Source organism: Ambystoma mexicanum, chromosome 6q, assembly GCF_040938575.1.
Source record: "Ambystoma mexicanum isolate Mex_15411 chromosome 6q, UKY_AmexF1_1, whole genome shotgun sequence".
Lineage (NCBI taxonomy): Eukaryota > Metazoa > Chordata > Amphibia > Caudata > Ambystomatidae > Ambystoma > Ambystoma mexicanum.
The window spans coordinates 1,182,630,798-1,182,702,886 of NC_090937.1; positions in this window are offsets into that span (position 1 = coordinate 1,182,630,798).

The window sequence follows — 72,089 nt, forward strand, 5'->3', positions numbered from 1 at the left end:
CCCTGGTGGTTGTTTATCAAAAGCAGTAGTTCCTTGGTCTGATGAGTAATAGGCGCGGAAGATAATGGCCTCCCGTCAATTCCTTCAACAGGTTGCATTATTTCTTTGGGCTCTCGAGGAATATTGTGCCTAACAGCCCAGTCATGGTCTATGAATACTCCCATGGCACCGCCTGCCACTAGTGCCAGGATGGGAAATGAGTCTTTCTCAGTGGGTGACAAGATCGTTTGGAGAACCACTAAGGTGTTTTGGCCATGACCATTTAAGTAAGGAAGGGATGTGGAGCTGGCATCTTTCTCCCAAAGCTGTGCTCCACTTAGGATCGGGAGCTGTCGTTTCCCGAGCGCCTGGGTGGTGCTATAGGGCATTCTCTTACAAGGTGTTTATCAGAAGCACAATACATGCAAAGTCCGGTATTGATCCTACCGATCCTTTCTTGTGGAAAAATTGGTCCGCGGAAAGCAACCACTTGCATTGGTTCCGGGTCTGGTGAATGTTGGATGGGTGCTTCCTTAAAGCAAGGGTATTCCATGGTTGTCTTTGGGGATGTTGTCTTTGTTTTTCTTTTCTCAGCCTTTCTCTCCTGGATTCTGAAATCGATTTGCAGGGATAAGTCCATTAAGGCCTGAAAGGAACTTGGGCGGGCCACTCTGGCTAACTCATCATTGACTTTGTCATTCAAGCCTCTCCGGGATAGGGTGAAGCTAGCTTCTTGGGACCAATAAGCTTCTTTAGCTAGTTGTTTGAATCGGGTCACGTAAGTAAGCATATCCTGACTCCCTTGCTGGAATTACAGAAGTCTTTCCTGGGCGCTGTAGACAAGTTCTGTTTGATCAAACATGGCCTTAAAGGCTTCTATAAATCCGTCATAAATATCCAGGAGTGGGTCTCCCGAGTTAACCAAGGGAGTCACCCATGTTAAGGCATTGCATTGAGGTGAGATATTATAAACCCTACCTTAGCCCGGGGCGTGGAAAAATAGTAGGGTTTGAACGTGAAATGCACCAGGAAGCAGTCAAGGAAGGAACGCAGGGACTTGGAAGAGCCATCATATTTGTCCACAATACTCCCGACCAGGGCGCTTTCTTTGAACGCGGAATCTTGGGACAAGGCTAGTTGTTTTAATGTCGCATTTTCGGCCTTGAGATTTTGAACCTCTGTAGTCAATTCTTGCATTCTTCTCATGAGGTCTTGCACTGCAGCCTCCATGTCAATTCTGATATCAGGTTCTAGGCGTCTCAATCTGTCACACCCTTCCCTCTTTCTCACCTGTTTGTCCTTGATTGCGGTCTTCTTGGGAACTCCTTCCTTCTTCCTCACTGATCGGGACTTGTACAGGAAGAGACGTGAGTCTTCGGGTTCGAGTGTGAGGAGTGCCGACTGCCTTAAGCAGCTTGCGTTCAGTATCCAGGGAAGTTACTGAGGAAGAATCCAGGAAGGAAGGGAACCTGATGTCCAATGCTCAGCGGGTGCCGGGGAGCCCTCGGCACCGAGCACGAGACGGATTCTGGGAATAAGGGGAGATGGCCTTACCGAAGCGAGGCAGGAAAAAGAAGGGATTCCAGGAAGGAGGAAAAGGGTAGGTAACTGGAAGATAGACGGGAACGATACACACACCGAACAACTCGGATCAGTAGCGTTGAGACGTGCAGAGCCGCAGGGGCGTGCCTATTTTCTAGGAAGCAGCGTGTTGAGTGTGGGCACTAGAGAGCAGCGTTTCTATGCCCGCGGCCATGTTGGGAGAATAGCCGACCTGATGTTGCGGTGCATCATGGACCATGAAGTCCAGAAGGGCCAGAATCGGTGGTTCATGACAGGAGGGTTTGTAAAGTATATTTTGCATGAATACCGTCTGATAGTAAACGATTGGCCTAAGCACTATAAATTGCATTGAATGAACCTGAAACAGGCTGACTACGCTGCCATTTTGAGTTATTTGCCATTTTGATTGCCTCTGGCTTTCTGTCGCATGTTTAGAATTGTGTTTTTGGCTCCAGCAGAGCATAATGAACTTTGTAACTGTTTCCATGATGTCAACATAGATAAGAATGTTGAAGCTGCTAAAGTGAATTGTTTGTCCTACACTGAGAAACCTTGTAGTTAAACAGAAGCTGTACTAATCAGTAATTTAGATACCATCTGTTCCAATAGTGCCTTCTCCATTCAAACAGCAAAGTAGAATGATGAATAGTTGAAAGTGCTCTTCTTGCAGAAATCTTTGTTTTCGCTCCTTGAAACTAAGCTGACTTTAAACTCAAGAACTAATGATGAACAAATATAAGTGAGCAAATAAGGAATGTTACCATTGTGTCTGATATTTGGGAAAAGATGTGACATGTTTAAAGGAAAACAACAAACTATTCAAAGATGTTTAAGCATGACTTAATTATGTGGATAGGCCATGAACCCTAGGTAAATGTATGATACAACGGGGGGCTGGACGATGTGTCTGGGATTGTGGAAAATCTGTATAAATGTACGTGCATTTGAAATGTCCAGCACTCTCTCATCTCACGGTGTCTGCTTGCACACATTGCAGAGTGTTGAAAGACCAGACAGCTGCCTGTTAATAAATGTACATGGTACCTTTGGACTCGTGACCTGCATATTTCTATTATGTGGTATTAAGGGTAGATATTTTTAATCTTTCAGCCCGATGACTCTTCCACTGATACTGCCTTCTTCAGCTTCCAATTCCTACTATATCACTCATTCACCTCTAACTTCCCATTGCTTAATTTCACCCCCAACCCTCAGCATCCTCAACCATATTCACCCCATTCATGTGCTCTCCCAGCACTGACATGAGTCAGTTGCTGTGCAAATGGATGGGTACCCACTTGCATGAGGACCTGCAACTCTACCTCTCTGCCATGAACTCTCTCAAGTCCATTCTTGATAAAGTGAAAAGGGAATTCTACCTAACCTTCATTGACTCTAAGCATCCTCTCTGGCTACAGGGCACCCTAAACTAATGCCTCACTCATCCGAAGTCTATGGCTATCAACTCCACTGTCACAGCTAATTACCTAGCTGAATAATTTGGTGCATACATTTCCAAAATTAGAGAATCTTCTGCTGACCTTCTGACACTCCATTTTCCTACATTTAACACTACACCTACTGTACCCCATCTCTCTCTATCTCCTACTTTAGTCTCACTAATACTGATGAAGTGCTATCTCTACTGATGAAGGCTAACCCCTGGTTTGCCCCATCACACCCTTTTGCCCCTCAGCTAGTCAAGCCTATTGCCCCTCTAGTGGACTCTCACCTCGCTGAACTCTTCAACCTGTCCTTCAACTCTGCTTTCTTTCCCTCTGTTTTCAAAACAGGCACAGTCATCCCTCTCCTAAAAAAGCAATGGGCTGACCCAAACCTACCAGCTAACATTCACCCTGTGTCTCTCCTCTCACACTACTCTAAATTGCTCAAACGGGTTGTGTTCAACCGTCTTTCCAATTTCTTAGACATCCACAACCTTTGCTCCTGTCACTCAATGGAAACTGCTCTCACGAATGTGTCCAACTTCATTGCATATGCTTAGCACTCCAACCTATCCTCTGTCCGACTTCTCCTTGACCTATCTGGTGCCTTTGACACCGTTGATCAATCTGATCTCCTTAATACTCTCTTTATTCTTTGGATTCGCGATCATCCCCTTGCGTGGATTGAATCCTACCTTGCCAATTTGCAGCAACAACACCTCTCAATACATCTGAACTCACTCCTCTAACGGTTGGTATTCCACAAGACTCTGTCTTGGGTCTGCCCTTCTTCACACCCTACATCTCTGCTCTTGGGACACTAATGTCCTCCTTTGGGTTCTCATACCAACTATTCACAGACAAATCTTCTTCTCTTTTCCTGAACTCTCCTCTGATCTCTCTATCAAAGTGTTCAGCTGTCTGCCATTAAATATTGGATTGTTCTCTCTCATCTCTTCCTCTGCCTATCCAGTTCTGACCAGACACTCTCCCCTACTCTTCTTCAGCTAGAAACCTCTGCATCATCTATGACTCTTCTCACACCTTCCCTACTTTCATCTCCAAAACTGGAACAGCTGCACGTCTCAACCTCTTAAATATTAGGAAAATCAGTCACCTCCTTCCTTTCAAAAGAGCCAAGCATCTCTTTACCACTCTTGTCTTCTCTAAACTGGACTACTGTGCCAGCATCCTCTTTGGTCTGCCAAACTATGCTTTCTGTCCTCTCTACAAGATCATTAACTTCACTACAAGGACTCTCTTTGAACTACCTCACACAAGTGTTTCTAGGCGCAAACTTCACACCTACTTCCTCGTACCGTCACCAGGTTGGATAGCTGATGATGCAAAACAGGGCCAGATTTAAATTTCTTCTCCTGGTTCACAAATCTATCAATGGTAAGCACCACTGTATCTATCCTCCTCACTTCAATTTTACTAGTCTTCTCATAATCTCTGTTCTGCCTTATTAACTACCCTTGTAGCTCCTCGCCCTCCCTGTGCTTCTCCACTTTCTCTCTTTTTCCTCCACTGGCATGGAATTCTCTTCCCCTATGCATCCAAGAAACAGTCCACACATATATGTTCAAAACCAAACTAGAAGCTTACCTCCTCTGTCTGAGTTGCCTTCTTAACCTATCTCTCATCTGCCTGCTAGCTAATACGTTTCCCTTGCCTCTGACCTGTTTTTGTCCCGCACTTCCTCTGCCTCGACTTTAGCACTTCACCCACCATGGTCACATCCTGAGCATAGATGGGTGTGCTGGCTACTTGCACTTAAAAATGTCCAATGATGGTTGTCTTAATCTATGTATGCCCACTTATGTATTGTCCACGGTGACTGTTCCATTTACTCCCCTCCACAACCTGGTCTGAATGTACCTCAAACTCTCCCAAAAGTAATAAGCTCACGGATTCCTGTCAAATTTGATTTCTTATCAATTAAATGTTCTTTTATGATAAAAATAGCACTCTTTCTCCTGTAAATAAATAGTACTAGTCTTTAGCATACTTAATGGTGCATAATCTGGAATGTTGCTGGAAAAAAGCTCATATCTCATTTGCTCGCTCATCTAAAAGCAGTCTCTACTCTTAATGCGTCTTATGACTTTTCCTCTTACATGCTAAGAAACTCAACCATCATTTTCTTAATACCACTCTCTCACCTCAACCCAATCTTATTGTTCTTAGTAATTATCGGCATCCTTGTCCTCCTGATCCCACTTTGAATTCTCTTTCTGATTCAGATTTTGCTTGGTACTTGATAATGAATTCTTCTCTTTCCGAAGTGTCCCCTCTTTCGACCACTCTCTCTCCACCTTACTCGTTTTCTCTTTCTTGTTTCCACACTCTTTGCAAGAACTCTGCCCATCCGGATTGCGGCTTCACCTGATCCTCTACAATCGGCTCTTATTCCTTTGGTATATCCTTTTTTTTCTTTATTATTTGACTTCTCTTTTTACCTCCCTTTTTTCTACTGTCATTACAGCACACCTTCTGTGAAGAATTGGCTAAAAGGCCAGAGTGCTTGCAATTGTTTTGTAGGGTAACACCAATCCAATAAATGCAAGTCACCAACAGTGCACAGGAACATTAATGCTGTTCTATTAAAAATGCCATGCCACAATGAAAACATGTCCAATTGGATGCACAATGTAGGCCAGTGTAGACACATAATAACATTACAGTAACGCATGCCAGGCCACATTTAGACTTACCTAGACTGGTTGCACCAAAATGCCTGTCGAAGTAATAATACTCATCAAGAAGAGAGCACACATTCAAGCCTGCATCTCTGTGGCTTCCAACAACATGGACAAACTATTTAAAATCTGCAAGGAACTGCCAATCATGTTGCAGTCGCTATGTTTCCTGTTCCCTTCCAGGCTCTCTCTACGGCTCTGGCCTCTCAGTTCTCTGCTAAAACTCAGGACATCCTGTCCTCTATCGCCTCTTCTTCTCCCTCTTACTCTCTCGGCACCCCTTTGGACATCGCTCCCTCTCCTCCCCCTTTCTCCCTTTTCTATCTGAAAACACCTGACGAGGTTTCTAGACAAGTCCGATCTATGAAAGTGTCATCCAAACTGGTGCTCCCCTGATCCTTCAGAACCATCAAGGACCATTGACCATCGCGCCAGCACTGGCCGATTTCTGTAATGACTCTTTCACTACTGCAACTTTCGCCTCTCCGCTTAAGCATTCCCTTGTGCACCCACTCCTCAAGATGATGTCTGCTGAACCTACCTGCCAGGCTATCTATTGCCCATCTCCATCACCCCTTTCTTGGAAAAGCTGGCCGTCTCCCAGCTTCCTCTCCACACTGAATCTGTTGGTTGTTTCCATGACCTTCAGTCTGGCTTCAGAGCTGCCAGAGGCAGGGAAACCTCTCTCCGGAACACCCGTGAAGATCTGCTGTCTAACCTTGATTCCAGCATTCCTTCTGTCCTCATCATCCTTGATCTTTCCTCTGCTTTGGACACAGTCCATCATGCCATCCTGATCAATCAACTCTGTGAGAACCTGGGCATCATGGATCAGGCTCTGAAGTAGCTGACCTCATTCCTCTTGGAATGCCACCCGAGGTCCAACTTGGTCCCTTTCTCTCCGCCACCTCTCTCTATACCTGTGGCATTCCCAAGGGCTATATCCTCTCCCCTGATTTTTCAACCTCTAATTAGCTCCTTTGGCCCACCTGATCTCTACCTTCTCCTCTAACTTTCAGTATTATGTGGATGACACTCAGTTTCCTTCAGGCTCCCCTCAGCCTCCTTTCCTCTCTTACTCATTCCTGACTGTCTATCTGTGATTCTAGATTGGTGTTCTTCCAACGTTCTCTGCCTTAATGCCAGTAAAACGGAGCTCCTTCTCATTGGGACCTCTGTCCCTGATTTCTCTCTCTCACTCTGGCCACCCACCTTGGGCCCTCTTCCTTCGCCTTCCTGCGAGGCAAACAACCTGTCATCTTCAACTCCATTCTCTCATTCTCTCATCACATGTCAGATGTCAGCAAGAAGACCCACAACCAGCTGCACCTCCTCAAAGGGACTCTTCCCTTTCTCACTTTCTCCAGAGCCCTGGTTCTCTCTAGGCTGGGCTACTGCAACAGCCTCTTTCTCAATCTGCCTTCCTCTACTCTCCGCCCTCTGCAACTAATCCAGAACAGGACTGCAAGACTTATCCTTGGCCTCATGCCCAGGGATTGCATCCCTGTTGCCCTGAAATGTCTCCACTGGCTCCTGGTCGCTGCAATCATCAAGTTCGAGACCCTTTGCATTGTCCACAAGGCTTTCTGGGGCTGGGGCCCTCACTACATCCAATGCTCTCTTCCAAAATACCTTCCTTCTCTAGCCCTTCGCTCAGCTACCTACAACTCTCTAGGGGTTAGATGCTCCTCTAGGCAGAGCCTGGGGTGTAGATCTCCTCTGGAATGGCCTTCCTGACCCTTTCAAACTTGAGCCGAACCACTTGAAACTCCAGAAATCAGCTCAAAACATTCCTCTTCTCCTCTGCTTTCTCTCTCTCGCTCCCCTGCTGACCTACCTGTCTGTTTACTGAACGGTTGCTTGGCTAACCTCAGAGTCTCACTGAGCCAGGCTCATTCTTGATCAGTCACCCTTGCACTGCATCCAGCTATACCACCCACTTAGGGGATGTAACTGTAACCCTACAGTCCCTTGTTCCCCTTGCACTACCAGAGAGACACGCTGCCAAGGCTGCACTTTCTCAGAGTGTTGCTGCCCAGTTTTTCCCTCCCCTCTCGCTTACACTCCCTCCTTTCTTTCCCCTTTTATGTCTCATTCTCGCACTTGCACAATCTGAATGACACAAGGCCTAGTAAGAGCGCTTGTCTTGTCCTCCCTCTGTCTTCCCTTCGTTGTCTTGTCGCACCTAGAAACACTTGTGTACAGGCACGTTATAAATGACTTATCATATCATATAATTTTATCACAGATGCCCAGAAAAATACAATGCCGTAGTAAGAAACAGACTGGCAGCACCCAAATGCCAGTCTACACAGGTAATTACACTTAGCATGACTGCTTTATCAGACATGTCCATGTAAAAGTCATACCAAACTGAGCAATGACTAGACTGGCTGCACCAAAATGCCTCTCTAGCCACTAATACCACATATCATGCCTGATTAGCCTGGATGTGGATGACCATTATGATTTATCACACATTCTCGCCCCCCACACATCCCCTCTTCCTCTCACCTCCTACCTCAACCTCCAAAATCAGCTCCTTGGTGCGGAATTACCTCCACGTCCCTCTTCCTTGTCCCAATGCTGACGTATGAGGCTGCTTGCCTCATAGGTAAGTAATGGGTTGAGGAAGAGTGGGACTGGCAGTAATAAAGATTGGCCCGTACTTGTGTATGAGGCAGAGTGCCTCATACACAAGTACTGCCTCATACACAATTACTGGGAGGAGGAAGAATAGGGCTAGGAGTAATGAAGATGACCAATAAGTAATCAATGCATTAAACACAAGTAGTGGTGCAACACCTTTGAGATGACTGGGCTTCAGCAGCCACCCCCTCACCGAAATGTTGGACTATGTTGACTCGACCTGCCTGACCTACAGAGCAGTTGCCGGACAGAACAAGACACAGATGTTAAATGGCACCTGGGTTTTGCTGTTAACAAGGGCCCAGCAATTACTAAAGTAAAGAATTTGAAAGCTGTTAGTTCCTGCATTCAAATGGCAAATGTTTTAGGCAATTGAAATCCTGATATGGGTTTAGTATTTGCATGCCAGAGGAGTGATTGGAAGGGTAGAGAGGGAACAGGAGACCGCTCATTCTCACAGCAGTCCATATGTGGGTGCTTTCAGACTTAAAGGAGAGAGTTAACTACTTGTAACTTTGAAGCTACACTAAAATAGTCTCATTAAAATGTTAGATGCCCCCACACAAATAAGTTTGCCCCTTCCCCACCGCCCGTGAAGTAAGCTCCCTCTCCCAACATTTGAAGGGTTAGCCCCCCAAAATATAGGTTTTGTTGCACCCCTGAACACAAGCCCACACACCAGTCACCAGATACACGCACACCCAGCTATCCAAGCATGTAAGTGTGCACTCTTTCACCATACAGTCGCACCCAGGCACCCACCTATACATTTAAGTGTGCACCCTTTCACCATACACTCACACAGGAAGCCACATATGCATTTAATTGTGCACCCTTTCAGCATACAGGCACACCCAGACAACCACCCATATATTTCTGTGCACCCTTTCACCATACATTCACACAGGCAACCACCTATACATTGAAGTGTGCACCCTTTCACCATACACTTGCACACAAACACATCATTGGGTTGAGGGGAGCCCTATTACTTCAAAAATATATATATATTTTTAAGTCACTCTGACTTCATAAAGAAATGATTTCCGTTATGGACCGAACCATAGCGGAAATAATGTCTTTATGAAGGCAGAGTGACTTTAAAAATAAAACGTTTCTTTTTGAAGTCATAGGGCTTCCCCCACCCCATGACATGGATGCCTCCAGCCTAGGGTCATGGGGTGAGAGGTGCCCTCAGACTTCAAAAATACATTTAATTTTTGTAGTCACTCTGCCTTCATAAAGAACTTATTTCTGTTACAGAGTGAATTAAAAAAGAAACATTTTTTAATTTTTTTTTACTCCAAATGGGGCCTCCTCCTAGGACATTTGGTGGCGGGGGGGCCCACACCGCAGGGGCTGCGGAGGCCCTCGTTTCACCAGTGCAGTGCACGTATTTGAAAAAACATAACTAGCACATGGCTTCAGTGTAGTACTGAAACTCTGTACCAGCTGCCTGGCTGTTAAGAATTACGATCTGATTTGACAAATTAATTCTATAATGCATTCTCTTTTCACTGTGGTACTTATAGTTTGTGTGTTTTATGTAGCACAACTTGTTTGCGTTTTTTACCTTTCTTTGTGGAATGTATATTGATCACATGCAATACCAGAGTTGAAATGCATATGCATAGGCTTGAGTGCCACGATGCTTCAGAAGATAGCTCAATGTGTTGCACATGTTGCAGAGATCTTTATTCACATGCCAGGTCACAGTTACAGATCCTGGCCAGGCATATTTCACCTCAACTCTATGGTTAATAAACTTCAGTATACAAACGTTGGTGCCACTGGTGCTTCAAAGCAACATACTTGCACCACAAAGCACTAGTTGTAAAAATTAAAATAGTATCTCTATGGTGCAGGTCTAGAGCTCGACCCTTTTAAACAAGGGTTGTAAAAGTTCAGCATCCTCCACTCCCGATAAAGAACAAAATGGGAGTCATGTTAAAATATATGCTAATTGCATGCGGGGTACCACCAACGCTTTCACTTGCATGTTGGGAGTCCTCCACCTGCAATTTCCAACACTCACAAAGCAGAGTGTAATTGTGAAGAGTAAATGAAGGCAAAATCGCCTTTACGCTTCACTTTTATTCTCTTTTTTGTGAGAAATAAAACACTGCCTGCAAATGACGCTTTGCAGATGGCCCTTTATAATGGATTCCAATGCAATGTGCCTGCTATTTACCAGGTGTAAATGCAAGGCATCCTTCTTAGGAAACCTTTGGTTTTGCGCCTGCATGAAAATCGTATACTGGGGTAAACCACGTGCTCTTCTGAAAAAAGAGGAGAAAAGCAAAGCTGAGATGCAAACTCTGCTTTACTGCCCTACTAGGCCGACAAAAGGAGCTAAAAGGAGATGGAGCACAAAAACGAAATGAAAGAGCAACGGTGCTTTTAGCTTTCATGCTGCACCCCACTCAATCGAAAATGACCGCAATCTGTTTGTTGGAGTGGCGATTAGGAAGTCAAATTCAAGACAGTGGAGCCAAAGTGTCAAGGCTTTGCCACTGAACAATACTCTGATCCTGGACAAATCATCTTATCTTACTGTATATTGGCGTGCTGTTGTCAGTGAAAACGTTTGTCTTCTCACATTATGGTGGCATTTTTAGGCCATTGCTTGCTTCTTCTTTTCTTGCAGCTGATTTAAGTGTAAAGGGTCCCAGACAGCTGAAAACTGACTAAACGTCACAGGGCTTTGCCTCCCTAACCTGTACCTTCTGGCTGTAAGCCTCTGTAACTCCTCTCTCCATGACCTTCCAATTATAATCTTAAGTTTCTACTCTTGTAAATCAGGGTTCTGCAAGCATTGGCTTTCCAGATGTTTTGGATGACTTATTCCATCATCCATAGCCAGCATAGTTGAGGATGAGGGATCATTGCAATTATAGCCCAGACCATCTTGTGAGCCGCAGGTTTCAGACCGCTGTTCTAAGAGTATCCATATTATTGCACCCTCTTACTGTATGCCCTTGTACAGTACACCTTTACTTAACACCTAGGTGTGTGATGTATAAACATTAGAACACACAGGCCTATAGCTAGCTGATTTTCAGGTCCCTATATTTCACACAAAAACTACTATTTTTGCTACAAGTTCAAATAGTCTTCACATTATTAATAACGATCTATGAGCATCTGTCAAAACCACGCGGGAGAACGTTTCAAACAGTTTCTTTCGGTAGGTGTATTTAAATCTTTGAAATACAGTAGTAAAACTCATGTACATAAGTACTCTGGTACTTGCAGACTGCTATTTATGATGATGAAAATAAGTACGTAATCATTCTACTTTTGCATAACATCATTCCATCCAAATCATTTTAATATTAGCAAATCGGCGTTTCATGTGATTCAGTTAGGACTGCAAAATCGGTTATTGAGGTTAGTTCATGAAAGTCAAACATTCACAAATAATTGCTCGTTGCTAGATGAAGTGTCAGGAAACAATGTGATCAAGTACATACATCGCAGACTGGGCTCAAATCCCACATTTGCCACTTAACTAAAGTGTTTTATCATGGGCACCTCATTTAACCTTAAAGTGCCTAAATTGTCAAAATTCCCAGGCCCTAAAAGGGATTTAGTTCCCTCTTTAAAAACTCCTTACTAATGGGTTAACTGGCTACAGTGGTACTTCATAGTGGTATATTGCACACTAAAACATCAGGTGTGTCTTGGCTCACTTATGGAAATACCAATTAAAGACCATGGCCCTCGTGTAATCTCAGTGTATTTTCAGGTCTCGGCACCCTTAAATTATCTTGCACTTTGTATCTTCTATTTATGCTACAGCATGTGTATCTTCCTCCTTGCTTCAGACCTGTGCTCTCTATCAATGCTTGAGCGCATTCACATTCTGTGAGGCAGCTGATCTAAGTTCCCTGTCTATGCTGAGAAATGTTAACCTCGTGTATGCGTCTACTGATCTGTGTCCTGCATACGTGCTTCAGCCTGTATTCTTTAATTTTAAAATGTGTTCTGTGGCTATGCTAGAACACAAGTGCCCACATTGGATGCTGCTCTAGAAATGACTCTTGTTTATTATTCAACATTTCAGCATGCTTGAAGGGGGTCTTGAGAGTTCAAGGGAGTCCGCATGCTTATTTTAATTGTTGCCCGGGCCCCTTTCAAGCTATGAGTTGCAATCATGGCAAGATGGGTGTGGGGGGGGGGGGGTCGCAACCAGAGACTCTTGTGTCCCTCATTCTTTTGTTTGGGTGGGAGGTGTTAAAGCTGTCTTTGCCCCGAGCCCCAATAGATGGCCTACTCACATTTCAGTTTTCTACCATTCCTGCACCTGCTATTATCTTTTCTTTTTTTCAATGTAGGTTTTTTATTACAGGGAAGATCAATAACATTTCAAAAGGATATACTTTAGGCGATCTTGTGAAAAATGTTCTATTTTAATTATATGTCTCCAAGTATTCTCTGCGGATTGCTGGCAATAGTTCCACTTGATCGCCACTGTTCATCAGCAGTCTAGCCAGTGTAGCCAAGCTGGAGATGTCTGCTAAGCATTCCTCCAATGACAGAGATTGACGCGCTTTCCAGAGACATACAATCACGCTCCTTCCTGCTGCTTTCGCTTTTTTGACAGATTATTGTGTATTTTGTGAGTTTTTACTACTATCACTCTCTTTTTCATTGGCTTTTGCTGATAATTCTCAGATCTTTTTCTCATTTTCGACTCTTTCTGAACAACTTCATTCCTATCTTCACATTGGTTTCTCAGTAGTAAAGCAAAGGGTGCTTTCTCACTTCATACCTCTTTCGCACTCCATACCTCTTAATCCTGCGAAAACGGGTATTACCTTTTTATTTAATTTAATTTAATTTTATGCTTCCTTGACTGTCTCTCTTTCCTCATTTGCTCAAAATCCTAATGCCATTTTAGACTCCTCCCACTCTGTCTCCAATCACATTCTTGCTTGCGCATGTAATTTCCAGCTCTTGGTTGTTTTGCAACTAAACAAATTTTTCATTACGTTACGTTTCCGTCATTCTCTTATCATCAATTAACCACCTTCCATTGATTACTCAAAATGTCCCCACTTTCCTTCCTTGTCTCCAACAATGAAAACAATTAAAATATTAATAAAAAGGAAGACATGAAAGGTGGAAAGTGACGTCGTTAGCCCCTTCCTCCCTTCTGCCTCATGGGTCTTACAGTCAGGATTCCACTTCATAACTACCAGTTTACTGTAATTGTAAATTATCTCATCGTCAGCTCTGTAACAGAGTTGTTCCAAGCACTTATCGTCCACCTCTCCACTGGTCTTTTTAATTTTAATGTTAGTTAACTTTCTGACCATCACCCAGTAACCTCGCCTCTTCTAACTTTTCTCTTGTTTGTTTGCACCAGCACTGCCACAGGGTCATCAATGCAGATCTTCATATAATTCAAAATCCTGTTTTAATATCTCACCCAAGAATTCGACTGTCGCACATGTTCGCATGTTGTTTTGCCCCTGCAGAATTAGCTGCCACCATTCGTCCACCTACAAACTCACTGATGCAAATTTTCCCAAGTGGAGAATTCTTAACGTATTCACCTTCAGACACCTAGTTATCAAATGACGTACTGATTCCGCTTCTTCTTTGCAAAATCTGCATTGATTATCCTTAACTTTCTTTGAGTGCCTCATGTACAGCATTTTTTTTTGTTGGATATAGGTTCAATCTGAGGCGAAGAAATTGGTCTTGATGATGACGACTTGGGAATCTTACTAGGTATTTCTTAAGGCTTTTGACTGCACGAGTTTCACCCATTAAGTTTAACGAAGAACTGAGATTCGACCTTGTCAATGGTCTCTATCCAGTCACTTTGAATTACCTTCCGTTTAACGGCACACAGATTCTCTTTTAGTGACATCATTGATACATTCAGTTGTTCCAGGTGTTCCAGACATTCTTTGAACCACCTGTTTAATAGTCCCGTATAAGTTACGGTTGGCAAAAGACCCAGAATGTGGTATGGTTTGACAGATAACGACATGGACATTTTCTGTATAAACGACAGAGTTTTCCATAATATTATGGATTGCAGCGATTGTAATCCCAGTTCATACCTGATTGCGGCAATAGGTGCACATACAGGAGGGCATAAAACCTTCCTCCAAAAATAGCCCTCCAGAATGTTCCATATTGACCAGGTTAAGTTAAGGCCTGATTCATTTCCAAAGGGTATTGTTGCTGCTACCTACTGGGTGTAAAACATAACGAGTGGTTTCATGGAAAATTTACCATACTTAGCATGTAAGATAATTTCTTGTTAAATTAGCATCTTCACCTTAAGTTTCAGATCTTGTAGCCAATTCTCATGGATTTGTTGAACAGGATTCCCAGGTATCTAATGGCCTCTGTAGTTTCAATTATTTTGTTACCTGCTCTCCATTGAAACATCTTTCTTGCTTTCCCCATTTTACGACAGAAATACATGATTTTTCATTTGCTTGCGTTTATTTCAGGCTCATTTCTTTTAAAGTATTTGTGAAGGAGATACATTTTTTGCTGTAATCCCACTTGGGTCTTGTCCAATAACGCCAGAACGTCGGCATATATGACCCACAAGACTGGGGTTCCATTTACTTTGGGGGGATTTTTTTTTTTGCATTTTTGAATGCTTCAGGTAAGTCCGCTAAAAACAACTTAAAGATTAAGGAGGCTAATGGACACCCCTGTTTCACACCTTTCTCTGTGGTTATCTCATCCATTAGATAGCCTTTAGCATTTAGTCTGAGGTGTATTTTTGTATCAGAACGCAGAGCCATTATAGCTTGTAAAATGTCCTCCGGACACTGCCACATTCTAAATTTTTTCCACAGTATTGTAGTTTCTATTTATACTGTCAAACACTTGACGTAGATCAATGAATGCTAAAAACAGTGTTTGATTTGCTTTCAATGTTTCGAGCTTTATGAGATTTAGTAACATGAGATTTAAATCTGTCCCAACACCCTTAGTAAACCTTGTCTGTCTTGCATCGATGATGTTTCTTTGTCTGCCCAGCTGGACAGACAAAGAAAGGTGTTCCAGACTTTTTATGTATGAAGGATGCAAATAGCTTTTCAATTACACCTAGCAGGATGATTGGCCAATTTTCAAGACGCCGGGATTTTCCTTGCCTTCGCGATTTGCTGGAATAGAATTTCGGTGAACTGAGCCCAGGATTCCTTGTTTTCCTTTAGCATGATGTTGGTCACCCCATCGGGCCCTGTTGATCCTGAGTTTTTCAATTTTTGAACAGCTTCCTCAATTTCATCTTTCTTAAAGTTGAAGTCCCATGTTACTACAGACTCTTCCAACACTTCATTCTGGGACAAGATTGGACTTGCGAACACCTCTTTGAAATGATTGACCCACTTTTCCTCATTTACACAGTTACTTAGCACTGCATTTACAGTCAGTGTCCTCTCATTTTTTTATTGGCCAAGTTTCTCTTGAGTTACGGTTGTAGATGGATTTTAGCATTTTTTCTGCTCAATCTTGGTCTCAAATAGTCTTAAGGGAAATATGCCAATTACGATATCTTTGTTTTCTTTAGCTCTTAGCTTCAATTTTGGCACTTATTCTTCCTAAGTTTCCTAACCTCCCTTTGAGATATCCTTTTTTGTGCCACTACTTCTTGACTGTCTATATGTTTTGGTTTTTGATGACAATACTTCAGTCCTGTAACTGTTGATTAATACATTGCCAGTAGTGGAACGTAGTTCGGTTCTTGCAGGCTTTGCTTGTTAAAAGTCTTGGTTAAATTCTGATTTCCTCTCTGGTTCAACCGTATGCGATTCTTCCCTGAGTTTATTAACAAGGCTCCACCATATTTCTCCACTGTTCTTACCAGTTCATCTCCCATCACAAGTTTACTGCATCGTGGTCACTATTGTCCATTGCAGTTACTTGCAGGTCACTTATATTAATCAGGAGATTTTTTTGATGCCCAGATGTAATCTAATGTGGCGTGGCACTCATTACGGTGCCATGTTGGCTTTTCAGGGATGTCACCAGTTGTTTGCCCATTTAACATTACACAATTCGAAGTCGTCATTTTTTTAGCCTATCGCTCACCTCTATCTCTACTTGAGGCATTAGAATTTATCATCTGTTCAATGGGTTTTCCTTTCGCGTACATATGATTTGTGTTTAAATAACCACAGATTATGATATAAGGGTTGTGAAATTCCATCGTACATTAATCAATCAACTTGCTGGATTCCAATATGTATTGATGATCAGTAAGCAGCCAAGATTGTTGTTCTCGTTTTTTGCATTTTGCAATATCGTCCCCTGTTCTAATAAATTTGGATTATTACTCTTTATCACAGATAAGCCGATATTGTTTCTTATCATTGTTATAGGTACTGAGAATGCTCTTCCATTTTGATTTTTTCCAGCTGCATTCATTAATGTTGTGAATCCGTCGCTCACTGGGGGCCCGCACAGCCACGTTTCTTGTAAGCAAATGTAGTGATGCACATCTTTGTTTATGCCCTTCCTGTTAAATAAGTACACGAATCGTTGTGTATTCCTGGAAATGAGGGACTTTTCACTTGGACTCCTTATGGCCTTTTGCTAGTGCTGATTGGAAAATTCGTCATTTCTGTTGAATTTTGGCAGTACCAAGTGTTGCTAATGATGTCTTTGGGTGAACCTTTTTTTTAGGCTCTCTCTCCTTTGCTCATTTTGTAAACTATCAATTCCCTTCTTTTGCTTAAGCTCTTTTGTTTCTCTTCCATGTTCCTCTGCATTTCTAATTTGTCGGTCAGATCATAACCAATGCAAAGCAGCACAGATCTTGCGTCCAAGAGGGTACTTTGGATGATGGGCGAGTTTACATGTAACAGAACCCAGCCCGAGCGCGCTTCTGTGACATATTCTACTATCTCAATGTCATCTGATAGTAATGATCTTAGTGAGGGGACAGCATTTAACAATTAAAGGCAATGGTGTATATTTAAAGGCCTAGAGATCCATCCCCATTTAGCAACTTATATAAGTTTCTTAACTACAGGAATCTCACGTGCCTATGTGTTACAACTACCCTGAGTCGCCAAGACCTTGTGTCACAATTCCTCAACAAATTTTGGATTATAAAAATATATCCATTACAAATATGTAATAAAATCACAATTTTATTAGGTCATTAAGACAAAAACATCCATCAATCACTAAAAACAATTTTAAGAGAAGTAGAAAAGCAGCAATTGTAATATTGTTAGTATGGAAAAGTTACATAAAGTGCAGTTACAACTTCAATACAATTTAATTATTAAAACATTCTTACACCTACACATTAAAGTTTCTAAAAAAAAACTCTTAACAACTGCTGTCAGGTACACAACAACGAATACCTTCATTCAAGGGTTACACATTGGCAACATTAATTCTCTCATTTATTGAATCCTACTGGTAGACCCAGTTAGGTTCTAATGTTGCTAATTTGCAATAGTTCAAAACACTGTTAACTTTACAGAGTCATCAAACCCAACATGTTTTGTTCTATCTTCATAATTTGGATTTTAATGAGAACTTCTTCAGGGGAAACTTGACCAAGCAGAAGAAAAAATTATAAAAACGTTCTTTCTTGTCTTGAAAGATTACAGGACACTTAGATCTTCTTGATCCTAAGGGAAAACAACACAACAGGTACAGCTATTAATTATGCTGTACTTACACCTGCCAACTTTGCGGAGTATAATTCTCAAAATATTGGATCACTGTCACAATATAAATTATTCGACCATTCAACGGTTAGGTAGTTGTGTCTCCTCTGTAGACATCCATCTGTCAGCACAATACATACAATTCATTAACCACTGTGGATTCTACCGATTCATTAGTGTATAACTAAAACACACATATACATAGCATTTTATTAATAGTTAGATTACCTTACTATAATGTTCGTAAATTCTAGTAGGTACACATATAAGACAACCTCATTGGTCTATCTTATGCAGCCTGCATTTTCATCTCGAAATTAAATCCATTTACCCGCTTTGCCTGTGCGAGGTATGTGAGTCAATACACTAAGGAAAGAACAGAGGGAAACAGGAACCGAAAGCGTTAAAGTAATCTGTTCTGTTATGTATGTTTCCATTCTATGTTTCTACATAAAATACGACTTATACATTGACCATTACACTATCCAACTTTTCCAATCAGGTCATCATGTTAGTTCAAGTCTATGCCTCCTTTCGTTATTGAGCATTCTCCATTGCCTAAGGCTTGCAGTTAAACTATGCCAAATACAGGGACACGCTTCAAGCCATTTGTGTGAACCTAGAATATGTTACAATTGCACTGGCTTTGTCAAACGTTAAAAGTTAAAGACGAGATGGGTCGGATTCATTTTCCTCTTCTGTGAATGTACGTCAGACGTGTCGTTCAGCGTAGAGCATCTAACAATTAGCGGCTTGTGCTGCCTCTGTTTTTAAAGCAGCAGTCATGTTTCCAATTGGTTGCACGTAGCATCTAACAACTAGCAACTTGTGCTGCCTCTGTTTTTAAAGCGGTAGTCATGTTTCCAATTGGTTGCACGTAGTCATTGTACGTTCTACAATGTAACCTCACAATGACGCTATAGGTCACCACCTCAACGGACAACACCCTGGAGATTGGCCCTGATGTTACCTGTTCGAAAGCACAATCACATCCGCCGTCAACGAGATGTGTCTTACTGGTACGTGAATGAATACTATTAACTGTCACTCACCTGTTCGGACGTCAAAGACAATCGACAAGCTTATCAGATTAATATCTCATCATGTTGCTCTTAATTATAAATATTCAAGAACTAATGAGGGTCGTTGTAAGCTGCACTATTTTGAATTTGGAGAAGCACCTAAATCCGTGCTTTTACACCATTTCAAAGAAAACTCGTCCTAACTAGAAGAGTGTTTTCACTCTGTATGATATTGCTTGCACTTCCGGTCTGCCATAGAGAAGGGTTTCACCACTCTATCTTTGAGAAAGAATCTGCCATTCTACCTGCTCATTCAATCCTGAATTAGCTGTATCACAGAGGAAGATAAGCCATTGTTCTTTAGTGTATAGTCTATTGTTAGAAGTATCACCATGTTGGAACTGAAGGATATGCATCAGTACTGTCCATTTCAGATCTTCACTTGTATGTTCTAACATAATAAAGTAGCTGACTAATGGTGCTAGTAAAACTTTATTTTTAATACAACGTTTATGTTCGGAAATTCTGATTTTAATTCTGCGTGTTGTCATCCCCATATAGATTTTTTGGCAAGGACACCAAATTGCGTAGACTACATTACTAGTGTTGAAATTCGTGAAGTCCTGTTGGATCCAAGATCTTCCTAATCCCATTCCACTTGTGTACTTCTACTTGTAGACCCACAGTTAACGCAATGGCCGCATGGTGCATGGCCTGTCAATCTTGGGAGGGGACACAATGTAAAGGTTTCATCACGTTCCGTCAATTTAAATTTACCTAATTTTTTGTGGTTAAAACATTGTCCATTTGTAATTTCCCAATTTGTTCTCTTGTATGATTATCTGGGAAATTGTCACCTCTAGATTTATTTCCTCTCCATTGTTGTTGTGAGGTTGTCAGCTTGGGTTTAGACTTGGAACCGACCTTTCTCTAACAAGCTCTCTTTCTCGTGATGCGTCAAAATGTGTTTGTCCCCTTCTGTGCTTCACAGGCAAGAAAGACGGCTAGCGCTGTTTACACGCCTTCGCCATTCTGCAGTCTTTAGCTTTTTCTTGTGTCAATCTTTGGTTTCCATGCTTTCTAATTATCTTATTTTGTTCACCAGCTGCTGAGATCATGGACGTCTTGCTTTCTATTGAATCCTGCATGGAGATGGCCCTGTCGTCGTTTTCATCTAAGTATATCGACAGGTTTTCAGGTAGCTCATTTTTTGTCTATTTTTTTAGCTCACCTTCTCTTCCATCCTTGGTCTTTTCTTTGCATTGGACGTCAGGTCAATTTTGGACTGCTCCCAATTATTAGATTTTTTGAGGTTATTGATGTTATTTGACCTCCTTTTAGCAGTCACATGATCAAATAGGGTAGTTTTTTGCAGAGTTGTCAGGTTTCTTATAAAGGCTGTGAACCCATTTGATTTTCCTTTTTTTGTGTATTTGCTTTCAACGACTTTCCTTTAATTGCCTCCCTCTTCTGAATTTGCGTTCCCTTGTCACTCCTTCAGTGCTGCTGTTTTTGTAAATTTTCTTGAAGATGCTGAATCTTTGTGGGGTGTTGTCCTTGGGAAATGAAAATGGATTTAAGGTATCTTTCCGACATAGGTTCATGTAGCATTCCTTTCCTGTTGATTTTTTTTTCCTAGTTACAGTATTTGCTGTTCTATCTGTGTCTACACTCCTGGCTGTCAGTTGTTTTGTGGCCACAACATCCTCACACTCAATTTCAGCCTTCATTCCGTCTTTTTGATTAAAGTGCATATAGCCTTTTAAACCTTTAGTGAGTTCACTTGGTCCTTGTATGACGTTGGTGCTTTGTGAATGTCCGTTTTTCCAATCTTTCCCACTGGACTTCTCCAACGTGTCACCTTTTAATCTCACTCCAGTTGTGTTGTCGGCTTTTCCTGTTTGCTTGGACAATTTCCTGTTGTCTCCTAGCTAGCTGAATGCACAGAGACATTCTGGTGCCACTATTTTCGTAACCATGTTGTGAAAGTTGTGTCACATCCATTTTGTGGAGCCTATCACTGCCTCCGTTAGGTCGGTTTTTTCAGCCAGCTCATTTCTTACCAGGTCACTCAATCTGTTGTGCCATTTGGCAGAAGATTCTGCTTCAGTATCTAATTTCCTTTGGACTTTTTCGGTGAACATTTGCAAGTATAAAAGTTTGGAGTGGATCATCGCAAGTAGTGTCTCGTTATCTTTTAGACTATCATTCAATGATTCATATAATTTTATGAACAGGGACATGGAGATTGTCAGGAACGCCATCACGTTGTTATGAATCTGAACACCTGCTGCCACTGACAGCTGACCTTTCATCCTCTCGTCTGCACAAGCTTTTTGGGTGCCATTTTCTTGCCATGGCGAGTCTAAACAGGATGATTCAGGGATGCAGGACTGGGATCCTCTGTTGACACTAACACTCTCCTGCTCACGGGTCAGATCGCTATTTGAAAAGTCTTCTGTCATTTTTGAAAGGTATCGTGGTGTACTTGATGGATCATTACTTACCAACTTCAGAACCTCTCTGGCAGCCATCTTCCGTAAGCTATTTGAGTGACTAATTGGAGACAGACAGTAGGTTTTTAGTCTACTCAGGTCCTTTGCCCTGGAACATTTGCAGCTATTGCATAATTGATCTCTCATAGTTTCAAAGTCTGAATGTAAACGTGCAGACCGTTGTGCCTCTCATTGCACTTCCTCATTATGGCTAGCCAAACTTGGTGTCGTGGTCCCATCACTGTCACTATCTGTCACCCTGTCTGGCATGGTGGCTGACTCATGTGACTCATGTAACAAGGCCTTCCTTTCAATTTGTGCTGCTTTGCTGTCCATTAAACCTGCTATGTGTAAAGACTGGAGGGGGGTGTCTGTACTTCCGCTCTCTATATGGTAGAGGAGAGGCACAGAGGACCCCAGCCAAGACTCCCTATTATTGGTACGTGGTCGAGCAATCAAGGCCTAGCTTCTCAGGAGGTGATGCAGGCTGGTTCTTAAGTACAGTGTAGTCCCCAAGCACCCACAAAGGAATGTCCGCACACTGTATCGGGTAAAACACAGTCTTTATATAATTAATATTCAAGGTTATGCACACTATCACAATAACTCACTTTGTGCTCAGAAAATCAATAATGGTAAATATATAAAGTTCTACAGTGGTACCACAAAAATTATCAGATCTCAAGTACATCACCTATACTGTCAAAATGTCACACAGATCAATAGAGAGGAAACCAGCAGTAAAGAGAGGAAGGAAAGCAAGACGGTTGAACAATTGGCAGAATACTGGTCGCTACATTTAAACACAGCTCTGTATGGAGATCCCCCACCTGGCAACCTGTAAAATAAAGATACAAGCCCAGTCCATATATTGTTCACAATAGACTTCCCAATAGTTCTGCAACCCCAAAGTAACTGGCGTTGTAGTGTTCCTCGGCGGGGAATCGACGGCCCTTCTTGAGTGCCCTCTCTTTAAGGCAAGAGTCACGGGTCGTCGAACGTCCGACGGAGAACAGGGTGAGCTACGACGGTGAAGTGGAAGCTTCGCTCCTAGCGGTGCTCGTTGATGGGGAAGCGTAAACGTCCTGCAAGGAAGAGGCATGCGGGGCACCTCAGTGTCGATAGCTCTGGGCCGCAAAGAGTTTGAAGAACTGTGGCCCAGCAAGGGCATGGAGACGTTGGTGTCTCTTTGGTCTTTGGGTGGTGGAAAACCCACTAGCGGATACTCCTCGGCGCGTCGACGGGCGGGTCTTCTCCAGTGGGATAAAGTGGGCAGCGATGCAGATGAGAGTGTCCTTGGATCAAATGAAGTTCTTAGGCAAACGGGAGCAAGGCGGCTCCAGTCGGCGACGGCGGTCGTCGACAGAGGCGGACAACAGTCCAGGCGCTTCTCTTTGGGATTCCACTGCTGTCCCTGTCTCCGGTCAGCAGCCTGTCGAAGGCCTGTTTACCAGGGAGGTTTGGCAAAGATCCGCTGGGGCACGATGGTCCCTCGTAGCTCGGGAAGAGGACACCTTACCAGGTCCTCTCTGGGTCAGTCCTTGGAGGCACAGCAGCTTTCAGATTGTAAAGGAGAGCAACAGCAATTCTTCTCGTCCAGCCGGGCTTCAAAGTTAAGCTTCAGTTTCACTCCAGTTACTCTTCAGCTTCTGAACAAGAATTCTAGCAGTGAGAGGCCCCCAGATATACTAGTTGATCTCCCATTCATTCTGCTGGGTCACACTCAGGCAACCAATTGGTCAGAAGGGCATTCATGCAGGCAGGCATCCAATCAGGTGCATAGTGCATTCAGGCCATTCACTCCTCTCCAGACACTCACAACAAGTTATGTGTATTGGGACAAGTACCCAGCCATTCAACACTCCACACTGCATTCATACCAGTTTCAGGCAGGGCTGTCTCAGTCATTGTGTCAAACACCAGATACTAGACACCTACAACACAGAATGCGTATTCGTCACACACTCCATTCACCCAGGTCCCACCCACAGGTGTACCCACTAAATACAGTCATTGGGAAGGCTCCAGCCAGTCTGGCCTGGGCTTCACAACAACACCATATATGGAACTTCCACCGAACAGCCGGTCAGGGGGAAGGGACAGAGTCAGGGCTTCCGAGGACTTTGGGAAAACAAGGTAACAGGCAATAGAAAGCAAGAGGCCATGGGGGCCATCTTGTTTCCTATCAGGAATCAACTAATCCCAATGGAAGGGCCTGGGTATCCCAAAATGGAGGATACTCAGAGCACCTGTAAAATTCAGCATGGAGCTGCCACAAGCCCATACCCTGCTCTGTGGGCCACACACAGGTGCCCCAAAACATACACTAGGGGCGAGGGTTGTACCCCCACCCATGGGTGCCATAAGGGTATCCCATGGGTCTATTCACCGAACCAAAAGAGAGAGCTGCACCTCCAGGAGTCCCACATGAACACCTGCGTGGAAAACACGACAGAACACACAATAAAAAGCAGGAAAGGACAAGGATACGGAGGCCCTGTCCCTCCGATGCATTTCCAGTATCACAGTCACCCCCCCTCCCCCAGACTGAGGTTAGGGTGCCTAATCTCCCACGAGATAGACACCCTCATCCAGACGGTCAACATACCTTCTGGAAAGGCCATCTGCATTATCGTGACTCTTCCCTGGTCTGTGCTCTATGGTGAAGTCTTCAGGGGCTTATGATCTGTTTGGACCTTGATGGTAGACCCCGTAAGGTAGGGCCTAAAACACCTAAGGCTCCAAACTATGCTAAAACATTCCTTTTCAACAGTAGCCCACCTAAGTGCTCTACTCTTGAGTTGTCTACTGATGAATATGATAGGATGTTCTCTTCCTTTGTCATCTAACTGCGACAAGACAGCTCCAATTCCGGTGTCGCAGGCATCAGTTTGAACAATAAAGGGCTTGCTTTAGTCAGGCGCACACAACACAGGTGCCCTACACAGACTTTCTTTCAAGCTATCAAAGGCCCTCTGACAGTCTTCAGTCCAATTAACCTTCCTAGGTTGTTTGGGTGAAGTCAAAGCTGTCAGGGGTGCAGCTATGGTTCCATAGTCTGCCATGAAATTGCGACAATACCCAGCGAGGCACAAAATGGCTCTCACCTGGGTTTGAGTAGTGGGAGTCTCCCAGTCATGTACATCCTGTATTTTACTGGGGAGAGGTTGGATTTGACTCCCTCCTACCTCATGACCAAGATATGTGACTTTCCCCTGAGCTATCTGGCACTTGGTGGCCTTGATAGTGAGGTTAGCCCTTTTCAAGGCCTGCAACACCTTATCCAGATTGTCAAATGCTCTTCCCAGGTGTAACTCTAGATGGCAATGTCATCTAAGTAAGCCACACAAAAGGCTTCCAGCTCACTGAGTGCCTGATTGACCAATCTCTGGAAGGTGGCAGGGGCATTTTTCAACCCAAAAGGCATGACCCTAAACTGGGAGAGCCCCTCAGGGGTTGAGAACACTGTCTCTTCCTTGGCATGGTCCGTCAGAGCTATTTGCCAATAGCCTGAGGTAAGGTCAAAGGTGCTCACAAATTTGGCAGCACTTATGGTGTCCACAAGCTCATCAGCCCTGGGCAATCGATGCGCGTCAGTTTTGTTGACGGCATTGACTCCTCAGTAGTCCACACAGAACCTCCAATTCTTGGTAGCTGCCTGGGAACTTGCCTTGGGGACAAGGACCACTGGACTGGAACAGGGACTGGTTGAGGGTTCAATAACACCCAGATCCAACATCTTGGCGACCTCAGCCTGAATGTGGTTCTTAACTGTATCTGACATACGGTAGCACCTGCTTTTAACAGGCATACTGTCACCAGTGTCAATCTCGTGCCTACACCACGGTGTAAGGCCTGGTGTCAGGGAAAACAGAGAGGCATAATGCCGGAGCAAAGCCCTGCAGGCCTTCTGCTGCTCTGTCGTCAGATCGGGAGAGAGATGTACTCCCCACACTGAGCCATCCTGAGGGTTGCTTTGCAGCAAATCAGGAAGGGGCTCACTCTCATCCCCTTCTTGCCCTGAAGCTAGCAGAGGCATGAGACTTCAGCTCGCCTGTGGAAAGGCTTGAGCCTATTAACATGGAATACCTGAGGGGCTACCCCAGAGGCTCCCATGTCAACCAGATATTTGACCTCGCCCATCTTGGAGATTATCCTGAAGGGTCCAGTCCATTTATCTGCCAAAGCCTGAGGCTTGGTAGGCTCCATCACGAGGACCTCCTTTCCTGGAGTCCAATCCACTTGCGATGCTTTAAGGTCATGCCAGTAATTATTCAGTTCCTGGCTGGCCTTGAGATTCGCTGTTGCCTGACCCATCAACTGTGTCATCCTTCATCTGAGGCCTAACACATAGTCCCCCACTTCCTTGGCGGGACCTGGAGGGGTGGCTTCCAAACCTTCTCTGATTAAGGCAAGGGGCCCCCTCACGGGATGTCTAAAGAGTAACTCAAAGTGGCTTAAACCAACACCCTCTTGAGGTACCTCTCTGTAAGCGAACATCAGGCATGGCAGAAGGAGATCCCATTTCCTCCTTACGGGCTCTTCCAAAGCACCTAGTATGCCCTTGAGAGTTTTCTTAAATCTCCCAACCAGACCATTGGTCTGGGATGGCAAGAAGTGGAGAACTTAAAGGTTACCCCGCACTCTTTCAACATGGTTTTCATGTAACTAGACATGAAGTTGGATCCTCTGTCAGAGACAACCTCCTTAGGGAATCCAACACAGGTGAAAATGCCCAGGAGAGCCCTGGCAACCACCTTGGCAGTTACAGTCCAAAGGCGGATAGCCTCAGGGTACCTGGTGGCATGATCAACCAAGACCAGGATGAACCGATGTCCACCTGAAGTGGGAGGGTCAAGGGGACCAACAATGTTGATGCCCACCCTCTCAAATGGTGTGCCAACCACTGGCAATGATTGCAGTGGGGCAATGACACTGCCTCCAGTCTTGCCAGACAACTGACAAGGTGGGCAGGTCATGCAGTGGAACTCCACTTCTACTCCCATCTGGGGCCAGTAGAAATGGGCAGAGAGCCTCTGCTTAGTCTTCTTGGTACCAAGATGACCAGCTAAGGGCACCACATGTACCAACTGCAGCAGGACGGGCCTGTAAACCTGGGATACCACCAACCTCTTGAGGGCACCAAGTTCAGGCTTAGTGGGCACACTAACAAGGAGCTCACCCTCCCAATAGATTTGGAATGTCCTAGGCACTTCTCCTTGTGCCTGGGACAGGGCCTGTTTCCTCAGACACTCGAGAGAGTGGCACTCTCTCTGTCCCTTACAGAAGTCCGCCCGGGAGAGTCCCCCTTCAGCTAACAAGCATTGAAGGTCGGGATGCTCCTCCGGGTTGAGAGCCTCTCTCACAGGAAAGTCTTCTGGCTCTTCTCCCACAGGATTTGAGACGGGATTCACCACTGGACCCAGCCCATCCGGAGCATGGATCCCAATGGGTGCTGTTGGAACAGCAGGAAGAGCAGGGGCTCCCTCCACAGAGGTGGCCTTCTTACTCTTCCGTTTCCTTTGCGCCTTGGGTTTCCCCGTCGGCGAGGGTACCGGGCTCGCAGCCGGACCCTGTGTGACCTGCGATAGGGTGACCGCCACAGCAGCAATGGGTAGACAATCAGTGATCATCCCCAACTCGACCAAATCGTTTCCCAACAAAATGTTCGCAGGCACATTGTCGTGAACCAGGATCGGAAGCTTCGCTGTCTTGTCTCCAATCGTAATGTTGATTAAGGCTACAGGCGATGATTTGGGAGGCCCACCAGCTAACTTGGTGGTTCTCAGAGGAGCACATACATAGTCCTCTGGCTTGAGCAGGGTCCTGTCCACAACTGTCATGCTTGCCTCAGTGTCTCTCAAACCAGTAGAAGGCTGGCCATTCAAGAGGACACTTCTCAAAAACCTACGAGTGTTCTGCGGGATAGTCGCCAGTACTTCTGCGTACTGGTCCCAGGCCCCAAGGGACACTAAGGAAACTTCTACGGGAGCACCGAAGGTGATTCCGCTAGAGGAGGGGAGGACAGTGGTCTCCACCTCAGGTACGGAGTAGGGATAGGTCAGGCTGACAGCCTGGACTCCAAGTGCCTTACCCTTACACTTGGGGTTACCCCTTCGGTGGTCCAGAGCCCCACAATTCCAACAAGTGCCAGGTGTGCGGGGTATGGTACTGGAACCACTGGGACCCTGCTTTGCAGCAGGTGGACCACTACTCTTACTCCCACCCACCCACAACAGTCTTATCCCCACTAGGTTTTTGGGTCTTAGGAGAGGAAGGTTTTGGTTTACCCGACTGTGACTGCTTTTGGGACTCCTCAGCTTTCTGAAAGGCCCCCTTTTCTTTGTCCTTTTCCTTCCCACTGGAGTACTTAGGGGACACCCGGTGGGAGATCCACTTGTCAGCCAACCTAGCCAGCTTAAAGGGGTCCAAAATGTTCTGGTCAGCAACATACTGACGCAGATTTGGTGAAAAGGCTCCCGAAAAATGCTCAAAAAACAAAAGGTGGGACAATTCAACAAACGTTTTCACTTTGTAACCATCAATCCACCCCATCATGTTCATGTGCGCAGCACTCACCCAGTCAATCCAAGACGCATTCTCTCATTTCTTAAAATCCCTGAACCGTTTAAGGTATTGGGTCGGTGTCTTGCCAAACTTGGCAATTAAATCAGACTTCATGCACTCATACTGACCCCTTTCTTCCACACTCAGTTTCAGAATACAGTCATATCCAGTTTGAGGCACTCTGCTTAACAAACACTTAGCCCAATCTCTCTTATCAACATCATGAATTGCAAAAGCCATTTCAAACGCTTCAATCCATTGGAGGTTATCAGAACCCTCTGCATACACACCAACCAAATCTTTCATAAACTTGGTTGCTGAGGACCTGACACTCTGAACTGGTTTAGCTGAAGTCTCCACTCGAGCTTTCTCTAACTGGATTCGCTGACATTCAGTGTCCTTGTCTTTGAGTTCAAGATCCCTATTTTTGAGTTTCACTTGCTGTGCCAATGCCTCTTTCTTAAGCTCAGCATCTATTTCCAACTTGCGATATTCAAAGGCCAATTTCATCCTTAATAACTCAAGTTCCAAGGAATTGCTGGGGGTTGGAACATAGGCAGCAGGAATGGTGGCATTACCAGAATCAGATTCGGCGACAACCCTCAGGGTAGAGTCCTCATTGGTTGCATCCCCCCCTTCAAGAGCTTCACAATCAGTCTGGTAGTCCACTAGGGCAGCTATCAGCTCAGCCCTAGACTTATCCACAAAGTCTAACTCCCTGGCTTCACAAGCACTCTGGAGAGCCTCTAAGCTCATCCGAGTCAATTTACCATTCACAATAGATTCCATTGCTTGTAATGCAGTTATCTTGTACACAACGAAACCTTAATTTAACAAAGTGCAGATATCCTTTGTAAGTGGCACAGTTATCCACTGATTCTTAAAACCATAAGCATCCCACTGCTGCCACCAGTGCAAAGACTGGAGGGGGTTGTCTGTACTTCCACTCTCTATATGGTAGAGGAGAGGCACAGAGGGCCCCAGCCAAGATTCTCTATTATTGGTACGTGGTCGTGCAATCAAGGTCTAGCTTCTCAGGAGGTGATGCAGGCTGGTTCTAAAGTACAGTGTAGTCCCCACGCACCCACAAAGGAATGTCCGCACACTGTATCGGTTAAAAGACAGTCTTTATATAATTAATATTCAAGGTTATGTACACTATCACAATAACTCACTTTGTGCTCAGAAAATCAATAATGGTAAATATATACAGTTCTACAGTGGTACCACAAATATTATCAGATCTCATTAAAGTGCATCAACTATACTGTCAAAATGTCACACAGATCAATAGAGAGGAAACCAGCAGTAGAGAGAGGAAGGAAAGCAAGACGGTTGAACAATTGGCAGAATACTGGTCGCTACCGTTAAACACAGCTCTGTGTGGAGATCCCCCATGAACTCCTGCGCGGAAAACATGACAGAACACATGATAAAAAGCAGAAAAGGACAAGGATACGGAGGCCCTGTCCCTCTGATGCAGAATAAAGATATAAGCAGAGTCCATATATTGTTCACAATAGACTTCCCAATATTTCTGCAACCCCAAAGTACCCGGCGTTGTAGCGTTTCTCGGCGGGGAATCAACGGCCCTTCTTGAGTGGCCCTTTAAGACAGGAGTCACAGGTCGTCGAACGTACGACAGAGAACAGGGTGAGCTACGACGGTGAAATGGCAGCTTTGTTCCTAGCGGTGCTCGTTGACGGGGAAGCGTAAACGTCCTGCAAGGAAGAGGCGTGCGGGGCACCTCAGTGTCGATAGCTCTGGACCGCAAAGAGTTTGAAGAACTGTGGCCCAGCAAGGACGTGGAGTCATCGCGTCTCTGTGGTCTTTGGGTGGCAGAAAACCCACCAGCAGATGCTGCTCGGCACGTCGACGGTCAGACCTTCTCCAGTGGGATAAAGCAGGCGGCGATGCAGACGAGAACGTCTGGGCACTACTCTTTGCTATTCCGCAGCAGTCCCCGTCTCCAGTCGGCAAGCTGTCGAAGGTCTTTCTACCAGGGAGCTTTGGCAAAGATCAGATGGTGCACGATGGTCCCTCGTAGCTCGGGAAGAGGGCACCTTACCAGGTCCTCTCTGGGTCAGTCCTTGGAGGAACAGCAGCTTTCAGATTGTAAAGGAGAGCAACAGCAATTCTTCTCGTCCAGCCGCACTTCAAGGTTAAGCTTCAGTTTCACTCCAGTTACTCTTCAGCTTCTGAACACGAATTCTAGCCGTGAGAGGCCCCCAGATATACTAGTTGATCTCCCATTCATTCTGCTGGGTCACACTCAGGCAACCAATCGGTCAGAAGGGCATTCATGCAGGCATGCATCCAATCAGGTGCATAGTGCATTCAGGCCATTCACTCCTCTCCAGACACTCACAACAAGTTATGTGTATTGGGACAAGTACCCAGCCATTCAACACTCCACACTGCATTCATACCAGTTTCGGGCAGGGCTGTCTCAGTCATTGTGTCAAACACCAGATACTAGACAACCACAACACAGAATGCGTATTCGTCACACACTCCATTCATCCAGGTCCCACCCACAGGCGTACCCACAAAATACAGTCATTGGGAAGGCTCCAGCCAGTCTGGCCTGGACTTCACAACAACACCATATATGGAACTTCCACCGAACAGCCGGTCAGGGGGAAGGGACAGAGTCAGGGCTTCCCAGGACTTTGGGAAAACAAGGTAACAGGCAATAGAAAGCAAGAGGCCACGAGGGCCATCTTGTTTCCTATCAGGAATCAACTGATCCCAATGGTAGGGCCTGGGTATCGCAAAATGGAGGATACTCAGAGCACCTGTCAAATTCAGCATGGAGCTGCAACCAGCCCATACCCTGCTCTGTGGGCCACACCCAAGTGCCCAAAAACACACACTAGGGGCGAGGGTTGTACCCCCACCCATGGGTGCCAAAAGGGTATCCCATGGGTCTGTTCACCAAACCAGAAGAGAGAGTTTCACCTCCAGGAGTCCCACATGAACTCCTGCGCGGAAAACATGACAGAACACATGATAAAAAGCAGAAAAGGACAAGGATACGGAGGCCCTGTCCTTCTGATGCATTTCCAGTATCACACTAGGGAGATTCTCGTCGATTTTTGATTGTTTCTCTCCACCTTCCCTCGTTTTTTGCTCTTCTATTACACAGTTTGCCCTCCACATATTGGCATCACCATGCTCTTGGATTCCGGTTCTGTACCAACAATCCCCTTACCTTGATCCTCACCGAAGTGGCCATAAATTGGTGTAGAACTTGTCTGTGAACTGAGCACTCACGCTCTGTTTCATTTACGACTTTCGTTGTGCGTGCCCGGACTGGAGGTTGATCGATTATAACCAGCCCTTGTAAACTATTGCTTTCATCAGTTTGTAGCGCGCACTGCGGGGTTTCTAGTGTTGTGCTCTCAACCTTGCCCGCGAAATGCAATCCCGCTCCCTCCTCCTGCATCTCAATACTTTCCACTTGTAACAAAGCTACGTCTAGTATCTCTACATTTGTAATGTCTGTCGACACCTCTGCCCTGTCCTTGATTAGACCATTCCTTGCTCGGGGCGTCAGACATTGCAGCATTTCCATGTTAATGCACTTGCTTGAGTCTATGTCATGCGGGGGAAGCGGATCATTAAGTAGTTGGCGTTTCACTTCAGAGATTACTTGGACACCCTGCTGCAGCTGTGCATCGCCACTCCCCTCATTTATGCTGCCATTGTAACGGTTGTTGCTAGTTTTCAGTTGCTCCACCAACGTGACATCTTCCACCAGGGGCCGTATCAATTGTTGCTGCATTCTAGTTACCATTGTTCTTGCCATCGTTTTTGTCATTCCTGACCCGGCAGCAACATCCATGGGTGTAATTTTAGGGGGGGACAGGGGTGTTTGTCCGCCCCAACTTTCATGGCACACCATTTTGTCCCCATTCATCTGGGTGGGGCACCTTTTCTTCAGATGTCATGTCCCCCCCCAACATTTTCAGCAAAGTTACTCCACTGGCAACATCCGCTCCCTTCTGCTTCATTCAGTGAGCTCGGTTAGAGACACCCGCTGCTGAAAGCAGCACGCGTTCACTTGCCGAAGGGAGGTGGGTCAAAGAGGAGCGTGAGCTGGTGTGCTGAGGAGGAACCACTGCAACAGGGCCCAACTGGAGGACTCCAATGCAGGAAGCACCTTAAACCCACCCAAACACACCAAACACTTAGCACCACTTTGCCAAACTATTGCATTAGAGTACACAGATGGAGAAATGGCAAATGAGGAGGAACACACAGCTTGTAGGTGTTGTTTGGTTATTTGCCTACCCATTGCCTTCCCACGGCCATGCTAATCCCTATGGCCATTTCCACCCAGTTCCTACCCCTCGCCACCCAAAACACTGCCTCATGGGAACTCTTTAAACTCACTTCAATCAAGCATTACCATCAAACATGGCACCAAAGTGCCTGCCAGTGTCTATGTCTTAATTAGAGTTGTAAACCCACTACTGGTGTAACAGCAATGTCTGCCTTCAGCCACTTGATTTGTAAGCCCTACGCTTGTCATTCACTGAAGTCCTGTTAAAAACAAGCATTGGCAAGCCAACGGTTTCGTCTTCTCTATAAATCTTAGGCATTTGCCAGACACTGCTATTAGATGCTCAGGTGTGCGCACCATTTTGCAACTGCTACCATCAATGGCCAGTTAATTCTATTACGGCTCTGCCTGGCAAGTGCCTTTCCCAAGTCCACACAAAAGCCCAAACTGTGGGCCCTGCCAATGCGTGTTTAATACTTATTATGTTACCAGTATTGTATGCCTTTTGAAGAGCCTTTAGCGAAATGCACCTATCACTAACTCCCAACAACTGAGTCTGAGCCTGTCTCCCGTTTTCCCCACTGTTGAAAACTCCTGTATTGCACGGTTTTGAAACAAATGACCACATATCTAGAAGCTAATGGGCCAGCAACCGTCTGGGCTTTGCAGCAGACTCTACAGTTAAACAATTCTCACCTGCATCTTCAGACTTCTCACCACATCGCTCAATAAATAGCATTTACACGCAGGAAGGCCACAGACATAGGACTAACCAGCGTCCACTGTCAAACGCAGGAAGTATGGTAAGAGAGCTACTTGTTAATGCTAGAATGCTTAAATGCAAACATAGATATATCAATATTCTTAGGAAACACTGCTTTATCCATTATAGATTCCAAGCTACCACAGCAAATCGTGAACCCTTTAATCTCCATACCAGACTAGGAGCCAGCATCTGCTGCATGGGTGTGTAAAATATATGATTTGCAAGATAGGACTGTATGGCCCGCAGAGTTAAGATGTGGACACAGTATAAAAAAGCCACATATAGAGTACTCTGAGACTCAGATTATGATCACTTTTGTTTCTAGGTGAAGGTGAATATTTGACACTTCACTCTCAAGAGAGCCACAGTGAATAGCACTCATGTAAGTAGACTTAAGCATAGTCTCTCAAACTCCAATACTAGATAAAGAGTGGCTTCTAATCCAGGTGCAATATGACGTATCCACAGATAGTAGCGGACGACATCAAGAGAAAAGCTGGCCGTCGAGCCACGCTGCAGGGTTTATAGGTAAGGCGATCAAAGCCAAACGCTGATAATAATAACAGAAGGCTGATTTGTAATAAGGAAATAATATGAAGGGTTACAAAGCATCCCTTGCAAGTATAGGTATAAAAGTTGCACAAACACTTGTGTATGGGCGCGATATAAAGAAAATATCATATCATATCATGACCTCTAACCCACCGGGGAAGGTGGAGTGTTAAGATTGTACGGCTCTTGGCTGCATAGAGAGGTAAGGCACACATCGCCTGAGTAGAGTAAATTGTACAATAGGTTTGAGAAGGGGTACTAGCCCTTGAACAAGTTCTATAGAATGAATCTAATGACAAAAGAACGAAACATATTGGGCACATGACGATTGCATGGATCTCTAAAAGGATCTAGAGAACAATTGTAGGTTTTGCACATAAGGTAGGGTTTGTGAATAGTAGTCAAAAGACTCAACACAGTGACACTTTAGCACAATTACACTTTATATTGGTTTGTATATGTGTTTTAAATGGATTGATGTATTTAATGTTGGGTTGTTTATTTGTACTATACCTTCATGTCAAACCGAAGGGTGAGATTGTTTTTTATCGATTTTTAAATTATCTAATTAATTGAAATCTAATCTAATGCATACGAGATTTTAGTGCATTCTTCCTATACTAGCAGTTCAGGCTGGTTTCTAGTCTAAGAAGATGATATGTAACCAGGAATAACCTGTATGCTGGCGTATCAAAAGTCCGTGGAAACTCAAAATATAAGAAAAGGCTGTGTAATTTTGCCTAGCAGTACATTTTGTATCTAATGACGATGAGTCATACTATTCTGTCCTGTGCTGTCCCAATTTTCCATTTCATCTCCACCTTGCACACTGATTTGTTCAATAATTATCTTGCAATGAACCTACAAAAAGCTGTGAGTAACCGGGTTACTCCATCTGGATGATGTCTTTCGGCAGTGCTTGTGTTTGAAGTATTCTCATCCTTCATCAATATAGTACAAATACAAATAAAAATATGCACACAAATATAGAAGATCACAGAGGCATGCAGAACTCGTGCTACAGTAGGGCAATTCTAAGCAGCAGCCTATGGTGCCAAAGCTAGAGAGGCACCAAAGGTCACCATTTTGGCCCCAGAAATAACACAACTGGCCCCATTGTATGCAAAAGAGGGAAGGGCACATATGTGTCTCTTACATTGGGGCAGTATGAATCCACTATGCACTGGTCCTGGCACATTGAATCCCTGTCAGCTGGGTGAGAATCTGAAGCCCAGCACAGCAGCCCCAAGACTTGAACTCATCTTGAAGTACATGCCCAGCAAAATACAGGATAACTTAAGGCACTCGGCCTCTTTTTCAGTTCTCCATGACAATGACTCCAAATGTGGTCAGTTACTAGGCTTTTTGTATAAATGTATTAAGAATAATCAGGTATGTATATTTCTTAGTTCTCCACTATTGTCTCCCATTTACTCTTGGGGCCTCCCTACGAATTTTGGGGGAATTGAAAAAGCTGAAGTTGACTGAACTATCACCAGTTTTTTCAGCCTTACAAACTATCACCATTTCCATTACAATGTGTGTTTCCTGGAACAACAGGTGACACTGTTATGTTATGTTATGTTATGTTATGTTATGTTATGTTATGTTATGTTATGAAATGTATAAAATGCAGCTGTCCCCAAAAGGTATCCTGGCTCTCAGAATGCTAGACCAACAACTGGTAGGAAGAAAAACAAAGACAAGAAAGTCATGCATAGATACCTAACACCAGATCAGAGATTAAACAAAAAACGTTTTCAGGGCTTTTCGGAAGCAGAGGTGATCAGTAATATTCCAAATGGACATGGGAAGAGAGTTCCACAAAGCAGGATCAGCGACAGAAAATCCTCTGCCACCCAAGGTAGATTTTCAGAACTGAAAGACCTGAAGCAAGTAGAGATTAGCTGATCGAAGATTCCGAAAAGGGAAGTATCTTTTAATGTTGTGACCGAGATTAGAGGTTCCAGATCCCTGAAAGGCCTGATGGACCAGGAAGACCAAACGTACACCCTCTAAGGAATGAGGCACTCAAGGGGATAATTTATCGAATGAGGCAATGACAGTGCAGGGTTATGTTTCTCCAGTTGAAAAGCAAATCGTGAAATGGGGGTTCTATTGCACCATGGTTAGAGGTTGAGCGGTTTTAGAATTTATAGCATATTTACAGTCTGGAAACTTGATGGCAGATGGATTATGATGATAACTGAAACACGTGCCCATATATTGGTGCAATATTGGAAAACAAGGATTCTTATCACTGATACTGATAAGAATCATACAACTGCAAATTGTGCCATGGGTTTGTTTGTTTGTTTGTTTTGTTTATTTATTTATATGGCGCACCATACCCAGGGGCAGCAGGGTGCAGGCAGAAAGGATATGCAAGGCTTACAATGTTACAGAAATATACAGAAATATACAAGATAAAATTATAGACATATGCAATTAAGGATTACAGGAATGTGAAATATACAAAACTTTACACATAAAAATATAATATCTTTACAAAGGAGTGAAATATACAGACTAGTATAGCGCTCTTTGGCGAGAACAAAGGCCTCAAGTATTTATACAGAGGTGTAAAATGTACAATTAAGTACGGGGGTTGTTGGAGTTCAAATGACTGATGAGATTCCTTCTAAAGTGCTGGTAGGGTTGATCGGCTCTCAGGTTGTGTGGCAAAGAATTCCAGAATGAGGCGGCTTTCACAGGGAAACTGTTACCTCCAATGGTGGAGAGTTTGAATCTGGGAATTATCAGACAGTTGGAATTGAAAGTTCTTGTTTGTCTAATGGATGACTTTCTCTTAACTTTGTCCATCAAATAGCTGGGGGCAGCATTGTTGAGGGCTTTATGGGTTAGGGAGGCCAACTTTAGTTTGGTTTTATTATCGGTGGAGAGCCAATTGTGTTGGCGTCTGGTAGTGGAGATGTGTTCTCTTTTATTAATGCAGAGGGCAGCTCTCAAGGCATTATTCTGCAGGATTTGTAACCTCTGGGTAACGGCTTTGTTAGCACCGCTATATAGGGCATTACAATAATCTAGCCTGGAGAGTATGAGTGCTCTTGCCAGGATCATGCAGCTATCATTAGACAGGAATGGTCTGCCTGCTCTTATTAATTTGCAGGTGTACGCAGTGGCAGATGCTAGTGAATTGACCTGTTTAGTGAATGACATAGTGGCATCCAGGTAAAAGCCGAGAGTTTTTACCTCCCTGGATACTTTGATAATGTTGCCGTCTATGTTGAATTCAGCATATTTGAGGCCTAATTTGTTGATATTGGTGGGGGTACCCAGGATGATGAGCTCTGTCTTGTCATCATTCAGGCATAGGCCATGAGATGCCATCCATGCCTGAATGATGAGATACACCCTGTTCACCAACTCTCTGTCCTTACTGTGATCCCCTGAAAGTGGGAGGAGAATCTGCGTGTCATCTGCGTAGTTGGTGTAGGTGACACCCAGATGATCCAGATCGTCGAACAGAGGCTTGGTGAAGATGTTGTATAGTGTGGGGGAGACGCATGAACCCTGCGGGACTCCGCAAGTAATAGGAGAGGGGTCTGCTGCTGCTGATGGGGAGAAGACTCTCATTGTTCTCTCGCTCAAAAATGATTCAATCCATCTGATGGCTTCTGCAGAGAAGTGAGTAGCTGAGTCCAGGTGTCTACAGAGGACCTTGTGGTCGACAAGGTCGAATGCCGCGGAGAGGTCAAGTAGGAGGAGGAGTGCTGTTTTTCCCTTATCCCTCAGATCATCAATTTGGGTCTTCAAGTCAATGAGGGCTGTTTCCGTACCGTGTAGTGGTCGGAAGCCTGATTGTCTGGAGCCTAGTAATTTGTGTAGTTCCAGGAATTTTTGGATCTGGACATAGGCCACTTTGTCCAAGATTTTCAGTAGAAAGGGTACCGTGGTGATAGGACGGTAGTTAGTGGGGATGAGGGGATCAAGCGTCTGCTTTTTAAGGAGGGGGAGCACCCAGGATTGTTTTAAGTTGGAGGGGATGCTACCTGAAGAAAAAGATGCGTTTATGAGTTTGGAAATGAAGGGCGATAGGTCTCTGGCTGCGTCCTTGATTATGTGTGCAGGGCAAATGTCGCCTTTGCAGTTTGAAGGTTTGAGAGAAAGTATTATTTTCTCGACCTTCAGGGTGGTAGTTTTGGAGAAGGAGAATGAATTAGTGTGTGTGCTAGGTAAAACATTAGACGGAGGTTTGGGAGGGTTGGTGAGGTTTAAGGAGTCTTTTTTTAGTTGAATTTTATTTTGTAGGGTGTTTATTTTATCTGCTAGAGCCTGTTGGATGTCTGCGCACCAGGTCTGGTCCTTGGTGCAGGTGTCGGGTGTGGCAATGGGTGACTCAAGTTCCTTCAAGATGGAGAAGAGCTCCTTCATGCTTGAGTTGGAATTGGCAATGCGGTTGTTGTAGGAGTTCCATTTAGCTAGACAGATTTCAGCTTTGTATTGACGGGAAATCGTATCTAGAGTGGCTTTCTTTTCGCTGGAAGGGCATAGTTTCCAAGCAGATTCACATTTTCTCTTTTTTAGGCGGAGGGCTTTGAGTTCAGGTGTGTACCATTTGTTTAAATGGGTTTTGGGCTTGGTGGTGCGAAGTTTAAGTGGGGCAATTTTGTCCATGTTGTTTAACGTAATTTTGTTATATTCGTAAACTAGTGTGTTGGGATCTAGATTGTCAGGCAATGCGTTTAGCGTTGGAAGGATGGCTGGGATGATTCTTTCTACTGTTATATTTTTCCTATTCCTTGTTAGGCAGGGTGGTGCCAGTGGCCCAGTTGTAGTAGGTGGTCTGGAGGTCAGTAAGTTAAATGAGACCAAGGAGTGGTCGGTCCAAGGTAGTGGTGTGGTAGAGGAGATGACCGCTGAGCAATTAGCATCAGCAACCCAGTCTAGGGTTCTTCCCTTCAGGTGAGTGGGTAGGTTGACTTTTTGTGAGAGTCCGTGTGATGAGATAGTATTGGCTATGATGGAGGCATGCATGTCTGCTGGATCGTTAAACCCTAGGTTGAAGTCACCTAGTAGCAGTAATTGTGAAGTGGGTTTCGCATTGTTGGTTAGTAGGCTATGCAAATCTTCCTCGAAAGTCCCGAGCGGACCAGGTGGTCTATAGACCAGGTGGATGGTGAGGGATTGGGTGTTATTTATAGGGAGTTTTGCAGTGAGGGATTCGCACGATTGCAGGGTTTGAGTCGGGGCTAGTCTGAGAGCTAAACTTTCTTTAGATATGATGGCGATGCCGCCGCCATGGTTGCCCACCCTGTCCTGCCTGGATATGGTATAGCCATCTGGGATGGCCAGCATTAGAGACGGGCCTGCTGCATTGTGTAGCCAAGTTTCGGTTAGAGCGATAAAATCTAGTTTATCTTTAATGATTAGGTCTGCTATATCAAGGGCATGTGCGACCAGTGATCTTGTATTAAGGAGAGCTCCTTTATAGGAGTGTTCTTCCGTTTTTTCTGGGATGTTTGTATGAGAGATTGGTTTGGACTTAGTTTTGGGGATGGTGGGACTTTTGGTGGTAGGTGGGGCAGACGGGTGCTTTAGGGCGATGGAGTTTCTGGTATGGTAGCCTTTAGTTTCGTCTTTGGAATCAGAGAGGAGTCTTCGGGGCGGCTCATATAGTTTAGAGAGTCTAGCGCGAAGTTTGTTGTTTCTTTCGGTGGTAGGGCAAGGCCGGGAGACAAGGGTTGTTGGTCCTGACCTGCGATGATACCTTGGGCTAGAAGGGTCAAGATAATGGCTGGCTGTGTAGGAATCATTAGGAGGACTGGTGGCTAACTGAGAGGGGGGGCTCCTGAGTCGGTATCCTGAATGGGAGTATCAGGGGATGTGATTGTGGCCATCAAACAGAGGGTGAGTAATACAGTTAGCATTTTCTGCAAATCAGCGCTGGCGTTGTGTGAGCAAGGCGGGAATAGCTGTGTAGATGCTATCTGGGAGATAGGCAGGTCTAATAGGGTAGGGTGACAGTCTAGATGTCCAGATGCAAGTCAGTGGAGTTCAGAGGTGCAGTAATGGCTAGGTTCTATGCGCCGTGGCATGGCAGATCCGATCACGGGGTACTGCAGTACAGTGGTAAAAGCAGGGGATAATGCAGTTCAGCTAGACTCTCTAAACTAAATGGCAGTTTAGACCAGGGGATAATGCAGTTCAGTGATATGGCAATTCAATAACATGGCCATTCATAGCCGGGCAAAGTGCAGATCAGTAATGTGGCCACTCAAACAGGCTAAAATGCAGTTCAATCACTGGCAATCACTGGCAAATCAAATGCAGTTCAATCACTGGCAAATCAATTCAGGGCAAGGCAGAATACCAATCAATAGTGAGCCGCTCAAGACAGGCTAAAATGCAGTTCAATCACTGGCAATCACTGGCAAATCAAATGCAGTTCAATCACTGGCAAATCAATTCAGGGCAAGGCAGAATACCAATCAATAGTGTGGCCACTCAAAACAGTCTAAAATGCAGTTCAATCACTGGCAAATCAATTCAGGGCAAGGCAGAATACCAATCAATAGTGTGGCCGCTCAAAACAGGCTAAAATGCAGTTCAATCACTGGCAAATCAATTCAGGGCAAGGCATGATGCATATTCGATCATGTGAACGTTCGGATCACGGAGATAACGCTGTTCAGTGAAATGGAAGTACCGATCACGGGGATAGTGTCAATCAATTACCTTAAGAGGTTATGCAGAGTCTGGTGGTAGTCGACCAGGGGTCCTGGCTAGCGGCATAGGCGGCTTAGGACAGGCGAGGGCCAGGCACTGTGCCTTAGGGCGAGTGCCTTAGGGCGAGTGCCTTCGAGGCGTGGGCCGGCTCTCAGCCTGCCGGCTTGTGATTGGCAGTAAGTGGTGGTGGGGAGCCAATCACAGCGCGAGCAGTGCTGAGAGGCCGGATAGGAGGCTGTAATGATGGCGGGCGGCCATCTTGAGGTGAGGTAAGCCTCGTGGCTTCCAATGGCAAAATAATGCACTCCGGTGCAGATCTGGGTGCTCAGGATGCAGGAGGGGCAGCTGGGCAATTGTGAGGGATGGCGCTAGGGTGAGAAGCAAAGTCGCCGTGAAGTTGCCTCAGGATGCGGGGGCGCTCGAGTAGCGCAAGAGGTGCCTACCTTTCTCCAGGCAGGGTACACCAGTTGCCTACTGCTCCTGCAGTAGGTGGGGGGAGCTCCTGCTCCTCCGAACGAGACGATCTTAGTGGGGTTCTGGCCACTCATGGAATTAAGATAATTGTGAGCGCAAATTGTTTGCAAATAATATGATATATATAAAATGAGTTTCCTGTTAATTTGTTGTTTGACTATAATTTACCCTGGAGTGGATTGTTGGTATGTGACCTTTTGTGAGATATACATTGTAGTTAGGCAGAGATAACAGTACAGTTACTTTACAGAATTCCCCCAAAAAGTTACATTGAAAGAGAGTCAATCGGCACTGCTATATTTTTACATTAAAAGTGACACAGAAATTAAGGAATTGTCACATCAAGAGATTAAAAAGATACTTGCTTAGCTGAGAAAGACTAGCACTTTTCCATAAAAAGCATACTAGAAATGCTGCTACTGTCCAATCAAAGATAGTACAGTCCTGAGAAGTGTTTAAAGTGTCATAATAAAATGATAACATCCAAGCTGTCACATAAAAAGTATATTGCTCTGAAGAAGAGTACTGTCACTTTTAAATTATGGCACCTTCACTGCTCCTACCAATATGCAGGACCACCCTAGAGATAGCCAGAGGGCCATTCACATGCCAAGTGCTCATGCTAATATGCCGGATCAGAATGGAAGTTGCCACTAGGGCACAGGTACTACCATCACCCAAACCACTATCAGTAAACCCCACAGTGAGAGGAGATTCCCATAACTCTTAGAGAGACGTCTTACCATCTGGTGTAAATGCTTAGAGTACCATCCAAGCTCCCAGCCAGAGGCAAACAACGAGCGTGGGAAGGAAACCCTCTCCCGTAAGCAAGGGAGCAATGTTGGCAAATGTCAAAATCAATTAAATTCATTTTCTTTCTTGGGCATTCATGCCAGAGGTACCATTTTACATTGTGACTCCTACTTGTGTAAGTCCTAAACGCCCTGTGGATGCAAAGTTGAGATAAAACAATGAGGAAAAGATTTGCTCGGAGCTCGCAAACAAGGAAAAAACAAGCCCCATTCAGGATTGCTGGGGTTAGAAATGTGCACATTTCCAAGCGACACCCTGCTATAAAAAAGTTCAGTCTGGCAGTGTGGAGAGTTCGAGTAGGAATTGGAGGTAGGAGTTTGGTAGAGAGCAGCGAGAAAGTGGAGTACTGAGACTTGAGATGGGGGAGAGAGCTGGAGGTCAGTGCGAGTGCCTGGAGAGGTTTGGCAGAACATAGCATTGTCATCAGAGAGAAAACAGTTGTTGGGCAGTGGAGGTGGATTATCAGTAAAAAACGATAGAGTTGGGAGACAGCCTCAGGGAAGAGAGAGTTGCCACCAGGAGGAGAAAGTTGTTGGGGGTGGAAAAAGTGGACTATCATCAGACAGAGAGAACAGTTGAGAGGAGGTTGATCCAGAAGTTACATTAGTAGACCAACAGTGTGTGAGTGGGAAGGATGTTGAAGCCCTTAACATTGGTGGTAGAAGGAGGAGAGCTGAAGGGGAAATATACATTCGAAACTGAGGAGGTCGGAGAACAGGTACCCTTTCTAAGGAGAGAGAGGGAGAGAGAGAGAGAGAGACAGAGACAGAGAGAGAGAGAGAAAGGGAGAGAGAGAGAGAGAGAGAGAGAGAGAGAGGGGTGCCACCTGGAATTTCTGGTGCAAATTCGTCCAATGGTTCGTCCAATGGTTCATAAAAGTTGTTTTTCTTCATATGCATTGCTTTTCCCTCAGTGAAAAGGCACAGCATTTGAACACAAACTAAATCACTCGATGGAATCAGCCCCCGAGGAAACAATCAACCACATACTCAGTACACACCCATTCCTGATTATCATTGTGTATAGTCTGACATCCTTGTGAGTGGAGCAGCGTGGTTTATTTGGCAAATACCATCAATGGTTGGTTGGTTTATAAAAGCATGAACAACACTGAAATGTGAGAGTAGAATAGACCATTTCCACTAACAAGCCAACACATGACACAGTGCCACTGTTCAGACATCCCTGGATGTTCACATTCAATTCAGAGGCCAATCACAAGGATGTCAGACTATTTCTTACTGATAGTTCCACTTCTTCATCCCAGTGTATCATGCAGATCCTCGCCATTGCCCGTCCTACTCTTCCTGGTTGCAATCCCTCATGCTCCTCCTCGTTGCAGTCCTTCTTCCTGTTCATCAGCCCAGTCCCCTTTCCTTGCCCTAGCCCCTCATCCTCTTCCTTGTCCCAGTACATCGCCCTCTTCCTCGTTGGGTGGAATCAGTGATTTCATTAGTGTGGTGTAGTGCTGCACAACGTAGGGCTCTGAGTCAAGGGTGGCATAACTTCCAACCCCTGACGAATGTCAAGGGAAATGCTGCGTCACCTTAATAACACATGAACGTTTTTTTACTCAATTATAATGGATTTGTTGCACTGAACTTACTCAATGTAACTGTCCCTTAACTAACGTGTTTCACTGAATTTTATGTATGTATACGATTGTAATGTACAATCAGGTGCAAGCCAGCCACTGTCACCCTACGTAAGCTTTATCAAAAATGCTTTTGCAACTGGAGCACACAGTGAGATGAAGTATAATGTGCAGCAGCAGCATAACTAAGGAAAATGCAAACATACTTTCTTCTGTAGCATTTTATTGCACCTGTGAAAGTTCACCAATTGTGGCAGACTACTGATATGTCCAAATCTTCCAACATTTTCATGCCAAGAAACATTGCAGGAAAAAGCGTTTTTGTTTCCTGCGGCTTTCCATAGATACTGGAAAATTCACTATTTAGCCCATGAGATTTCAAAATTGTCTGTTTCAATATTTGCAGTATGCAGACACTGAAGTAGTGAACACCAAAACATTTTGAAAATTCCCTCACACCTTAAAAATTATTGATATTTCCAGGCATGCCCTGTAACTGTGGAGGGCCAAAGAAGGGCCAAACAAATTCTTTTTTTTAAATCATCAATCAAACAGACACATTCACAAACAAATGGACATGGAGAACATGCGCAGTAAGATCATGGGAACAAACAAAAGAAGCTTCACACCAGCCAACAAACACAAACCACCGCCACTACCAAACCCAACATGAAACTCATGTACTTCTAGGTCTTCTGGAACAATAGCCGTTCATCGATTTACTGTAACCACATAAAGCCATTCACAACACTTAACACAGATAGGTGACAACTGACAGATGAATACACACACACACATGCACAAGAAAGTGATTAAGGTAAAAGACAACTACACACACATACACACAGACTACTTGCAGAAGCAAAGGAAGGAATTGAGGATGGGCAGTAACTACTCCTGCTTTTGCATAAACCAACCCCCACATAAGTACCCTACTTATGTAGTCAGACAAAAACTTGAATTTGTGCCACTTTGAGGTTGTTGACTGCTCTGTCAGGAGGCCGACAACCAACAGTGGTAGAGTTTGAAGACACAGAATTAAATGCAAGGTACGTTTTCCATCCAGAGAAATTTAAGATGCATTCTTAAACACGCCTATAAACACACCCACTTACACCCACTACTCATAAATTGACCATTCAAATTTACTGTTTGCTGTTTTTATTTCACCGGATGTCTAACAGGCTAAACCCAAGCATACATTCTGGTAAATGGAACATGCACTTGGCCATACCTATAATTCTACTGTCACCCACACCTAACATACTACTGTCATCACATATTGAGGCCATTTACACGCTTGCAATATATTGTGACAAGGTCATAGCTCTGACCCTGTCAGGAAGGACTGGGACCCCAGTCTCTTTCCCCCATTATGTGTGCCGCAAGTGAGTGCTCGCGGCTCGTCGTTCCTCTGATCTTGCAGGTACGGATCTGAGCGGATCTCGCAGGAGTCACAGAGAGTGCAACTTTACTCCATGGCGGTTAGCCACGCCCCCATTTTGATGAATTTATGTACTCTATTTTCCAGCTGCCTGGTAGTTCAATTAGGATGGCCGTTTTCCTAGGGGGTGATAGTGTCCAAAATTCTTACGGAGCATTATGGCAGCTCGAGACCTCCAACCTGACTCCCATGGATGTTTCCTTAGGGAAGGCTGCAGTCCTTGCCTTGCTCAGCCATTCACATTCCAATCTTGTTCCACAGGCCTACAGCTAGATACAATTAAGCCAATATCAATTCGGAATTAATGCCAGTATTCTTAGCTTAACTCTTGGGGACTGGGAAAAGGAAAATAATTCAAACTCTTTGTTATGCCACGCTACTTCACTTCCAACAGGGAATACAAAATGCTTGGTTTCACTTCCAATGTGGCGATGATTCAGTATTTCCTGCACCCTAGCCCTGTGTCTGCACCATCATTCATCGCTACTCATTGTAAATCACTACTGCTACGCAATATCACCCATGCCCTACACCTGGGCCACCTAAGTCTCTACAGCTACCTTAAAGATACATTTGTTACTTACACCATATTTTCATATGCAAACTTATCATATAACTAGCTTGCAACTGCGCTACCCACTCCTTTGCTGCCATGCATCTTCACCCTCTTGTGTGTTAATAGATTGTAATGAGTCTGAATTATTAGGCCGTGCATGGAAGTTGCATGTGCATCTCAACATTTGGCACACTCAACCTTCACCTCCCTGGTGAGGGGCTCTGAAAAGGCCAACCCTCCCAAAAGAGGTCCAAAAGAATTCTTCTTGCAGTCCTGGATCGAGTAAAATAAGCAGGTCGGAGACCCAATCATTTATATGCAAAGTCCACAGGTGATTCGACAATATCAAGCCTGCTTTAAATGGTCCAATCCCTCTCCTTGCAGAAAGTAGCCTTTGTCTTCTTGTATCATACCCAAACTTCTTTTTGCTAAAGCAAGTGACGGAAACAGGAAGGAAGGAGAGATACAGAGAGAAACAAGATGGTGGAATCCTTCTCCAACTTTGCGATACTACCTCTGACTACACTATCCCCTCTATCCATAGCATCAAATGTCCTTTGGTATGCAACATCCTCATGTTTCAGACTTGTCCTTTTGTTTCAGGTGTGCCCTTTGATTCCTGTTCCCCAGGACAGCGCCTACTGAGGGGATGTCTTGCTGGTGGGAGGTGTTACCTGACCATGAAAAGGATCAAAAGAGAGGTTTCATCTTTCAGTCACCTAGCCTGCTGGCTGACAGGGACAGGCTGTCTAACTAGAATACACACAACCCTTCCACAGATGGCCTGGGCCCACAGTCTTGACACAGGCATGATACAGATGTGGCTTTAATAATTATGTGAATTACCAGCCCCCATGCCCAAAACTCATTTATGGCTTATGTTTAAAGATCCAACTGCCACCGAGATAGAAATTCCTCATAACTAAGTGGTTTTGGAACGGAGGCACACATTTTAAATGCTGCCTCTGCACTGCAGTGACTTTGGTGTCATAGCAGCTGTCAAAAGGGCTCCTGTTACATCTGAACCTGCTCTGTGCACTGGAGATGCTTCAGATCAGGAGGCTGATTTAGCAGGTTCCTGTGTCACTATGCTTTTGGCATGGAGCTTAATGAAAGGGGGATCTGGTTAGCCAATCCCCCTAGCTGAAGTGTAATTACCTGTATACATGTATTCATTTAATAAAAAATCAAAAAGTCATTGATTCTACACCATTGCCAGGTGGCAATTGCTCACAGTCTTGCTGTAGCTTTGAGGGGGATCTGAGCTGAACAGGCAGTGTTCTGCATATATCTGATATGACAGGAACCCTACAGAGGAGAAGTGTTTGAGGGAAATGCATGCAGAAACATTAGAGACATGATGATGAAATTCAATATGGAGAATGAGCCTAAACAAGGTTTGGACCTTTGCGCCGAGCAAAGCAGCATCTCACAACTACCCATAGATGAATCAAGTCTTCAATTCTCACTGCAGTACTCCATCCTCTACACCAATCTTCAAACACAATCAAAACTCTCACAAGAGGCTCTGGTGCCTATTAAAATCTGTCCGTGTTCTGGGAGCTTGGGCGTTTGCTCGGTGTGAGGAATTTGAGGTTGAGGCTTGAGCAGCAGAGGTGAATGGTGTTAGAGAGAGATAGAGGAACAAAGGAGAGGGATAGAGGAAGCTGAAAGACAGAGGAGGTTGAGGTAGAGCTTCAGATGAGAAGGAACATTCCTTTGAGTTTACAGGATCTATCATGGGGAGCAGAGCAGAGTGTGTAATGCTGTTGGTGGATCTACAGTTGTAGTCAGTGGTCTCCGGGAACCATGACTGGACCATAGAGTCTGGAGAAGGCCTTTAGAGCTGTGAGCAGACTGGGCATTCCTGGGGAGAGAGACTCTTAAACAAAAAAGCCTCTCCAGATCATGTAGGGTGAGTGCTACTTAAACACTACATGGTTAGTGCCCCCGCTGTTAGCTGTATGCTAAGTTAAGTGGTGTCTGGAGCTGACTTGAGCTGTCCAGAGGCCTTTGTTAGGTGGCCTATTGAAGCATGGGCCTTCTAGGGTCTCTGTGTGGACTTTCAGGAAGGTGCCTATTGAAGCATGGGCCTTCTAGGGTCTCTGTGTGGACTTTCAGGAAGGTGCTTTAGATCTGTTTCTATAAGGAGAAGGGGGTGCTATGGTAATCTATCTGTGAGGAACACATTTAAAACCTCATGCACATGCACCTGCCCTAACGCACCCTTGATCAACTGTTGACCAGCTGTTGGTCTACCTTTATAAAGTTGTCCGAAGCTGCCAGTGCACTGGTGCGGCTTGTTCTCGTGCTAAGCTATTGCTACATCCATATGGGATGTGGCCCGACTCCTTTTACATGCTTACCTGCTTTCAGGAGTTTTATATATTTTATGCCTGCGAGGAGTGTTGTCTCCTTTAATATCTGAATTAGAGAGCATGGGGAAGTGCAGTGCACAAAAGCAACTGGCGTCTACTACTTTCTGACAGTTAAAATCAGATAATTGACTGGTTGTGGAGTGTTCGAAGCTGAGTGCTGCTATTCCCAGTTAAAAGCAGGCTGAAGCTCGAACAAATGGCATGGCAAGGTGCCCCCCTTATATTATTACTGACTGGCGTGAAGCTCGAAGTGCTGCAAAGTGGTATCTGCAGTCTGGCATTCTTTTAGTCTGTGAGTGTGAAGTGTGCTCTGCCTGCTTTAGAGGGCGACATTGTTCGAGACGGTTTTTGCTTCACTGACTGTGGTTTGCTGTGTCTGTTCTGAACCCAAGAACATCTGTTAGTTCCATGTGATTTGCCTTTGATGGAACATGTACAAACTTCACAGCTGGATGACTGATTCAGTAAAGTCCTTGGAATCCATGGAGGTTGGCGCCCCGTTAACCTCGCCGAACATCTTAAAGATCAAAAATTGTAACTTGGTCGGAGCGCATTAGTCAAAATGGCACAGCGTTGTAGAAAGAAAATACATTATTTTTTCCCTCTAAAAACCTTGAGATGGGAGCAATTTACAGATTGCTAAATTGAGTCGTGAGGAAGTGGGAATGCCCCAATATCCCCCTCCAAAACCAGTTTAAGGTCAGCAATATGGGGGAGAAGGGAATTTTGACAGGTTATCCACAGATACTCTGGTCATGGCAGATCTCGAGGAACCTAGTTCTACTGAAATTCCCTCAACAGATTTTTCACCAACACTTCAGCCATTTTCAAAGATAATCTGGGAGATTCAATTTTTGATGCCTGCATTACCTCGCCAGCACCCAGATCCAGGCTCGGTTTCACTTATAGGGACTTTCCTTGAGACATACCTTTTTTGGGGCTGGCCTCAATACCTGTTTTGAACCTGGTTTGATCCTCACTGGTGAACCTTTAGGACATATGGGCAGAAGTATAGCAAGGCACTGTTCTATTCTATGTTATAAATATTTTATATTGCGCCACACGCACGCACGCCTCAGGGTAGTCACAAGACAAAACAACAAATCACAATCGGGGGAGTTAGATGGTAGTCAGGCAAACCAGTCTATTTCCTTGTAAAAAAGAAGCGTTTTCAGGCACTTTTCATATTATGCTACTGATGGATTGGTTCTGGGCGAGAGGGGAAGGATATTCCGATGAAGGGCATATGCATCAAAGCTAGAACATCAGATTTTCCGTAAGGAGTAGCGAGGTTGGAACACCAGGGCATCTTTATTTGAATGCAAGGTACGTCTAATAGGCATTTCCTTGATGCGAGAACAAAGGTAGGCAGGAGCATTGCCCGCCAAGCATTTGTACACCAAGGTAGACACCTTGAATTTTATTTGTTGTTTCCGGAAGCCAGTGCACCCTACGATGGGCCTCAGACACATGGGACCATCATCCAATTCTATAGACCGCGCAGACTGCTCCATGACTTGTAGACTCTTAATGTTGACCTGAGCAGTACCTACAAGGAGGCTATTGCAATAGTCCAACCTCATATTTATGATTACGGCTGCAATCAGAACTCTATTTTCTTCTGAAAGCAAATTTGTCATAATGGAACAAGAGGGGCTTAAATGTGACACATGTTTCCTGAAGGTTAATTGTGAATCTAGATAAATTCCGAGTGTCTTTAAATGCTCAAAGACAGGAATGATGCTGCCTGCAATAATAAAGTTACTATAGTGAGGGTCCAATATTTTAGATTAGCGCCTGTTCAGAGTTTGAGTAGCTCCGTCTTATTGTCATTCAGAGCAAGTGAGTTCAGTGCCATCCAGAGGTGGACAGCTGTAAAAACCTATTTACTTTTTCAAAATCTTCAGTATGTATCCCTGATAGCTCAAGGATGATCTGGGTGTCATCCACGTAGTTGGAAGATTGCACACGCAGACCATCCAAGAGATCACATGAAAACCTGGATACATTGAACAAAAATGGCAAAAGTCAGGAACCCTGCAGTGCACCACAGGTGATAGAGGCGGGCTGTTATTGTGCATCAACTTTGAACACTTTCGGTCAGGAAAGGATTTAAAACAATTAGCAGCATTATTAGAGCATTTTCCTATCTTGTCCAATCTGTCACCCAAATGATCATGATTAACTAAATCAAAAGCAGCAGAGAGGTCAAGTAGCAGGAGGAAGGCGGTGCCACCCATATCAATGATTTTTACGATGTTCGATTTTCAATCTAAAAGAGCGGTCTCTGTGCCATGCGTTGTTTGAAATCCATAAATCCTGATATTGGCAACAGGCCACTTTATTAAGAATTTTCAACATGAAAGGCACATTAGTTATGGGCCTATTATTGCCAGGGTCGGTAGGGTTAAGGTTCTCTTTTTTAAATAAGGGCGATAGCCATGCTTCTTTAAGGCAATTGGGGACCTGAGACTCTGAGAAAGACATATTAATGAACCTGGTGACCCAGGGAATAAATGATGTAAAATACTCTTTGAAATAAGATGACTGGAAAATATCACTTTTGCAAGGAGTGGGTTTCATTCCATGAACAATATTTAAGATCCCGCTATTAGATACCTCCTTAAAAGAGAAGGAGATAGAGGAGTCTGATGCATCCGCTAAGGGGGCTGGAGGTATCTCAGTCACCGATCATCAAGATTTTAACTCATCTTTAATAAGAGTTTGGTGTCGAGATATTTACTGTACAACTTCATCATGGATATTTTAACACCAATTATTGTCAAAGGTAATATGCAGTTTGGCTGATGTGCCTTCCAATTCAAGCAAAATCAAAAACAATGCTCTGGAAATTGATTTGGCTGATTTCGTACGATCATTAAGTTTAATCTCCTTAGCTTTAAAAATAGTCTCCTTGAAACTTTTTACAGCTGCCTTGTAGACCCTGACAGTGGAGTCAGAGGGTTATTTCCTCCAGCTACGTTCAGCCATACGTTTGACCTTACTAGCAGATAGTACTTCAGGAATAAACCAGTGATTCTGTTTAGTTATTTTTTTCTGAGGGATAGAGAAAAGTGGCACCAGGGTAGTTGTTTTGGTTGGAAAATGAATAAAAATTGTTTTTAAAAAAAAGTGGCACCAGGGTGTCAAAGGCATCATTGGCAATAGTTCTGAGGTGACTAATCAAATTGGCAAGGGAGATATTGTCATCAAGGGTTGATAACTGAGGAATAAGCAATGCATCAAATGCCTCTTGTGTGACTTTCAGAGTAGTCCTGGATGAAACCATTTTTTTAAATAAAGGTCATACTGTGACAATAGGGTATGGAATAAAGAGATCAAAAGAAAGAAGCATGGTCCGGCCATATACAATTTTGCACTACTATGGGCAAGATAGCCTAGTTTCTTGTCATAATCCAGTCCAGGGTATTCCCCCCACTGTGTGTGGCAGTTTTAACATGTTGTTGATAACCAATAGACTCAAGTACTTACAACAATGAGGAGGAAACTTGATCCAAAGAATTATTTGCCAGTAGATTAAAGTCTCCAAGTATAAGGTGAGACGAGGAAGGTTTAGAAAGGGTCCTGCGAGACGCTAACAGTTGTTCCTCAAAATCCGGGATTTGAGTGGGAGGTCTATAAAGTAGTAAAATACTAAGAGATGTAGTAGGGTTAAAATTGTGCTTAAACAGCATGGATTCACAATGGTCCAGCTCTACAGTATCAGATCTAAAAATGTTCGCCTCTTCCTATTGGATCAAAGCCATTCCACCTCCTCTTGATACAATGCGATCAGTGTGTAACATATGATAGCCCTTGGGGGGGCAAGCTGGTTGGCATGCAATGCTTTCTCCTGAAGCCAGGTTTCCGTTATGACAGTGAGATCAGCTTGTGATTCAAGGATAAAGACTGCCAGTTCCACTGCATGGCGCACCAGGGCACGTGTTCTGAGCAGTGCTACTTTTAATGTTGATACTGTAATCAACCTAGAAGATTGGCCACTATGAGATGTGGAGGGAAACTCATCAGTTAAAGGTGGTTGTGTATTACATTTAACAGCCTGACCGACCATTGTGCAAGCTAATGCGCAATTGATATTCCAGAGTTGTTCAGGGCTCGTGGATGAAAGGTCAGCCTTAAAAACAGTAACCGGGTATGTCTCAGAGCCCAGGGATAACTCGCGTGAAGTGGATGCTAACCTTGCACGGCGGGCATATTTCTCTGAATGGCAGCGAAGAGTTCACAGCGGGACACCAGCAATCCAATTCTGTATAGGGATGGAGTGTAGCTTGCTATGGATCGTAGGAGCGGAACACTCCCCGGACACGAACTGGCACAAACCAGCTCCGACATGCTGGCGCTAACTCACTTAACAACTAAGAAATATGTGTGTGGACTACAGAAATGCCAGGAAATGTAGTCCAGTCGTGGGTTACAATGTAAAAGGCAATTTAAAAGTTGCGATTAATTTTAAGAGCAGCAGAAATACAAAAGAATGATACTAATACAGTACTAGAATTAAAACTGATTCGTCAAATTCAAATCAAGACAATACTAAAAATAGTCTTTAGAATTGTTTAGACTGGTGGCACGACACAATGTAGCAATGTTAACAGGAGTAGGCGCACAGCAGCAGATTGTGGCCTTAGATATCGACACAAACTGGCTTCGACGGGCCGTCACTGACACGCCTGACAACTAAGAAATATGCGCATGGGCTGCACAAATGCTGGGAAATGTAGTCCACTACTGTTTTACAATGTTAAAGTCAATTCAAAAGTTGCAATAATGTTTAAGAGCAGCAGAAATACAATAAAATGATACTAATACGGCGCAAGTACAATACTAGAATTAAAAACTGGTCCGTGAAATTCAAATCAAGATAATACTAAAAATAGTCTTTAGGATTATCTAAATTGGCGGCAAGACACAATGTAGCAACGTTAATATCCTAAATGTTATGCAAATGACTTTGGGAAAGGTTCTTTACAGAGAGGCCTCTCCTTCACATCTGTAAATAAAGACACATAAGATGATAACCTGGCAGGAAGACAATATGGGGTCAGTAATTCCTCTCACTGCGGACGTGGTAACAGATGATCGGGGCCTGACGACAGAGATTGATATATCAAGAGAAGAAACTATTGATGATTTGCTTTACTTGATGCCAGCCTCTGTTGAAATTGCTTCCTCAGGGGTTGGGGAGGGAAGAATGTGTGCCTCCAATGAGGATTTTTGACCTTTAGTCGACCTTGTCCTAGCCTTGGTTGAAATTATATCCTTGTGGTAACAACATTTGCATGTTGAAAAGAAAATAAATAATCAGAAGAGACCTAATCTTCTAGAAAATGTCTTTTATAGACTTACTTTGAATGAGGTGTGGGAAAGGCTGGCTTGCGAAAAGAATACTCTTTTAGTGAAATCACCTAGGTGTAAGAGAAAAATAAACAAAAAAATGCAAAACATATCCAGGTGTGGTATACTAGAAGAGCACAGGCGGGTAGCTGCCGCTGGACAATAGTCTCCATACCCAGATGATGATGTCACATGTGTCCAAGAGACTTTAGATTGCGTAAATCAACACAATTTCATCAACAGACCCATGGTAACTTTGGATATTAGCCCAGTGAAGACGCTATGATTGTGCCCTAGAACTGACAGGCCAAGGCTAGACATTCAGTCAGTACAGCATAATCTGGGATCTAAAAAAGGTCAGTCGACCCCCATCTTTTATGAATGAACATACGTAGTACGAGGCAACCATAGTCCTGTTTAAAAATAAAAAATGCAGATGTTGGTATCCTGGGTGCTCAACTCAGGGAAAACCCAACTAAAACATTTTCTAATCGAAACAATAAAGGTCACAGGCTAATCTTGGAGTTTATATTGTCTGAAAACGCTAAACCTTTTTTAGATTGCTCAAATGTACTAGCCCAGTTTTATGAACTTCCACGACTCAGATCAATTGCCTCTAATGACATTGAACAGGTTGAATTTGTTCATGAAGACCGGGTGTAACTTGTTACCCTTGAGAAACCTTCAAGGATAGTCTGTAATATGATACTTGCTGAAGCCGAAACACAGAATTCAATTGGGTATGATATAGTACCCTTCATAGGGGGCCAGACACAAATGCCAACTCTGTCCCGGAGCCTTGGAGTTTACTCCTTTGGCATGGATGAGCTAAACAGATTATTAATCACCTGTGTGAATGCTAGGGGTTTTGAATCAGATGATAGGGTGATTAGTAACTCTACCCAGGTTGATTGGCTTAAGCAAGATTTTATCCTAGCTTTCGAGGGCCCTTCTAAAAAAGACCTACAAAGGGTATGCATTCTTCTCCTTTAATCTAGCAATGAAGGATGGAATTTAGATTGGTTTCATGGAACTCAAAAGGCTGTAGGCAGTTTTGTTCAAATATTGACCTGTCCAAATATTTTGGAGATTGCTCAATAATGATACTACAGGACATTTGGGCAATGGAAGGAGTCTATATAGATAGCTATCAAACCTGTACCCAACCACCTCAAAGGGATTCACAGCACGACCATCTCGAGGGATGCTAACTGCAATTTCTAGCTCCCTGGGGGGGGGCAGAGATAATAACCTTTGGAGGGAGAACCAGGGGCTGCTGGTCGTTGAATAAAGCACTAACGCATATGACCGCTTGAGTGCCAATGTTTACTGGAATCTGTTGAAACAGGGGGGAGTACAATACAGGAACGTCTGGTTGGAAACCCAGCACCACTGGCAATGCTGTTTTGAAGAGAGAACGGTTATGTATATAATTAAGGTTTTACAATTTCTAAAAGATATTGGACTGGTTGCAAAATGAGCTGTGTGTGTAAATGTACCCATAAATTGTATTAGTCTAATGAATTACTACATTGACGCTTTTAAGTATACATTATTGAAATTAAGATGAAACTGGTTGATCTCTTTTGTTCATTATTTTGTATAATCTTGTATCCTTTTTATAACATTCATGAATTATTAACTCTATGGATGATGTTAATTGTGTGTATCAGATTTATTTTCTTTTTGGTTTGTTTTGTGAGAAGTTTATATCTTAAACCAAGGCACAAATAAAATAAAATGTTATAAAAAAGAAGGAAAGATGAGGTTGGAGGAGGCAAGTAGGAGGAGAGAAAATTGGAGGGTGAGAGGGGGGAGGGTGTAATGAGAAGGAAGAAGCAGGAAATGAAAAGCAGGATAAAAGAGGGAGGTAGAGACCACAAGGTCAAGAATAAAAAAGCTGGAAGCTAGTCAAGTGGAGAGGTAGAGAGAAGGAGACTGGAGACATTACAGGGAAAAAAGGAGAACAGAAGTCAACACCAGGTAGGGATCAGAGGAGGCAGTGCCAGAAAAGAGAATGGGGCTCATTACGAGTTTGGAGGTAGCCATGCCGCTATTTGCGGCATGGCTGCCTCCAAACTCGAGTCCGGGTCCGAGTTCCTTGAATGAGGAATTACTGGTCCATTCCAACCTTGGAGGACACCGGAATTCCTCATTCAATTTAGCCATCACCATTCCCGTTTGAGCCCCCATAGGGGCCCGTTGTTAGCTCCCTGGTCCTTTAGCGGCTCCTGCTAAGGGACCTCGTAATGCAGCAGTAAGGGGTTAACGGCACCGGCATCCTTACCAGCGCCGTCAACCCCTTACCACCAACCTCGTAATGAGGCCCAATGTTTGTAGAGTATACTAGGAGGGGGTCAGAGAAAGTATTGAGACTGCTGGAGGGAAAGGCCAAGAGATGAGCTCTATGAGGAATCAGAGCTAGAGACAGGAGGTCAGAAGGAAACATCCAGGCTGGAGGGAAATAGATTAAAAAACAAAAATAAGGGTATTCATTTGATTTGATTTTGATTTTGAGGGATTTATATCTCGCTCATAACAGACCAAATTGTGTAGTTGCGCAGCTGACATCAAAAATAACAAAGGGAAGTTTGCATGAATAGATAACAAATATCCTCGGACATATACAAGAATTCAGAGCAGACAGAGTACCAAAAGTTTGATCTGAACAGGAAGGTTTTTAAGGCCTTGTGAAACTGGTATAGGGAGTCAAGAGGTCTAATCTCTCTGGGAATGCTGTTCCAAAGCCTTGGGCCAAAAACAGCAAATCTTCTGTCCCCCCTTGATACAAACGTAGATGACGGTATAGTCAATATATAGTGATCCTGTGAGCGTAGGCATCTAAGAGGCTGATAATATCTGATCATGTCCTTCAGATACTCTGGTGCCAAGCCATTCAGGCATTTGAAAACTAGGCATGCCACTTTAAACTTAATGTGGTCTTCCACCGCCAGCCAGTGAAGTGCTTGTCGAGAGGTAGATACATGGGCTGTTTTGCTCAATCCACAGACCAGTCTGACTACCACATTCTGAGCTTTCTGAAGCCTATGAAGTTGATTTGCTGGAATGCCCATCAGATGATTATTACAATAGTCCAAATGGGCATTAGTGAAAGCACCCACCACCAGGGCATGATCTTCTTCTGGAACATAAGGAAGAACCTGGTGGAGGAGTTTCAGCAAATAGAAAATTGCTTTCACCTTGGCTCCACCCTGACTTTCGCAGCCCAGATTGTCCTGCCAGATGCAGCCAAGGTTCTTTACTTTAGAAGCCAATGTAAACTCTATTCCCAAAAGGTTGGGAGTTGGCTGTTCTTTTAGAGCTGTGAGCAGATGGTCAGGGCCAAAGAGAATAAACTCTGATTTAGAGGCATTCAGTTGGAGTTGACTGAGGGCCATCCACTCACAGATCTCTTGAATGCACTTGCTAATCCTAGCAAAGGTCTCTTCAATGTTGCCATTTATGATGAAAATCTGAGTGTCATCGGCATATGATTGATAACTCATCCCATCAAGGACTGGAGATACAGATTAAAAAGAAGTGGCGACTTGGAAGACACCTGCGGGACACCACAGGCCACATTGATTGGATCTGAAGTATAACCCCAAGTCTAACACAATGGCGGCGATTCTCCAAAAATGAGTTAAACCATCTGATATCATGCTCCAAAACCCTGCCAACCGACCTCAACCGATCAAGCAAAATTGTGTGATTGACTGTTTCCAAGGCAGCAGACTGGTCTAGCATTACCAGGAGTGAAAGTTTACCCTGGTCAGCTAGTTTCAACAATTCGTCATAAACCGCCAACAAGGCCATCTCAGTACCAAATTTAGGGCCAGCCCCTGATTGAAACAGGTCAAGAAGTACCTCCTCTTCCACAAAGTCCTGCAACTGTTGAGTCACTACCTTTTCCAAAACCTTACCTGGCCAGGAAATGCCAGCAATAGGTTGGTAGTTCTGTAACACCAAAAGGTCTAAATTCAATTTTTTTAAATAGTGGTGTTAGTGGGGTATATTTCAGTGCTGAAGGCACTGACCCTTGGTCTAAAGATTTATTGACAAATGTAGTCAAAAATTGAGATATTTCCTTGGCCATACACATAGGCATAGGAAATAGAAGGTTGTTGGTCGGTTTCAGAGCTTTGACCAATGCACATATATTCTCCTCTGGTACAAGATGGGAATCAAACTGTTTCAAGATCTCAACACCCCCGAGTTGTTCTTGTTCATCAGGGGTTAATAATGGACCGTTCCGAGGCAATGGGATCTGGCATCTGACCCTTGGCTAAGATGTTACTCTTGATACTTTCGATTTTCTCATCAAAGAAGCTCTTAAAGGCATTGGCTTGTGCCAGTGAAGATATAACAGAAGAACCCTTGCATGTAGAATGGAAGAACTTCGATATAATAGAGAGAAGTTATCTCGGGTGATTGCTTGCCTATGCAATTTCATTATGAAAGAACTTTCTTTTGGCCACAAAAAATCACTTTTTGTAGTTGGTTAATGGCCTTTTAGCTCTATCAGTATTCTCTATGGATTGATATTTTAGCCATTTTACGTCTGGTAGAACTGACTAGTTTACGTAGACGTATTACATTTTGTGTGAACCAGGGTTTTGAGGTCATCCTTTATATAGGTTTCTTAGGTGCAACCCTAGTACAGACAGTGTCCATTAACTCAGTTCCCGCTCTTAGAAAATCCTCATTGGATAGAGTAGTATCAACTGAGGCTAGAAAATCCTTAACCATTAGTGCAGGAATATTAGCTAGATCGTTGCGCTTCTGTGTAAGTATACCAACGTCATCATTGAAGCCTTGGTTACTCCTCGAAGCAGACGACAAGGAAAATAACTGCAAGAAATGGTCTGACCAGTGAACCGGCAACTTATTTATAAGGGAAATATGATTACCTCTCACCACAAGCACATCCAGACAATGGCCTTTGATGTGTGTCATTGATATTGCTAATGGCCGTAAGCCATGATTTTCTAATATGTCTCAAAGTTCTTTAGAGCCTGGGTGTTTAAGGTCATCCAGCCAAATATTCCAGTCTCCCAGCAGTAGGATTTCACCGAATTTGCTACCATAAGTAGATAGAACGAGGTGTGGATTATCTAAAAACTTTCCGTGGGGCCCTCGAGGTCTATACCCCAGCACAATACTGTGCGCCGCATTGTGGAGCGGGAAGTGTAGTTCCACTTTGAACACTACATGAAGTGAAGCTGCACAGTAATTAAACAAGCAAGCACCGCTCCGGTAAGCGAATAGTTTGAAAAGATAAAATACGGCGTACTACTTTTAAAATGAATTTCCCCAAAAAGTCGATGTAATTACCCCCAATATGGCTACAATTCGCAGTAGAAATATATATAGTGATACACAATCAAATAATCAATTTAAAATTCATAAAAGATGCAAACACACAATCACGTTGTCCCGATGGTTTCTTTTTTTTTTCTTTTTCTGGATGTTAGGAGTTAAGGATAAAAAGATTAAAAAACAATCAATTTGAAAAGGCTTTAAAAAAGACTTCAATGAGTGCCTTTTCTCTGTTTTTCTTCTTCTTGGGGTTGAAGGATGAAAGGGGGTGGCAAGGGAGGAACAAAAAACGATCCGAAAGCACTTCACAAAGGTTCACCGATGAGACCATATTGGAGGGGTCTTAGGGCACAGAACGCCAAAGAAGGATCAAAAGGAGGAGTATTCTCTCGAACTGAAGAGACGTTTTCAGAGAAAGACTGGATAACTTACTGGCATTTCCCTGAGAAGTAGCAGGTCAACTGTTCTAAAAAGGATCTCTTAAAGTCTTCATGGTGGAAAATAAGGCTCTGTACCTGTTTTTGGACGCGCAAGTACATTGGAATAATTAACCCTTTTAGACCAATTCATGTTTGTGACAGAAGTTAAACGTGGCATTTATTTATGTATGTAATTATTTATTTCTTTATTTATGTATTTATGTGAATTCTTGAATCGCCTTCACCAAGGTGTTGTACAATAATTATCGAGATGGTAGAACAATGGCAAAGAAAAGTAAGAGAAGAGAGAATGTAAGAAAGAAAAAAGACAAGAAAAGCCCCAAGGTTAAAAGTTTGGAAAGTAGAAACAAGCGTTTATCATGAATAAACAGGACAGACAAAACCGAATGAACTCTAAAGGGCACTGAAAGTCCAACAGAGGAAGGCAATTTCTCACAGAAGCTAAACATTCAGGGGATAAGGAACAAAGTCAACATGGAGAGTTTTGAAAAAAGCAGGCTGGTAACGGTGTCAAGGTTCCTGTGAGAGAGAAACGTAGAGCAAAGTTCTCAGGCGAGCACATGTCAGAAACAACAAGACAGCCTGTAAACAGAAATGCCCGTGAGCTGACAGGCCTCACCAGCCCCAACCACCCGGGACTGCCCCAGACTGCCTTGACCCTCGGGCACTGCTTCACACTCGACCCGACTCTCGAGCCAAGGGCCAGCTACCTTGATGATCCAGGACAGTAGGCGACGGGAGAGGCAGCAGCAACGTTGTTGCTGCAGAGCTGGCAGTCAATGAAGCAACGGCATGCCCTCTCCAACCAACTAATATGTTTATATTTAATTATGACATGATATGGCATTTATAACGCGCCTAAACACAAGTGGTTCAAGGCGCAACGAGGCAAGGGAGGGGGAACAGAGGGAGGACAGACAACGATCTTACTAGGCCAGGTGTCATTCAGATCACACAAGTGCAGGGGGGAAGGGAAGGGGAACGTGCAGAGGGGATGGGGGAGGGGGCAGTGCTGTACATGGATGGACCGTAAAAATAAATAAACGCAATAAGTAAAAGGTGTGGCCAGCTGGTGGCAAGTACAGGGGTAAGTGTAAGCATCAGGTGTCAAGTGCTGGTCGGGGATTGTAGGGATGCAGAAAACAGTCCTTAAGTGCGGCCGTTGCCAGGGAGGCAGTGCAGGTAGATATTAATGTCAATATACAGCTAGTCACATGTATGACAATAACACCTCAGTTATTTTCCTCTAGAGTAGGACTGAAAACTAAACCAACACTTCAGAATACTTGAGAGACACCCAGCATGTGACGTGGGAGAGTGCCCACATCAGTGACCTGACCTATAGGAAAATTGAGACATTTCCTTAAAGGCTCCATGTGCACGACTAGCAGCACTGAGAGAAGCAGGTAATCATGATATATGAATGATGCTGCCCCAACCCCACCAGCCTGTCAGATGCAGCAGTGTCTGATTTCCAATAGGTCACCCCGCATGCGAGTTCCCATTACATGAATAGAACAAAGACCTATGGGCACTGGGAACAGCCGAAACAACATGTCCTGCCATACTACCAGCAACAAACACTGGGGTTGGCACTGGCCAGGTCAAGTAATGCAACCTTATCCGGGGCAATATTTGCTTCGGAGGTCTCCTTCAATACCCCCAAGTTAGCTCAGTAGTCGACGAGGCACACAGCCCATTTTAGAAAAGGTGCCTACATTCTCCAGTCCAGTCTATGATCAGGGATAGAATGATGCATAGATCTGTCGGACTGGCCTTTGAGGATCCTCTGCTATGGTGAATCACATACAACTATCAAACTACAGAAAGCAAGACCAACCCAGCACGGACGACCGTAGAAAGGCATCCGGTGCAAGAAGAAGTTCATATTCCCTTTATTTTCTCTATCTGCAGTCTTTTCCCACTCACATAATCTACTCAATGTATCTCAGCACAGCCCTTTAATCAATGTGCTTCCTCTGTAATATTCGGGGTGGCAAGGACGATCTCTGTGAAATGCACGAGGTGAGATATGATTTGTGGAGTTGCAGGATCCCACCCAAAAGTGTTAACACTTGCCCGTTGGGTGGCACACCTACTTCCTCTGGGAAGAGCTGCTTCTCCAGAATAGAGCTCTATTTGTGTTGTATTGCCCCAGAATCTGAGTCAGACATTGCACTGTATCATCAAACCAATACATGAAAGCCTGACAGGCCTCAATTAGGGCCGATTATATCTTTCTCGCTGCAATTTTCTTTTCTTTCATTTTCACCACTTTACGGCCTGGACATGACAGGTTGAAACAGGATTGTACCAGCATGTTGTTCTAGCAATCTTTCCAGACAAAGGCATGTGTGTGCGCCCTTTCACGGAGTATGGTTCATATTCATAGATAACACATAACACGTTTTCTTTAACCCTGTCCGTGAACGACCGCAGATTCTATTAATAAGGTGGTACTGGGACAATGGGTGCCATTTATTACTAATAACAATCAGCCCATGTAAATATCAGTGAGGGTCTCGTCACCTGCTTAGTCAAGCATAAACACACTGACAGGAGCATCTTTGGTGCAAGATCAACTCTGCCAGAGCAGAGCAAAACTTACCCTCACAAGGGCAATCCATCCGCCCTGATTCCTGGGCTGTTCCGGGAGGAGTGCGCTCTGGCTTGTTGGGAGCAGCAGATTGCAAGAGCATCGGTCGGTCGCTGTGTGCTCGGTGAAGTGAAGCAGGAGCAGGTGGCATGCGAATCATGAAAGCGTGGGCAGGGAGAGGAAGGATGCGTGCGTACCAACTGCAGAATCCAGTGCATGCCGCTGGCAACGGTCAAGTGGGGGCGGTCTCGTCCCCTGAAGGAAAATAAGAACTGGTGAGTGCTCGCTGACCCAATGCCACTATTCAAGTAAGCGGGAAGAACCTGGGAAGTGTGAGAAACCTGAGGCATTTCTCCCATGCTATTCCCGGGGATCCCTGACTCAGGTGGCCAGGGGAGAGCCATCTCTCTCGGATCCCACCCCTGGGGGTGGACAAGCGAGGGAGTAGGAGTCCCAAGGTGAGATTTGGCATCCCCTTTTCTTAACACCTCCCTACCTGACATTTCCACCTCCATCATAAGCCATTATGAATCCTGTCCTGTTATCCCTTCTATTCCAACAGATATCAAAATCAAAGGGAGGCGTAGGAAAACCAGGAAAAGTAGAGCACCTATATAACCCTATGTTTTACAGCAGCAAGATTGTTCCCCTTCTAACCGCAATTTTTATAATTTTCCTATAAACACTAGGAAACACTACATCTCCCATAATTCCACCCCACTGCTTTTTCCCAAAACCACTGAGACAAAGAAGAGGCAAGTCAGAGCCATGAAGATTACCCATAGGAAACAATGTACCATGGGTTCCTAAAGGCAGGCTCCATGTTGTCCCATTAACAAGGTCAGGCAGAGTCAGGCAGGACTGGACAACCACTGAGACCTAACTCCTGTTAATTTTCCCAGCCAGCATAAAAGGTGGAGCACAAGGTCGCACTTTGAATGAGCTGGGGATGCTAGAGGAAGTACTGAGGCCAGAAGGAAAGAACAGCAGTTGGAGGAATCCTGGAGAGCCTGTAAGGACTGCAAAGACACTGAGCCTGTGAGTACAGGGAAGGATGCAGTCTGGCAAGATAGCTGGGCCTCCAGGGAGCCAAACCAGGAGCAGCTGGGGTTACCTGGCAGTGCCCAAGCCAGAGCTCCTCCCCTGGGGCAGATACTAAAGCCCAGGTCTTTGAGGGGCAGGTGGTGAGACCCTGACCTCAGAAAAATCCCCTCAAGAACCTGGTGCTCCCAAAACCACCAGTATGCTGATTTAGGGGACCTGGAGAAGTGGGAGCAAAATAAGAATGAGGCATTATGGGATTTGGAGTCCAGAATTAGAGAATTACAGACTTTTTGTTCTAAGATACTGAGCAAGACGGTGCACGAGAAGGAGTAGCCCCTCCAGGGCTATGGCGAACCAGACCAAGGAGAATGACAAACCGAGGAGTAAATCCAAAGGGGCAGGAAGCCAAAGAACCCCCTGACGAGAGATTGTCATTTCCGAAAGGTCATGAGGATTGTACACGACAACCCAGCTGGAAGGGAGAAAGAGTCTTCCTAGTGCTGTAAGGTTACAAGCCACCCCCCTGGGTTAACGTCAGAGTTGGGGAGACGCAGAAGCAGCAGTGGTAACAACCTTGACTTCTACATCAATGACGCGAAAGACAGAAAACATCTTAACACGACCGGTGAGGAAGCAAAGAAAGTCCGGTCTGTGTTTAATTGAAATGCTTGCAACAGTATCTGAGGGATGAAGCTTACGCGAGGGCCGATAAACTGCGAGAGAAAGTGAATCCATTGATAAGAACTATGAATACGAATTACAATGTAGCAGAGTGGTCTGGCAAAGTGAGATTCCCAATCGAAAGTCTTTGTGAAATGATTTAAAGCTGTAGAGGCAGAAGGAAGTGAGAGATGAGCATTAAGTTAAAAGCTTTCAAACTGTTGAACTATGTTTGGTGGAATTTGGCTAAGGAACTAATGGAGGGCCCAAGTCCGACTGAGGGAGACCCGTGTCAAAAAGCAAGAGAAGGGTTCTGAGCCCGCCCAGGGGAGACACATGCGTGAAAGTAAAAGGAGAGTCTGAGCCCGACCGAGGGAGACACATGCGTGAAAGTAAAAGGAGGCGCTAAGCCCGACTGAGGGAGACCCCTTTGAAAAGCAAGTGATAAGTAACAAGTACATTTTGCAAAAGAGATTGGAACTAAAGGAAAATATGTAAAGTGGAATTAAATCCTCCCAGTTTCAAAAGTCTTCGAAAGCGAAATTAAGATACAAAAGGAGGTTTGAGCCCGACTGTGGGAATCCTATAGTGTGGAATGTGAAGAAATCTTGGGGAAAGTAACCCCACTAAGGAGAAAAGGTTTGAGCCTGATTGAAGGGAACCTATAGTGAAATGTGATCAAATACTATGCTTAGAAATTGTTTTGCAGAAACTGTGTAGAAGCCACTTAGCAAGCCCCGCTCACCTGGTGCCTTCCTGGTTGCCGCTCTTTTTCCTTACTTAAGGTGCCCTCCAGCCTCTTTTCCTTTGCAGATGGGGAGCAGGTGCAAGTGAATCTAGGTCATCTGGCCTAAGCCCCGGCCACCGGGCGCCTTCCAGGTTGCCGCTCTTTTTCCCCACTTAGCAAGCCTTGCCCACCTTCTTAGCCCTGTCTCTTCCTTCCTGGTTTTAACTCTTAGATCAAGGATGTCTTTCGCCTGGGCGTCTGAAGCAAAGGGCAATTCTTGTTTGGACCTGTTTGGACCAGGAGGACCCAGGGCCCTACCCCTGCTTAGACAGCATGTACGCATGCACCAACATGTATTTACTCCCTCTGTGCCCACAGGCAATTCCCACCTTCTCTGGTCCCCTGTGATGTTCCCTTGTGCCCCCCTCTCTTCTCACACACAAGTGTTGCCTGTTTTGCTTGATTCTTCTACCCTGCTCTCCCTCCACCTCCAGCCTACTTCTGCAGGAGTCTGTCCTGATACAGTCTGGTTTCACCATCACTGTCTTGTGGCCAATGCTGGATTTGACTTTTATGGACTTCATTGATTCATGGTGCGCCACCCTTCCTCAACTCTCATGCTGGACTCCCTTTGCATCTTGTACTCATGATGGCCCTGAATCATGCTGTTCCCATCTTCATCTTGTATCCTTGCTTGCAACATTATGTGTTACTACTGACTTATGCAATTGTATTCATTCTCCCCACTTGCTTCTCCACTCTTTTTGACTGCTTACTCTCTGTTCTCTCCTCCTCTCCCTTTCTCCTTTGCCTATCTCCTCCCTTCCTCCCTTTACTTTCTTCCATGCACTTACTCCATCAGAATTTTCCCTGGACCTAGTATGATAGCAACCTCGTCTGTCTCCTCCCCCATCCCCTTACTAGTTTTTTTTCCTCCCCCGCCCCTCCAGCACTATCTGAAATGTCATCAGGCCTAGAACGATAGTCGCTTGTTTTGTTCCTCCCCTCCCTTTCTGCACCCCTATCCCTCATCTTTTGTTTTCTACGGCTTTACCAGAAATGTCAGGCCTAGTACGGTAGTCGCCTGTCTGTTTCCATTTCCTTCGCACTCTCCCCCTCCCTTCCTTATCTTTCTCTTAGTTCTTGCACTATCAGAAATGTCGTCAGGCCGAGTACGATTGTTAATTTCACATCCTTACTGTTCATGGCCTGTAAGAATGTAATTGTATTTTCGTTTGTTCCCTCCCTTGCCTTGAAGCGCTTTGAAACACATTGTGTATAGGCGATATATAAATAAACCACCATATCATAAGTTTAAGGGATGACTTGGGTGAGAGGAACCCGAGAGGTTAAACCTGTGAACTTGTGACTCAGATTTTAATGGCCAAGAAGGCTGTGGAGGCCAGAGCCAGCTTCCACTGTGTTCACAAGCCAAAGTGTGTTCATCCATCAAGTGTTCCACCTAACCCTATGCTGTTCAAAGTGGGGACGAGAATGAAGATTGCCCATGCTGAGAGCGCTGGGCAGTCTTGATTCTATTAAAGACTAGGAGGCGAGCATTATGCTTATCTTTCTTTATTCCTGCATGACAGCAATTTCAAATCAAACATTTAAACTTTTCAAACTGACCAACACATTGTTGTCGTATACTTTGCATCGTCTATTACAAAAAGGGGTTGCAGGTTTCTTCTCCTTAAAATGTTTCAAACTGAAACATAACCACCTGCTGACTTGTAGTTCCAAACTTCCTTTCAAATGCCCAAACAGGCTCCGTCCCCTGCTATATGTGATCATCTCTTTCCCCACAACTCCTCTTTCTTTGGAAGTCAATGGGCCTCATTACGAGGTAGGAGGTAGCCATGGCGCTATTAGCGCCATGGCTACCCCCTTATTGCATTCTGGGTCCGTGTTCCCGGAATAGGGACTTATCGGGTCATTCCGACCTCGGAGGCCCCGGTAAGTCCCCCCTCCGGGAACCATTCCCCATTCCCATTCGAGCCCCCATAGGGCTCAATGGGAATGGGGATGGAGTTAATAACGGGCCCGTTATTAGCTCTGAAGTCCCTTAATGGACCCCTTCCATAACGCCTGATAAAACCAGGCATTGAGGAAGGGACCCGCTAAGGGACCTCGGAATAGGGTGGTAAGGGATTTGTGGGATGTTTTTATCCACGCATCCAAGCCCTACCTCAAAACTGTGCAGTACTGACATGGAAAACATCATGATGGCCAGAGCTTCCCAACTGGACATAAAGATATATCAATAAGGGTTTCCATTCAGTATCCCAGACTAGGCATTGACTTGGCTGTAGTGTTGAATTGAATCCTCTTACAGATTACCGGCACCGGTGTCCTTACCGGTGCCGGTAATCCATTACGGCCCACCTCGTAATGAGGCCCAATGTCTTTTCTCATTTAACATTAACAGTCAACTTTAAATCCGGAACTGGAACTTCTTCTATGGTCTACGGCCATCCAACGGCTCTTACACCGGCACTGTTGACTACGCCCCTTTGCACCTCTCAGGTCTGCTTCTGATCCTCTCCTGCAACAAATGGAGACATAATCATGAGGGCGGACTCTGTATAAAATATGCAACAGAAAATGTTCACAGCAGCATTATTTTGTATATCCCTGGGTGGGATATAATGCTAGCCTCCTAGTCTTTAATAGAATCAAGACTGTCCAGCACTCTCAGCATGGGCAATCTTCATTCTATGGTGAGACAGGAGGCGAGCATTATGCTTGCTCAAAGCTATCAATCACTGAACTCGCTATCTGAAAGATAGGTTTAAAATAAAATGTTTTAAATGTAGACTCATTTAACCAATCAGCAGCTTTCATGATATCTTGCAATGAAATGCCTGCGGAAAAAGCTCTAGAGGCCATTGCGCTGCTTACTGAATGAGCTCCAAATATTGTCAAATCAATACCAGCCCAGGGCATCACCTCACGCACCCATCTTGCTATCGTGGCTGTCGCTACTGCATGGAAAGGTTTCCTACGCGCAATTAAAAGCTGAGTGACCCCTCTCGGTCTAAGCTGTATCATAGCGGTCTCATAGGATGTCATTACAAGTTTGGAGGCAGCCATGGTGCTACTCGCACCATGGCTTGCTCCAAAGTCGTGTCCGGGTCCGGGTTCTCTGAATGGGGACTTACCGGGTCATTCCAACCTTGGAGGACCCGGTAAATCCCCATTCAAAAAACCCTTCCCCATTCCCATTGAGCCCCTATGGGGCTCAATGGGAATGGGGAGGGAGCTAATAATGGGCCTGTAAATTACGGGCCCGTTATTAGCTCCCTGTTTCCTTAGCGGCTCCCACGAAGGATGGCTGGTCTTACCAGCCAGCCTTAGTGGGACCCGCTAAGGGACCTCGGAATGCGGCGGTAAGGGGTTAATGGCACCGGCATCCTTACCAGTGCCGTTACCTCTTACCGCTGCACTCGTAATGACCCCCTTAGTCTTTAATGCATTGCGCTACGCATATCTTGCTATTATTAGGAAAATATGGGTAAGAGATAACTTTAGAGTCTGACTTTGTTCTATTGGCTACATTGAAGGCCCCTCCTTCGGGTTAACAAACCTTCCTGGTCACTTCTAAAGCCTTTACATCCGATACTCTCCTGCAAGCTATTAGGCACAGTAGCATAGCCAGGCTAAGAATAGTCGAAAGACCACTTGGACGTCCCAGAAAGAGGAATATTTAGGTTCTGACAAGCTTCTTCATGTTGATACCTTTCAGTAATCGCAAAATGACTGGGGGTTCCCCCACTGGTTTATGCTCAATCCTCTCGTGACCTGCAGAGATAGCGGACCTATACACTCCTATTGTCCTGTATGTGGCTCTTTCTGCAAAACGTTGAGCTAGGAAGTTCAGAATCTTTACTACAGGGGCTGAAACGGGATCAACAGTATGCGCTCCAGCGTTTCCATGCGGCATTATAGCTCCTGATGGTAGAGGGCACCCAGGAGTCCATAATACACTCGGCAGCGAGTTGCAAAATTCCTCACAGCTGCCATCTCTGCCCGAAACTCTGCATGCCATCAACCGCAGGGTTCCTGCTACTACTAACGGATGAAGCTGACCGTGCAGGCCCCGAAGCATGTCCACTGTGAGCGGAATCACTCTCAGGGAATACGTAGAAAGTTTCATAGCTACTGGAAACCATGGCTGTGACTTCCATATCTGAACCACCAGAACTAACTCTGCTTGCTCCCTGCAAACTTTCGCTAGTACTCTCGTCAACATTGCAACTGGGGGAAACACGTAGTGGACCGCTCCTCTCCATACTTGCAGAAACGCATCCGTTCCCTCTACCGCGGGGTCTATCCTTCAGCTGAAAAACTTGGGGATCTGCATGTTGAGTCTGGAGGTGAACAGGTCGGTGTCCAGGGGACCCCATAACTCCTGAAGCCTCTCGAAGACTCTTGAGGGGAGCTTCCAGTCGCTGGAGTCTACCAAATATCACAAATTCCAATCCGCTATCGTATTTTGAACACCTGGCAAGTATTCTGCTGACACTGATATCTGCTGTCTCAGACAGTGGTGCCAAAAGTCTTTCGCCAGTTCGGCTAACATCTTGGAGGAGGTCCCCCATAACTTGTTGATATAACGGACTGCCGAGATATTGTCCATTTTGAGCAGCACACAGCATTTGGCTCTGACCTTGGTAAAGGCCTGTACTGCACAAGAACCTGCTAGCAGTTCTAAACAACTGATGTGAAGAGACAGCTCCTCCTCAGACCATTTTCATCGCGCCCCCAAACCGGCTCTGCTCGCACCTGACTCTATCACGATGTCTGGGGTGTCTCTGAAAATGGCCCTGCCATTCCATGCCTCCATATTCTGTAGCCACCAGTGAAGTTCGGTGATGGTTTCTTGATCTAATGTCACTAACTGATGATACCTTAGCCCTCCTCTGAGGTGTCTTAACCTCCAGTCTCTGAAGGGCCCTGTAATGGAGCGGGCCGGGAAATATGGCTTGTGTGGACGCTGCTAACAGCCCTACTACCCGTGCTAGACTGCAAAGCGACACTACTCTCTTCACTACTATCGCTCTCAGTTCCTTTTTTATGGCCCTCATCTTCACTGACGCTGACGGGAGATCTAGCAAAGCTCTCCTGGTGTCTACAATGAATCCCAGAAACTCCATCCTCTGAGAAGGATTGAGATTGGATTTCTCTGTGTTCACGAAGAAACCGGGGGAACAAACAAGCTTGCATACCCAAACCGCTTGTTCCCTTAGGCTCGCAGCGCTTTGGCCTAGGATGAGGATATCATCTAGATATAAGATAATCCTTATTCCCCTCTCTTGAATGGCTGCCGCTACTGAGCGCATGATCTTGGTAAACGCCCACGGTGCGGATGCTAGCCCGAAGGGGAGACATGTGAACCTCCAGATCTCTGGACCCCATCGGAATCGCAAGTATCTCCAATGTTGCACTGCTATCGGGATGGCCAGCCAATCCCCTGTTCTGAGCAGATCTTGTAGGTGTATCGCTTCCATTTTGAAGTGCTGGTATACTACCCATTCGTTCAGACTCTTCAAGTTGATCACCGGTCTGACTTTTTCTCCCATGTGTACTAAGAACATGTTGCTGAGGAAACCTTAGCTCTCCTGCTCCTCTCTCTCTATTACTCCCTTGTCCGCTAGACTGTGCAGATCCCTGTGCAACAGTTGCTGCTCCTCTAGGGGCATATGAATCGCTGTTGGTTCTTGCGCTTGTGCGTGGTCGCCTACAAATTCTAATTGGATGCCCGAAACTGCTTGTAATACCCATGCATCGTTGGACAATTCTTGCCATGCATGCAAGAACCAACGCGTTCTTTTTCCCACTTTCACTGTCACTGAACTCCGTGTACTCACCGCTTGGTGTATTCGGCTGCCTGTAGGCGCCTCTTCCTCTGCAAGCTCTGGGGAAGCAGGTTCTGGTCGGGAAGAAATTGTCCTGTTGGCGATTTTCCCAGTATTGGGCTCTGTGTCCTTGAGGCCTCCTGAATTGTCCAATGCGACCGGACGCCCGACCTCAATGCCGTCCAGTCCCTGCAAAAACCTGACTCGGAAATATTCGCCGGATGGAACTTTGGGCTTTCTCTAGCGCTGAATATGTCCCCACAAACTGGGACATTTCTTTGGCAAAAATATCACCAAACAGTAAGCCTTCGCTTCTCCTGCCTCATACGAGGCTAAATCGCTCAATTTGCTATCTATTTTTAACAGCACTCCCCTTCTTCTTTCAGCAGAGAGGGCGCAGTTAGCATTGCCTAATAGGCAGGCCTCCCGTTGGGCACAACTTCCCAGGGCCACCACATCTACTGGCTCGCCTGCATCCGTGGCCTTTTCAGCCAAGTCCAGTATTTTAGCGAGTGGGCCTGCTAGGTCCAGAACTCTGTCCTGACTTCCTCACCACGCTCTATCAACCCTATTTCTGATATCCTTAGCCGCCTTCATGACGAATGTCACCATCTTGGGGTCCAACTCAGGGCTATCTGTAACTTTCCCCAGCAGCAGAGAGGTCTGGGGCATTCTGCTCTCATCTTCGCTCTCTCTTCACTGTCAAGCGTCTTGCGTTAGTATTGTGCCATGTACTGCACCTCTCTGGGCGATGACACCCATTCTGAGGACCATGGGTGCACAATAGATTCAGGGTCAAACATGTCCAGCAGGTTTTCTTCCTCTTCTTCATGAGGCTTCCCTGCTCTCCTGGGCTGAGGCATAACGATGTCATCCTTGCCTGCATGATCTGGCGAGTAGCCCGCATCTCCCCCTCATTATCCACACCAGGGGCTGGGGGTCGAGAGCCTGGCACTGCCGTCCTCATCAAAAAGGCTTAGCTTAGCCTACTTACTGGGTCGGCTGGCTCTTGGGGCGTCAATTCCACCCCTTCAGTCATGCTCGGGGGCGTCAAGGAGCAAGACATCTTCCAAGCCTTCTTACAGCCCTGGTCAACCCCACTGTTGGGGTGTCTTGCTGAAGTTCCCTCTCGTGGGCTGAACGCCCTCTTTTTTCTCAACTTCTCCCCTTCTGCCTTCTGCTTCTGAAGCATGACCGCCAGGTGGTCTTGCCATTCCTCAGCACTCCACTCAGGGTGAGTGCTCTGGGACACTGTGAGCTCTTTATAGTGTGCCTTTATTGGATACAGCTGCTCCTGGCTGCTTGTAGGGAACTCAGCTAAGAGTTACGCAATGCCAGTTTTTCTACTTAATATATTATTATTATTTTTTTTTTTTTATTTTCTTTGTATTTGCAATCTTCCTTCTTGCCACGTTATCAGGGAAGCTCTCCATGCACCAGCGCGTATGAAATCTCTTGACGGGAGATTCATAACCCACGGGGCATAGCAGGAAGGGATTCTCCACTTGCCGGCGTCCGCTGGGTCCTAGAGACTTCCGTGTGCCGTGCTATTGCGCGCACAATCTGAGGAAAAACAAAAGGAGGCAGGCCGGATGCCGAACGTGGGTTCGTTCGCCCGCGGCTCTAGCCACGACCCTCACTATGTGCTAAACTCCGAAGCCAGGAAGGGAAAACAAAATGCAATTTCCTAAAGCTATGCACCCAGCGTTATGTGTACGGCGCTTCCGAACCTGAGGTAACAATTAATATGTTTCTTTTCCCTTCGCGCATGCACTCTGCCGTGGTGCACTGTTTAATCTGCTATAAGCAACACGCGTACAAACGGTAACCATGTCTTACGCATATACTAACTTTATACGCATTCTCAGTCACACGCACATGACAAACAAGTAAGCACTTATCTTCTGCTTGCAGCAACAAAGAAAGAGGAGTTGTGGGGAAAGAGATGATCACATATAGCAGGGGATGGAGCCTGATTGGGCATTTGAAAAGAAGTTTGGAACTACAAGTCAGCACAGGGTTATGGGACTTTGTAGTTCAGTTTGAACCATTTTAAGGAGAAGAAACCTTCAACCCCTTTTTGTAATAGAAGATGCACAGTATACGACAAAAATGTGTTGGTCAGTTTGAAGAGTTAAAATGTTTGATTTGAAATTGCTGTCATGCAGGAATAAAGAAAGATAAGTATAATACTTGTCTCCTGTCTCGCCATAGAACTAATACTGATTTATATTGCCATTCTGACATTTCGTTTAATCACTGCTTTTTCCTTTTGTAGCTCCATGTCCCTATATCACATTAGAGTGTATTAGAGTAAGGGCAGACATTAGGCTTTTGTTAGTATAGGCCCTTATTGTTTGACTAAGACTGACTAGGACTGTTCCTTCATTATTTGTTGATCGAGATTACTCCCATCTTAGATAGAGGGCCAGACAGGAGTTTTTC